The sequence below is a fragment of the Arachis hypogaea genome, chromosome 16 (assembly GCF_003086295.3).
Source record: "Arachis hypogaea cultivar Tifrunner chromosome 16, arahy.Tifrunner.gnm2.J5K5, whole genome shotgun sequence".
NCBI classification, from domain to species: domain Eukaryota; kingdom Viridiplantae; phylum Streptophyta; class Magnoliopsida; order Fabales; family Fabaceae; genus Arachis; species Arachis hypogaea.
The window spans coordinates 6,211,973-6,283,717 of NC_092051.1; the positions used below are offsets into that span (position 1 = coordinate 6,211,973).

At 34.5% G+C, this 71,745-nt stretch overlaps 6 protein-coding genes, 1 long non-coding RNA gene and 1 pseudogene across 9 annotated transcripts in view; 4 read left to right on the forward strand and 4 right to left on the reverse strand.

Annotated features, from left to right (window-relative positions):
• Nucleotides 1-16,838: 16,838 nt before the first annotated feature.
• On the reverse strand, nt 16,839-17,544 carry LOC140179676 (uncharacterized). The gene is made up of 2 exons (XR_011873439.1): nt 17,363-17,544; nt 16,839-17,165 (listed from the first exon to the last, which is right to left on the reverse strand). It is a non-coding gene; the product is annotated as an uncharacterized lncRNA (long non-coding RNA).
• A 1,257-nt stretch (nt 17,545-18,801) lies between these two features.
• LOC112754779 (uncharacterized) lies at nt 18,802-21,723 on the forward strand. Its single transcript, XM_025802539.3, has 3 exons — nt 18,802-19,938; nt 20,026-21,066; nt 21,165-21,723. Exons 1-3 carry the CDS (start codon nt 19,243-19,245, stop codon nt 21,498-21,500), a joined length of 2,073 nt encoding a protein of 690 aa, XP_025658324.1. The 5' UTR covers nt 18,802-19,242; the 3' UTR covers nt 21,501-21,723.
• Nucleotides 21,724-21,776: 53 nt separating this feature from the next.
• On the reverse strand, nt 21,777-24,218 carry LOC112754781 (probable indole-3-acetic acid-amido synthetase GH3.6). 2 transcript variants are annotated; one of them, XM_072219218.1, is made up of 4 exons: nt 24,015-24,218; nt 23,559-23,891; nt 23,271-23,378; nt 21,777-23,193 (listed from the first exon to the last, which is right to left on the reverse strand). In XM_072219218.1, exons 2-4 carry the CDS (start codon nt 23,864-23,866, stop codon nt 21,849-21,851), a joined length of 1,761 nt encoding a protein of 586 aa, XP_072075319.1. In that variant the 5' UTR covers nt 23,867-23,891; nt 24,015-24,218; the 3' UTR covers nt 21,777-21,848. The 2 variants fall into 2 exon arrangements, with proteins under 2 accessions (XP_072075319.1, XP_025658325.1); XM_025802540.2 differs by lacking the exon at nt 24,015-24,218 and having other exon boundaries at nt 23,559-23,999.
• Nucleotides 24,219-24,654: 436 nt separating this feature from the next.
• Nucleotides 24,655-28,760, reverse strand: LOC112754782 (sugar transporter ERD6-like 7). 2 transcript variants are annotated; one of them, XM_025802541.3, is made up of 18 exons: nt 28,254-28,760; nt 28,083-28,145; nt 27,904-27,993; nt 27,774-27,833; nt 27,619-27,684; nt 27,329-27,394; nt 27,165-27,240; nt 26,994-27,058; nt 26,824-26,916; nt 26,636-26,716; nt 26,441-26,525; nt 26,250-26,293; nt 26,098-26,160; nt 25,959-26,018; nt 25,838-25,891; nt 25,670-25,729; nt 25,074-25,188; nt 24,655-24,945 (listed from the first exon to the last, which is right to left on the reverse strand). In XM_025802541.3, exons 1-18 carry the CDS (start codon nt 28,404-28,406, stop codon nt 24,830-24,832), a joined length of 1,410 nt encoding a protein of 469 aa, XP_025658326.1. In that variant the 5' UTR covers nt 28,407-28,760; the 3' UTR covers nt 24,655-24,829. The 2 variants fall into 2 exon arrangements, 1 of the variants encoding a protein (XP_025658326.1); XR_011873440.1 differs by lacking the exon at nt 25,959-26,018 and having other exon boundaries at nt 25,838-25,914; nt 26,060-26,160.
• Nucleotides 28,761-35,970: 7,210 nt separating this feature from the next.
• Nucleotides 35,971-37,789, forward strand: LOC112756542 (L-type lectin-domain containing receptor kinase VII.1-like; annotated as a pseudogene).
• Nucleotides 37,790-49,314: 11,525 nt separating this feature from the next.
• On the reverse strand, nt 49,315-51,724 carry LOC112754792 (probable LRR receptor-like serine/threonine-protein kinase RKF3). Its single transcript, XM_025802568.3, has one exon. It carries the CDS (start codon nt 51,567-51,569, stop codon nt 49,563-49,565), a length of 2,007 nt encoding a protein of 668 aa, XP_025658353.1. The 5' UTR covers nt 51,570-51,724; the 3' UTR covers nt 49,315-49,562.
• Nucleotides 51,725-54,595: 2,871 nt separating this feature from the next.
• On the forward strand, nt 54,596-56,417 carry LOC112759196 (receptor-like cytosolic serine/threonine-protein kinase RBK2). Its single transcript, XM_025808013.3, has 6 exons — nt 54,596-54,954; nt 55,025-55,179; nt 55,336-55,415; nt 55,511-55,646; nt 55,816-55,968; nt 56,058-56,417. The coding sequence occupies exons 1-6, from the start codon at nt 54,738-54,740 to the stop codon at nt 56,163-56,165; spliced, it is 849 nt and encodes a 282-aa protein (XP_025663798.1). The 5' UTR covers nt 54,596-54,737; the 3' UTR covers nt 56,166-56,417.
• Nucleotides 56,418-71,651: 15,234 nt separating this feature from the next.
• LOC112758731 (uncharacterized) overlaps nt 71,652-71,745 on the forward strand; it is a 1,770-nt gene continuing 1,676 nt past the window's right edge. The window contains exon 1 of the mRNA XM_025807462.3: nt 71,652-71,745. This exon is cut by the window's right edge and continues 1,676 nt beyond it. The gene's annotated coding sequence lies outside the window, so the exon portion shown is untranslated.

Here is a 71,745-nt window from a genome sequence, read left to right on the forward strand (position 1 = left end):
GGCCTTCACTTCTGACAGCTTATAGTGAAACCCTTATGAGTTAAGGCGTGTTCTAGAAGCGTAAGTCTTAACATAGCTCACATCAGTTCCCGGCCAAATCACAAATTCAAACTCAGCGCCATCCGAAAGAATCACCTTTAATGTTGGAAAATCCATGCGTGCCTGAAAAAAATTTTCTATGAATAATAATAAATAAACTAAAAAAACATAAAGAAAGCAATTCAATTAATGTTTTAACCAAAAGCTCACAGTAGAGAAGTTCAGTAAAATTGGTGGGGGGAAATGAAAGAGAGGTGTCGTTATATATAGTAGTAGGAGATTTGAAGTGAAGAGTTTATATTAGAAGGGAGGCTCTCTATTTTCGTAGCAGAAAGTTTATATTAAAAGAGTTAACTTTTTTTTTTGGTAAGGGGGTGGAAGAGTTAACTTGTGGCAGACTTTTTTTTTTAGACATAGTGAAAAATGAACAAACCCGGCCCAGACCCAAAGGATCTAAAACCTAAAACCCACCCAAACCCACACTCCCTAATTCAAACTAGCCCTCCCTCTTTCTTTGTTCCTTTTCCGATTTTTATCTCCCGTCTCCTGAAGCAACTATGCTCATCACACCCCAGAAGTGCATACGCCAGGCTATTATATACGGATGCTATTATGATAAGGACAATTCCACTCTTTTTGTAACTGATTCTGTTAGAACCTCCTTTTCGAGTTTGAAAAAAATATAATGGAGCTATATTTTGCCTATAAACTAATATTAATAGAGATGCTTATGGGTCTCTTGACCCTTCTTTATCAACGAAAAACAACCTAATATTATAGAAACTACAGAGATCCTAGTTCAGCAGGCGGCAAGAAGACATGCAGGTCTTTAGTCCACTCCTCAGCCGTCTCCAACAAATCTAAATCATCGGGAGCGGCGAAGTGGTGGGCCAACCGTGGAGAGCTCTCGACCATCGGGGAGACTTTGGGAAGGAATCAAGTGTGATAACATAAGATGAGAAGACACCACATCCAACTTAAAACCTTAAGGTGTCAAGTTAATGGGTCTCTCATTTTATGAACTCCTCACTCTTCCTTGCTTTCTTTGAAGTGGGACTAACTTCAACACTTCTCACACTTGCAAGTAATGCAACACTAACAATCAGACCGATCAACCATCGGTTCTGATACCACTTGTTGGGCTAACTATGGGGAGCTCTCAACCACCGGGGAGACTTCGGGGAGGAATCAAGCGAGAGAACATAAGATGAGATGACACCACATCCATCTCAAAATCTTAAGGTGTCAAGTTTTGGGTCTCTGACACCTCACTCTTCCTTGCTTCCTTTGATGTGGGACTAACTTCAACGCTCCTCACACTTACAACGCCGCCCGGCTCTGATACCACTTGTTGGGCCAACCGTGGGGAGCTCTCAACCACCGGGGAGACTTCAATGAGGAATCAAACGAGAGAACATATGATGAGATGACATCATATCCAACTCAAAACCTTAAGGTGTCAAGTTAATGGGTCTCTCACACTTGCAACTTGCAACGCCGATTAACCATCGGCTCTGATACCACTTGTTGGGCCAACCGTGGGGAGATCTCAACCACCGGGGAGACTTCGGAGAGGAATCAAGTGAGAGAACATAAGATGAGATGACACCACATTTAACTCAAAACCTTAAGGTGTCAAGTTAATGGGTCTCTCATTTTATAAACTACTCACTCTTCCTTGCTTTCTTTGATGTGGGACTAACTTCAACACTCCTCACACTTGCAATACTAACATAGCCTTGTCTACCAACCGGGCCTTCACTTCTGACAGCTCATAGTGAAACCCTTATGAGTTAAGGCGTGTTCTAGAAGCGTAAGTCTTAACATAGCTCACATCAGTTCCCGGCCAAATCACAAATTCAAACTCAGCGCCATCCGAAAGAATCACCTTTAATGTTGGAAAATCCATGCGTGCCTGAAAAAAATTTTCTATGAATAATAATAAATAAACTAAAAAAACATAAAGAAAGCAATTCAATTAATGTTTTAACTAAAAGCTCACAGTAGAGAAGTTCAGTAAAATTGGTGGGGGGAAATGAAAGAGAGGTGTCGTTATATATAGTAGTAGGAGATTTGAAGTGAAGAGTTTATATTAGAAGGGAGGCTCTCTATTTTCGTAGCAGAAAGTTTATATTAAAAGAGTTAACTTTTTTTTTTTGGTAAGGGGGTGGAAGAGTTAACTTGTGGCAGACTTTTTTTTTTAGACATAGTGAAAAATGAACAAACCCGGCCCAGACCCAAAGGATCTAAAACCTAAAACCCACCCAAACCCACACTCCCTAATTCAAACTAGCCCTCCCTCTTCCTTTGTTCCTTTTCCAATTTTTACCTCCCGTCTCCTGAAGCAACTATGCTCATCACACCCCAGAAGTACATACGCCAGGCTATTATATACGGATGCTATTATGATAAGGACAATTCCACTCTTTCTGTAACTGATTCCGTTAGAACCTCCTTTTCGAGTTTGAAAAAAATATAATGGAGCTATATTTTGCCTATAAACTAATATTAATAGAGATGCTTATGGGTCTCTTGACCCTTCTTTGTCAATGAAAAATAACCTAATATTATAGAAACTACAGAGATCCTAGTTCAGCCGGCGACAAGAAGACATGCAGGTCTTTAGTCCACTCCTCAGCTGTCTCCAACAAATCTAAATCATCGGGAGCGGCGAAGTGGTGGGCCAACCGTGGAGAGCTCTCGACCATTGCGGAGACTTCGGGAAGGAATCAAGTGAGATAACATAAGATGAGAAGACACCACATCCAACTCAAAACCTTAAGGTGTCAAGTTAATGGGTCTCTCATTTTATAAACTCCTCACTCTTCCTTGCTTTCTTTGATGTGGGACTAACTTCAACACTCCTCACACTTGCAAGTAATGCAACACTAACAATCAAACCGATCAATCATCGGCTCTGATACCACTTGTTGGGCCAATCGTGGGGAGCTCTCAACCACCGGGGAGACTTCGGGGAGGAATCAAGCGAGAGAACATAAGATGAGATGACACCACATCCAACTCAAAATCTTAAGGTGTCAAGTTAATGAGCCTCTGACACCTCAATCTTCCTTGCTTCCTTTGATGTGGGACTAACTTCAACACTCCTCACACTTGCAATGCCGCCCGGCTCTGATACAACTTGTTGGGCCAATCGTGGGGAGCTCTCAACTACTGGGGAGACATCGGGGAGGAATCAAACGAGAGAACAAAAGATGAGATGACACCACATCCAACTCAAAACCTTAAGGTGTCAAGTTAATGGGTCTCTCACACTTTCAACTTGTAACGCCGATTAACCATCGGCTCTGATACCACTTGTCAGGCCAACCGTGGGGAGCTCTCAACCACCGGGGAGACTTCGGGGAGGAATCAAGCAAGAGAACATAAGATGAGATGACACCACATCCAACTCAAAACTTTAAGGTGTCAAGTTAATGGGTCTCTCATTTTATAAACTCCTCACTCTTTCTTGCTTTCTTTGATGTGGGACTAACTTCAACACTCCTCACACTTGCAACACTAACATAGCCTTGTCTACCAACCGGGCCTTCATTTCTAACGGCTCATAGTGAAATCCTTCTGCGTTAAGGCGTGTTCTAGAAGCGTAAGTCTTAACATAGCTCACAACAGTTCCCGTCCAAATCACAAATTCAAACTCAGCGCCATCCGAAAGAATCACCTTTAATGTTGGAAAATCCATACGTGCCTGAAAAAAAGAAAATTTTATGAATAATAAAAAATAAACTAAAAAAACATAAAGAAAGCAATTCAATTAATGTTTTAACCAAAAGCTCACAGTAGAGAAGTTCAGTAAAATTGGTGGGGGAAAATGAAAGAGAGGTGTCGGTATATATAGTAGTAGGAGATTTAAAGTGAAGAGTTTATATTAGAAGGGATGCTCTCTATTTTCGTAGCAGAAAGTTTTTATTAGAAGAGTTAACTTTTTTTTTTTGGTAAGGGGGTGGAAGAGTTAACTTGAGGCAGACTTTTTTTCTGGACATAGTGAAAAACGAGCAAACCCGACCCAGACCCAAAGGATCCAAAACCTAAAACCCAACCAATCCCATACTCCCTAATTCAAACTAGCTCTCCCTCTTTCTTTGTTCATTTTCCAATTTTTACCTCCCGTCTCCCGAAGCAACTATGCTCATCACTCCCCAGAAGTGCATACGCCAGGCTATTATATACGGATGCTATTCTAATAAGGACAATTCTACTCTTTCTATAACTGATTCTGTTAGAACCTTATTTTCGAGTTTGAGAAAAATATAATGGAGCTATATTTTGCCTATAAACTAATATTAATAGAGATGCTTATGGGTCTCTTGACCCTTCTTTATCAACGAAAAACAACCTAATATTATAGAAACTACAGAGATCCTAGTTCAGCAGGCAGCAAGAAGACATGCAGGTCTTTAGTCCACTCCTCAGCCGTCTCCAACAAATCTAAATCATCGGGAGCGGCGAAGTGGTGGGCCAACCGTGGAGAGCTCTCGACCATCGGGGAGACTTCGGGAAGGAATCAAGTGAGATAACATAAGATGAGAAGATACCACATCCAACTCAAAACCTTAAGATGTCAAGTTAATGGGTCTCTCATTTTATAAACTCCTCACTCTTCCTTGCTTTCTTTGATGTGGGACTAACTTCAACACTTCTCACACTTGCAAGTAATGCAACACTAACAATCAGACCGATCAACCATCGGCTCTGATACCACTTGTTGGGCCAACCGTGGGGAGCTCTTAACCACCGGAGAGATTTCGGGGAGGAATCAAGCGAGAGAACATAAGATGAGATGACACCACATCTATCTCAAAATCTTAAGGTGTCAAGTTAATGAGTCTCTGACACCTCACTCTTCCTTGCTTCCTTTGATGTGGGACTAACTTCAATACTCCTCACACTTGCAACGCCGCCCGGCTCTGATACCACTTGTTGGGCCAACCGTGGGGAGATCTTAACCACCGGGGAGACTTTGGGGAGGAATCAAACGAGAGAACATAATATGAGATGACACCATATCCAACTCAAAACCTTAAGGTGTCAAGTTAATGGGTCTCTCACACTTGCAACTTGCAACGCCGATTAACCATCGGCTCTGATACCACTTGTTGGGCCAATCGTGGGGAGCTCTCAACCACCGAGGAGACTTCGGGGAGGTATCAAGCGAGAGAACATAAGATGAGATGACACCACATCCAACTCAAAACCTTAAGGTGTCAAGTTAATGGGTCTCTCATTTTATAAACTCCTAACTCTTCCTTGCTTTCTTTAATGTGGGACTAACTTCAACACTCCTCACACTTGCAACACTAACATAGCCTTGTCTACCAACCGGGCCTTCACTTCTGACGGCTCATAGTGAAACCCTTCTGCGCTAAGGCGTGTTCTAGAAGCGTAAGTCTTAACATAGCTCACATCAGTTCCCGGCCAAATCACAAATTCAAATTCAGCGCCATCCGAAAGAATCACCTTTAATGTTGGAAAATCCATACGTGCCCGAAAAAAAGAAAGTTTTATGAATAATAATAAATAAAGTAAAAAAACATAAAGAAAGCAATTCAATTAATGTTTTAACCAAAAGCTCACAGTAGAGAAGTTCAGTAAAATTGGTGGGGGGAAATGAAAGAGAGGTGTCGGTATATATAGTAGTAGGAGATTTGAAGTGAAGAGTTTATATTAGAAGGGAGGCTCTCTATTTTCGTAGCAGAAAGTTTTTATTAGAAGAGTTAACTATTTTTTTTTTGGTAAGGGGGTGGAAGAGTTAACTTGAGGCAGACTTTTTTTTTTGGACATAGTGAAAAACGAGCAAACCCGGCCCAGACCCAAAGGATCCAAAACCTAAAACCCACCCAAACCCATACTCCCTAATTCAAACTAGTTCTCCCTCTTCCTTTGTTTATGTTCCAATTTTTACCTCCCGTCTCCCGAAGCAACTATGCTTATCACTCCCCAGAAGTGCATACGCCAGGCTATTATATACGGATGCTATTCTGATAAGGACAATTTCACTCTTTCTATAACTGATTCTCTTAGAACCTCCTTTTCAAGTTTGAGAAAAATATAATGGAGCTATATTTTGCCTATAAACTAATATTAATAGAGATGCTTATAGGTCTCTTGACCCTTCTTTATCAACGAAAAATAACCTAATATTATAGAAACTACAGAGATCCTAGTTCAGCAGGCGGCAAGAAGACATGCAGGATTTTAGTCCACTCCTCAGCCGTCTCCAACAAATCTAAATCATCGGGAGCGGCGAAGTGGTGGGCCAACCGTGGAGAGCTCTCGACCATCGAGGAGACTTTGGGAAGGAATCAAGTGAGATAACATAAGATGAGAAGACACCACATCCAACTCAAAACCTTAAGGTGTCAAGTTAATGGGTCTCTCATTTTATGAACTCCTCACTCTTCCTTGCTTTCTTTGATGTGGGACTAACTTCAACACTTCTCACACTTGCAAGTAATGCAACACTAACAATCAGACTGATCAACCATCGGCTCTGATACCACTTGTTGGGCTAACTATGGGGAGCTCTCAACCACCGGGGAGACTTCGGGGAGGAATCAAGCGAGAGAACATAAGATGAGATGACACCACATCCATCTCAAAATCTTAAGGTGTCAAGTTATTGAGTCTCTGACACCTCACTCTTCCTTGCTTCCTTTGATGTGGGACTAACTTCAACACTCCTCACACTTGCAACGCTGCCCGGCTCTGATACCACTTGTTGGGCCAACCGTGGAGAGCTCTCAACCACCGGGAAGACTTCAAGGAGGAATCAAACGAGAGAACATATGATGAGATGACACCATATCCAACTCAAAACCTTAAGGTGTCAAGTTAATGGGTCTCTCACACTTGCAACTTGCAACGCCGATTAACCATCGGCTCTGATACCACTTGTTGGGCCAACCGTGGGGAGCTCTCAACCACCGGGAAGACTTCGGGGAGGAATCAAGCGAGAGAACATAAGATGAGATGACACCACATTTAACTCAAAACCTTAAGGTGTCAAGTTAATGGGTCTCTCATTTTATAAACTCCTCACTCTTCCTTGCTTTCTTTGATGTGGGACTAACTTCAACATTCCTCACACTTGCAATACTAACATAGCCTTGTCTACCAACCGGGCCTTCACTTCTGACAGCTCATAGTGAAACCCTTATGAGTTAAGGCGTGTTCTAGAAGCGTAAGTCTTAACATAGCTCACATCAGTTCCCGGCCAAATCACAAATTCAAACTCAGCGCCATTCGAAAGAATCACCTTTAATGTTGGAAAATCCATACGTGCCTGAAAAAAAATTTTTATGAATAATAATAAATAAACTAAAAAAATATAAAGAAAGCAATTCAATTAATGTTTTAACCAAAAGCTCACAGTAGAGAAGTTCAGTAAAATTGGTGGGGGGAAATGAAAGAGAGGTTTCGTTATATATAGTAGTAGGAAATTTGAAGTGAAGAGTTTATATTAGATGGGAGGCTCTCTATTTTCGTAGCAGAAAGTTTATATTAAAAGAGTTAACTTTTTTTTTTGGTAAGGGGGTGGAAGAGTTAACTTGTGGCATACTTTTTTTTTTGGACATAGTGAAAAACGAGCAAACCCGGCCCAGACCCAAAGGATCTAAAACCTAAAACCCACCCAAACCCACACTCCCTAATTCAAACTAGCCCTCCCTCTTCCTTTGTTCCTTTTCCAATTTTTATCTCCCGTCTCCCGAAGCAACTATGCTCATCACTCCCCAGAAGTGCATACGCCGGGCTATTATATACGGATGCTATTCTGATAAGGACAATTCCACTCTTTCTATAACTGATTCTGTTAGAACCTCTTTTTCGAGTTTGAGAAAAATATAATGGAGCTATATTTTGCCTATAAACTAATATTAATAGAGATGCTTATGGGTCTCTTGACCCTTCTTTGTCAACGAAAAATAATCTAATATTATAGAAACTACAGAGATCCTAGTTTAGCATGCGGCAAGAAGACATGCAGGTCTTTAGTCCACTCCTCAGCTGTCTACAACAAATCTAAATCATCGGGAGCGGCGAAGTGGTGGGCCAACCGTGGAGAGCTCTCGACCATTGGGGAGACTTCGGGAAGGAATCAAGTGAGATAACATAAGATGAGAAGACACCACATCCAACTCAAAACCTTAAGGTGTCAAGTTAATGGGTCTCTCATTTTATAAACTCCTCACTCTTCCTTGCTTTCTTTGATGTGGGACTAACTTCAACACTCCTCACACTTGCAAGTAATGCAACACTAACAATCAGACCGATCAACCATCGGCTCTGATACCACTTGTTGGGCCAACCGTGGGGAGCTCTCAACCACCGGGGAGACTTCGGGGAGGAATTAAGCGAGAGAACATAAGATGACACCACATCCAACTCAAAATCTTAAGGTGTCAAGTTAATGAGTCTCTGACACCTCACTCTTCCTTGCTTCCTTTGATGTGGGACTAACTTCAACACTCCTCACACTTGCATCGCCGCCCGGCTCTGATACCACTTGTTGGGCCAACCGTGGGGAGCTCTCAACCACCGGGGAGACTTCGGGGAGGAATTGAGCGAGAGAACATAAGATGAGATGACACCACATCCAACTCAAAATCTTAAGGTGTCAAGTTAATGAGTCTCTGACACCTCACTCTTCCTTGCTTCCTTTGATGTGGGACTAACTTCAACACTCCTCACACTTGCATCGCCGCCCGGCTCTGATACCACTTGTTGGGCCAATCGTGGGGAGCTCTCAACCACCGGGGAGACTTTGGGGAGGAATCATACGAGAGAACAAAAGATGAGATGACACCACATCCAACTCAAAACCTTAAGGTGTCAAGTTAATGGGTCTCTCACACTTGCAACTTGCAACGCCTATTAACCATCGGCTCTGATACCACTTGTTGGGCCAACCGTGGGGAGCTCTCAACCACCGAGGAGACTTCGGGGAGGAATCAAGTGAGAGAACATAAGATGAGATGACACCACATCCAACTCAAAACCTTAAGGTGTCAAGTTAATGGGTCTCTCATTTTATAAACTCCTCACTCTTCCTTGCTTTCTTTGATGTGGGACTAACTTCAACACTCCTCACACTTGCAACACTAACATAGCCTTGTCTACCAACCGGGTCTTCACTTCTGACGGCTCATAGTGAAACCCTTCTGAATTAAGGCGTGTTCTAGAAGCGTAAGTCTTAACATAGCTCACATCAGTTTTCGGCCAAATCATAAATTCAAACTCAGCGCCATCCGAAAGAATCACCTTTAATGTTGAAAAATTCATACGTGCCTGAAAAAAAGCAAATTTTATGAATAATAATAAATAAACTAAAAAAAATATAAAGAAAGCAATTCAATTAATGTTTTAACCAAAAGCTCACAGTGGAGAAGTTCAGTAAAATTGGTGGGGGAAAATGAAAGAGAGGTGTCGGTATACATAGTAGTAGGAGATTTGAAGTGAAGAGTTTATATTAGAAGGGAGGCTCTCTATTTTCGTAGCAGAAAGTTTATATTAGAAGAGTTAACTTTTTTTTTTTGGTAAGGGGGTGAAAGAGTTAACTTGAAGCAGACTTTTTTTTTTGACATAGTGAAAAACGAGCAAATCCGACCCAGACCCAAAGGATCCAAAACCTAAAACCCACCCAAACCCACACTCCCTAATTCAAACTAGCTCTCCCTCTTCCTTTGTTCATTTTCCAATTTTTACCTCCCAAAGCAACTATGCTTATCACTCCCCAGAAGTGCATACGCCAGGCTATTATATACGGATGCTATTCTGATAAGAACAATTTCACTCTTTCTATAACTGATTCTATTAGAACCTCCTTTTCGAGTTTGAGAAAAAAACTTCAAATTGAACAAAGTTTAATATCAATTCATTAATTTTTTATTTAATACAATGATAAAAGTCTCTTATTTATACTCTTAAAAGACTAAATAATTCTAATAAACTTAAGGGATAAGTACTTTTTTCGTCCCCAAGGTCTGGGGTCAAAATCAAAATCGTCCCCGACCTTTTTTTTTTATTAAAATCATCCTCAACGTTTAAAAACGCTTTAAAATCGTCCTTTTCTATTTTTTTGGACCAAATTACCCTCATCATCATCATTCTCCTCTTCACCTTCACCACCACCACCACCACCACCACCACCACAAATACAAACACCACTCCCTCACCCCTCCGGTAACCCCCACCCCCCACCCCCTCACCGCCTCCCCCCACCCCTTACCTCACCCCCCCACCCCTCACCTCACCCCCTACCCCTCACTGCCTCCCTCTCACCCCCTCACCTCACCCCCCACCCTCACCGTACCCCCTCACCCCCCTCACCATAACTCCTCCCTCCCACCCCTCACCCCCCTCACCCCACTCGGTCATCATCATCATCATCATCATCAACAGATTTCATCAACAACAACAAATTTCATCAAAAATTCAGAAATTCAAATTTCAGCCATAACAAATTTCGTCAACAGATTTCATCAACAACAACAAATTTCGTCAAAAATCTAGTTTACAGAAGAAGAAGAAAAATAATAAGAAGAAGCAGAAGTCAAAAAGCAAAAGCAGAAAAGCAGGGGTGGCGGCGGGCTGGACGCAGGGGAGGCAGGGGGCTGGACGCGAGGCGGGGGGGAGGGGGGCTGGACGCGGGGGCGGCGGGGCTGGACGCGGGACGGCGGCGGGTTGGGGGTGATGGAGTGATGGAGTGAGGGTTTGGGGGTGGGTGTAGGAGGAAGGAAAATTTTGGGGGGGGGGGGAGGGGGGAGGGGAGGGTGACGAAGAAATGGGTTGGGGGGGAGAGAGACGAAGAAATGAGTGGGGTTTTTTTTAATATTATTTTTAATTTTTATTAATAGATAAGGGTAATTTGGTCCAAAAAATAGAAAAGAACGATTTTTTAACGTTTTGGAACGTTGAGGATGATTTTAATAAAAAAAGGTCGGGGACGATTTTGATTTTGACCCCAGACCTTGGGGACGAAAAAAGTACTTATCCCTAAACTTAATTAGTGTCCTTCCTAATATTAGATCGTAACAATATTTTCCCCTTCAAAGCAAAAAGAAAATAAAAACAATTAAATTCCTAATTACATTTACTAAATTTCTAAAATATAAATGGGACTATTAAGTAACTTATTCTAATTATATAAATTCCACCTGCATCCCATTGATAAAATCTCAATCCATTGACAAAATTCAAACAGAAATAACTTGATGATGGGAAAACTTTGACCCGGCCCAATAATACTTCAAATGTTGAATTTGAACTCAAATAGAACGAAGCAGCCTTTTCTCCCTTAATATGGGTTTCAAAATATTGGCTTGGGTTAAGCCCAATAAGGGAATCCACCCACACATCTTCCTTGCCCAATCTTAATCATCTAACTTTTCGGTTTATCTTTTGGAGAAAGTACCAAAAGTACCAATGAAATTTACGAACGCTAACAAAAGTACCCATAAACTAAGTTAATTAATGATGTACCCATGGAAGATGAGTTCCGTATGACAAAAGTATCCAAACCCTAATTTTTTGTTGATTTTTTTTAATAAAATTTTCAAACTATCTCCACCCTCAACCTCAACTCACTTTTTTAATCTTCCATAACTCAACATGTACCTTTAAAACTTGTCATGGAGTCTAAAATTACTCCTACAATAGATGAAATAAATCTTTTATGGTAGAAATTTTGGATAATAACGCAACAAAGGATTGCAACGCCGAGATTAACAAAAGAATCAATCAATACCGATGAAGAATCATAGAAAGAATCATAAAAGAACAGTTTTTAATCATTTCATTTGTTTTTTTCTTTTTTTCTTAATTTGAGGGCTTTCTTTGTGTGAAGGGATTGGCGAAAAAAATGGAAAAGAGCTCACCATACTAAATTTATTTGCTAGGAATCGGTCGAAGTCCTCTACCACCACCACCACCATTGATTTTGGCCTGGTCTATTATAGGAGTAGTTTTGGACTCTATGACAAAAGTTTTAAAGGTACAAATTGGGTTATGGAAAGTTGAAAAAGTGAGTTGAGGTTAAGAGTGAGGATAGTTTGAAAATTTTATTAAAAAATTAATAAAAAAATTAGAATTTAGATATTTTGTCATACAAAATCTATCTTCTATGGGTACATCATTAATTTTCTTAATTTATGGGTACTTTTGTCAGTGTTTGTAAATTTCATGGATACTTTTGATAGTTTTCCTTATCTTTTCTTAGTACAATTGATTGATGTCAATCTTGATTTGTTAAATTGTTTGATTGAGATGATGCAGGCTTCAACTAATGATCCGTCGGGTGATGTCACTGAACAATTTCTTTTAGGGTATTGTAAGGCTCACTCCCTGCTTCAAGGGGTATGTGAAGCACCATGCTTGTACCTTCTCTCTGAGGTTAGCCCCGTCAAGATTAAGGATGGAAATCTTGTGGCCAATGCAACTTAGAGGCACCAAATTTGGCATTGGAGAACATGAGCTTGCAGGAGACACAACATTAACATTCCCCTTGAGAGAAACTAAATAAGCTTTAGGAATGAACTATTTTACTTTTTTTTTTTTTTTATTGGATGTTGCAACTTTGTTTGTTGATGCTAGAACTCTTGTGAAATATTATCCTCGTGATTTTGTTGGTTGATGTATGGATATATTCCTTCTTATTACTCGACAATTTGTAGTGATTTGTATGCCTCTTATATGATCTCGTAGCTATTGCTAGTTATTGTTGCACATACTGGTAGTGATGTTGCCAACATGGTGGCACCAACGGATCTTGTTGACTGAAGGCCTTGTAGGAAAGAACCTGCATTGAGAGATCCTTCAAGATTTTGAATGGGCTATAGTTTCATCCTTAAAAGCAAAATTACAATTTTAATTTGGAAAAGTCTCTGGTATGGATGAGGAAAAAGATCCATACGTATGAATAAAAGGCGTCCGTATTCATTATTCAACACGTGTTCTGTTAGATGTCTTGGAAGTTGAGAATGTGCAGTTACCACGCTGAAATTGTTAGGGTTGAGAATTACTTTTTAGAATCGATCTTGTTATAGTCGGATGGATTAATGTGGCTTAAGTAGTTGTTAAAGAAACAATTTAGTTAAATATTATTGTGGAGTTAGGTTTGTTGGACCAATTAATTTGGGTGCTGGCTTGGGTCGTGCATGATGGACTTTAAACAAAATATACATTTTTTTTTGGCAACCTAAGATCTAAAACCAATGAAATGGAGGTTCACTAATAAAGAAAATTTTTCTGATAAGAAAAAAAAGAAATCTTTTACTTCCATTAATAGGAATAGAAAAGATCACTCAATTAAAAAATAATAAATTGTTTAGAAGGAATATTTTCTTTTGAGAAACTAATTCTAAAGATTTTCTCAATATCACATTAACTATGTTGATATGAATAATTACTTTTTAATAAAATTATTATTTTACAAATTATATTCAAACACTTCTATAATTAATTAAATATATGAAAGTATTTTTTATTAAAGAAAAATGATTTATCAAGAGAACAATTGGACGGCTGGACACATAAAAAGAAAGTATGAAACTAATGGGTCTGAATCATGGCGATTGATTTGGCATTTAATTGAGTTGAAAAAATAAAATTGAAGAATTTATGGCATAAATTATTAAAAACAGGAGTCACAATTTAATTGATCTTCTATTTATAATTCGAAGCTAATATTAAATATATGTTAATTAATAATATGTGAAGAACTTTATTGTTAATCCTATAAAATTTTATTAGACTCTTAAATTTAACAAATTTTGTATTAAATACAGGATGTTAATACAACAAACAAGTTCAAAAAAAAATAGTTTTATGGTAAGTGGGCCAAAGGATGAGCTTTGTTGTTTTTGTGGACGACAATGTGGATCGTTAATGTCTGGTTTTTAAAATAGTAATGAAATTCTCAAAGTACTGCAGTATTTTTTGTGTTTAATTTAGTTGTTATTTTGGAGGTGTTCTTTTATATGTCCGAATAGAAGTGATAGCAATGATCCAAAAAAAAAAAGTAACTAATATTTGTGATAGTCTGTAATTGAAAAATAAAATTACAAAATATGAATATACTGAATTTTCAAAGTATAAATCTTGAAGTAAATATTTATGAATGTAATTAATGATCATAATTAGAAGTGTTTATTTTATTTCAATTTGTTCAGGAAATGTTTATCTTTAATTTTTTTCTTTATCAATTAGTATTTTTTGTATATTTAATTGTCATTAATTTATATAAATTAAAATGTATAACTCAAAAAAATAGATACGTGTCTACAAAATAAAAAAAATAGTAAAAAATTTATGTTGCTTTAGGTTATATTTTTTTTTTTGTGCTGTCTTATATTTTTACTATAATTAAAAGATAGAGGTAAATTATTAAATATAATTCTGTAAAAAAAATTATAATGCTTAATGAATTATCATAATCACATTTAGACTTAGTTTGGGTAAATAGCTTAATTAAATTATTTGTAAAAAAATAGTTTAAATAATAAATGACTATATTAAAAGTAGAAGAAGAAGACCAAACTCTCCGTGAAGATGAAGACGAGAAGCCACTAACCTGGGTCCGTACTGAGAAGCTAGCGTAGATGAAGAGCCGAAGAGGATCTGCCGAGTTATTAGTTTAGACGGTGACATTGGAGAAGCTGGGTTATGCAGCGACGATGGAGGAAGAAGTAGCGGTGCTGAGGACCTGCGAGGGCGGCGGCGCTGACGACCTGGGTTAGGCGGCGACGATGGAGGGATAGGCGGAGGACTAGGCGGCTACAGATTCTTTGATTCTGCGTTCTCCAGTACATGAATGAATAGATGATTAGGGGAAGGGGGTTGGAAATGACTTGGATCTATTTCTGTTTTTTTTTTTTTTTAATTAAAAACCGGCGTTGTTTTATCCAAACCTGTCAGTTATCGGTCCAGCCCTACCGCCCAATTCAACGGTTTTCATCACCATGACTCTTACGCATCTTAAATTGTTCTTTGGTACTGGATTCACATAATAAGTTTCACTTGGGCTACTATCTCATTTAAATAAAGGCTAACACAAAACAATCCTTTACTCAACCATAAGGTCCAACTTGCATAGCCAATTAAATTAGTCAATTTATTTTTAAAATAAAATATTGTAAAAAATCTAACATCATAACTATATCAATTAATTTTTTTAATTAAATTATTTGTATAAAATAAACTGATTTTTTTAAAACCAAATGGTAATATGTGTCATCTATAAAAAACAACTTCATATGAAGTTGATTGCAGATGAATTTTTACTCCCCGATAATAATAGTACAATGTTAGCGCTAATAATAATATTAACGGTTATAAAATAATTATATATTATTAATTGTTAATAATATTAACTGTTATAATTTTATTATATTAATTATTGTAACAAGTTAATTAATTTAATAATATTATTGTAAAAAAATTAATAAATATATTAATTCCTAATTATTTCAGTTAATTAATAATATTAACTGTTTAATAATATTTTTAATTATTGTACAAAATTAACCATTTTAATAATATTACTTTAAAAGAGTTTAAAATAAACAAATAACAAATTTTAAGGATGAGTTACAGTGTTAACTTAGTCACATAATCACATAAATGAAGGTCTAGGGTTCTTAGAATCCTTTTCTTCCCTATTAATGAAAGTAAAAGATTTCTTTCTTTTTTTTTTCAGAAAAAATTTTTTTATTAGTGAACCCCATTTCATTGGTTTTAGATTTTGGGTTGGCAAAAAAAAAGTACACTTTATTTAAACTCATGCACGACCCAAGCCAGCACCCAAAATTAATTGGTCCAACAAACCCCTCCACAATAATGTTTAATTAAATTGTTTCGTTAACAACTACTTAAGCCACATTAATCCATCTTACCATGACAAGATCGATTCTGAAAAGTACTTCTCAACCCTAACAATTTCAGCATGGTGGCTGCACATACTCAACTCTCAAGACATCTAACAGGACACATGTTGAATAATGGATATGGACACCTTTTGTCTATACGTATGGATCTTTTTCCTCATCCATACCAGAGACTTTCCCAAAGTAGTAACAACTATTTCATACATCTTCCCAACCTCTACACTGCTATGATCAAACATTTCGTCAGCAACATTGTTATTGGTTTCATCATTCATGTTAAATGGAAGAAACTCAAAGTAAGCAGTATTTGGAAACTACTTAAGAAGCGAAATATCTTAAAATAGGCCAATAAAGTAAAAATAAATTTGCTCAGTCCAAACTCCAAAAGAAATTATCAGCTTTTCTCATGGGTCTCAAGTTTTCTTTATGGACGAAGTTTGGTGTCATTTAAGATTTAACAAATCCTTTTTTTTTTCTGACAAAAAAAAATGTCTTTTTTTATAACTAGAGTATCGGTCTGTAACGAGCAAGTGGGACGTAGAAGATAATAATAGTGTTGGGTGTCATGGTTGTAACGAATTGAAGCAACCATGAAGGAATGTTCCCAGCTTTAGTTTTGTTTGGTCGCCACCACATATTCATAATCCATATACCTGAAATGAATTGAATGGAATGGTTGGCCTAAGACATGCAAAATATGTATTTATGGTTGGAGAATTGGAATTGTCTTCATCAACGATCGGCAAATAAAAAATAAAAATCAGATTAGGTTGTTCAAACTATTAAATATATTTGTTTAGAAAATAAATTTTGTTGAAGTAAAAAAGATGAATATGATTCAGACAATGAAATGTTTCTATTAAGTGTGAAATGATTAAAGAAAAATGAATAGGCTTAAAATGTTGTAGAAAAGACATTATAAATCATGGTAGGAGTAGCAGAAGATACCATACTATGTACATAGAGACAAGAGAGAGGTTAACAAACTAACTTGCTGTTGACGTAATAGACTGGTGTTGAAAAAATGATTTTCACTGTGCAGAGTATAAAGTTTAAGAGTGGCAATAAGCTAATAATAATAACAATCATGTATTCTAGTTTCATTTTAATCCTTGGGGGTTCAATTGAAAGCAAAAACCTACACAAACCCAATTTAACGGAGGAAGTTCATGATCACCAGATTATAGTGTCTGCAGTAACAGTGTAGCCACCAACATTATATGCAGCCTGCAAAGGCCAATCAAGTAAAGAACGTTATGTTATGAGTTTCATCCTTCAATGACTGTAAAAAGAAGCTACTAGCCTACTACACTATTTACCTTGAGAAGAAGGAAAGCTCTTTTGATAACATTATATGTAACATAATTCCATGAATCATTCATAGCTATAGATAATATGATTAAGAGAAACAAAGAGAAATCTACCTTGGACAATGGACATGGTATTATCATTTGGATTAACAAGAGATGAAGGCCTGTACCCAAGTGCCTTTTCTAGCGTGCATCTAACCTCAAATTGGTCTTGTAATCTTCTCTCACGTTGTAGAATCTACACAGAAATAGACACAGTAAATAAGACAGAAATATTCTGAGTAGTAGTCACTAGAAAAAAAAGCTGAATTGAAGCATGATGAAGTGATCATGGCTAAATGGGCTATATAGTGCAGTAATAAGGTAAAGTCATGAGTCATGACCAATAACAATTTGTTGTATGTAACCAAATCAAACCCATACTTGTTAAGAGTCACAAAAGTCCTGCTACTCAAACACAATTTGTTGTATGCCAATGAGCCATAGCTCACACGGCATTCCGCCCCCTCTTCATCTCAAAAGTCTCGGGTTCGAGTCATATCAACTGCAATCGAGAAGAAAAAAATTGGTAAGTATGTGAGGAGTGTGTGGATGTGTATTGTGTACCTAAAATTAGGAGTTGTCCAATCCACCGACAAAAAAAAAAATGAGTATATCCAATGTTGTCACGGATCATTAATGTCTCAACAAAATGCAAACAAACTCTATCTCAAATCATCATATATAATAGAATAGATATAAATATATAATAGATAAGCTTATTCTATGAAAGGGACACCAACACAAAGGCACTTTTCTATGAGCCAAAGTTAAATTTTTCTTTTCCATTATAATAGTATGATTTGGATCGACCTAAAAGATAAAATAAATATAATTTATTATCTAGAATAAATGAGTTGATTTTGTTTTAATTTTGTATTAATTTCTTTTGTCATATGTATTTTGATTAATAGTTTTTAAGAGTGTAGTAATTAATTATTTATTTGTGTTAGAAACAAGAGAATAATCTGAAAAATATATTATTAAATGTGTTGCCAAAAGTACAATATATAGGGGTATATAATTATATATATGTGTTAGAAAAACTAAAATAATAAAAACATACAATCCTATAATTAGTATATAAATATTTATATAAATATAAAAAATACTAATTAGTCTAAATTGATTCTAATTATTTTTTAACAATTTGATTTGATTTGATTGAGATAAATATTAAATATTTTGTTTGATCATATTAACTATAACTCATCAATTATATTAATTATTTGATTTGATGATAATAAATGAATTATTTTGTTTTAATTTAAAATTATTTATTTATCTTATGTATTTTGATCAATAATATTTTAAAGTGTTATAATTTTATTTAGTTTTACATTTAATAGAAAAAAGTTTTGCTATACGATTTGAGTCTATTTAAAGGATAAAATAAATATAATTTATTACTATTTGAATTGAATTTTTTTAAATTTTATAAATTAAAAATTATTAAAATAAAAAATCTCTGAATACCTAAAAAGGAGGATGAGATGAGGTGGGGGAAATTTAGTCAAATCAGTTAAATCATCTAACGATTATTAGGTATCAATTTCACGTGAAGTTGAGTTCACCTGAGTTTTCACCGCAAATGGTGAAAATTCAAGTGAAGTCGACTTCACATAAAGTGGATAGCTGAGAATCGTTGGATGAAAATTTAGTCAAATCAGTCAAATCATCTAACGATTATTAGATATCAATTTCATGTGAAGTTGAGTTCACTGAGTTTTCACCGCAAATGATAGAAATTCAAGTGAAGTCGACTTCACATAAAGTGAATAGCTGAAAATCGTTGGATGAAAATTTAGTCAAATAAGTGAAATCATCGTACAATTATTATTAGGTATCAACTTGTTGAGTTGACCTGAGTTTTCACCATTGCAAATGCAATTTGCAATTCGAATTCTCTCTGATTCCTAACCGTATCATATTCTATATCCTCATTCGCCGCCGACATGAGCAACGAGTATCGGCAGTTGTTGAACCCGGAAACGGTGCTGTCAATCCCACTGAAGAAGACTGATCCGGTGGAGCTGTACTTGCCGTTACGAAAGTTGGTAGCCTCAAAATACTCGGAGAGCGATGCACAAAAAGTTGAAAGCGTTCTGCAAACTCTAAACAAATGCCGCAGGGACATGGTGGAGCGCAGAGGGGACCTCTCCCTTCCCATGCAACGTGACTGCCTCATCCACTACTTCAAATGTCTTTGCATGGTTGAGTCACTCTTCACCTCTCTCTCCTCCGACGCCGACCCCATCATCTTTGTCTGGTACGACGCCTTCAACCCTAAGCATGAGGACGGGGTCTCCTCACAGCGCAACGGCATCCAATTGGAGAGGGCCGCTGTTGTCTTCAACCTTGGAGCCATCTGCAGCCAGATTGCTGCCTCTTGCGACCATACCACCGCCCTTGGCCGTCACCTTGCAATGGAAGCCTTCAAAGTTGCCGCCAATTTCTTCTTCCAACTCTGGAAGGCTTTCGCTCCCAAGAACGTGGTCTCCGCCACCCTCGATTTGACTCCCCTCTTCGCGGAGTTTCTACACCACGTCTTCTCCGCTCAGGCTTCCGAGCTCGAATTACAGCAACAACTCAACAACAACGATGCCAGTTACGCTCTCCAACAACACCGATGTGCCCTATCGTTTATGTCGGTCAGTCTTCACTCTTGAATTCTTGATTGATTTTACAATTATTTTTTCATTCTAGTGATGATGATGATGATGATGATGATGATGTAGGTTTATAAGCTTTATGACAGAGCATATGAACTGATACCTAATGATTCGGCTGCACGGAAACATGTCGACTCTTTTGACCAAACCTGGGTAACTCATCTTTACCAGAAGGTGACATTCTTTCAGGAGGAGGCTCGTCAGAGGCAATCATCCATCCTACCCGAATCCGAGCGACCTGCTGTGTTCTCAAGGGTCCAATCTTGTGCTCTTGATCATGATGCAGAATGTGTCACTGAGATATTAGTTAAAGGGATTTGCAGGCGCTGGATATTAGGTCGCGCGAAATTCTACCTACAACAAAAATACGTTGACCTCATCCTCTCGGAGTACAATCCTTTCAAGCTTATGAAGGATGGAAAGCTGGTGGCTTACCCATGGGACATGCCTCCTCCTTATCCAACGGATTCGGCAATCCTCTCATCTTCGTTGTCTTCTTCGTCGTTGTCAGATATTCTTGCATTCCTTCCTTTGAAGAAGACTGAGCCCTTGAATCTCTATGAGTCCCTGCGCAGTTACTTTGTCCTCAAATACTCTGAGAGCGTGGCAAAGAGAGTAGAAGGCCTCCTCCAAATGCTACACAAATTGCGCAATCAGATGCTGCGTGAAGACCTTTCGCTACCCCTTCGCCGCGACTGCCTCATCCATTATTTCAAATGCCTTTGCATGATTGAGCCTTTCTTCCCTATGAATGCCTCACCCAACCCACCTATCTTTGTTTGGTACAGTGCCATCAACCCACAACGGAACTCTTCTCAGCATAACATCCATTTGGAGAAGGCCTCTGTTCTCTTCAACCTGGCTGCCGTCTGCACCCACATTGCTCTCTCCTGCGATCATACCACCATCCAAGGCCATTGCCTTGCTGTGGACGCCTTAAATGATGCTTTAAATTGGTTCTCTGTACTGCGGTTAGAGTCTAAGAAGGCATGTGGCACGGCTGACTTGTCAGAAAAATACACCCGTACGGGAAACAATGAGATTGTCAGCTTGAAATTCAAGTTTCCTCGTCCCCAATGTGATGTATCATCATCACCTGGATATCCTGTATGTATAATTATCTACCTTTTTCAGTTCATATTTTCTTAGTACAATTGATTGATGTCAATCTTGATTTGTTAAATTGTTTGATTGAGATGATGCAGGCTGCAGCTTTTGATCCGTTGATATCTGGGCCTTTAGCTAAGATTCTTGTTCAATCCACGGCACCTCAATATTTTGGGGCGAAGATGAAAACCTGCCCGAGTGACGTCACCGGACAATTTCTTTTAGGGTATTGTAAGGCTCACACCCTGCTTCAAGGGGTATGTGAAGCACCATGCTTGGACCTTCTCTCTGAGGTTAGCCCTGTCAAGATTAAGGATGGAAATCTTGTGGCCAATGCAACCTTAGAGGCGGCATTGGAGAACATGAGCTTGCAGGAGACCAGCGACGGATACATATATATTACCTGGGGGGTAACTGCACCTACTACAAATTGAGATTTTTTCAGTAGTACATGTATACACAACAGTAACATTACCGCAGAGAAGAACTAAACAAGCTTTAGGAATGAACTTATTTACTTTTTTAAATTGGATATTGGAACTTTAATTGTTGATGCTAGAACTCTTTTTGTGAGATATTATCCTCGTGATTTTGTTTGTTGATGTATGAATATATTCCTTCTTATTCGTCGACAATTTGTAGTAATTTGTATGCCTCTGATATGATCTTGTAGCTATTGCTAGTTATTGTTGCATGTTGGTAAATTGAACTTATTCAGTGTCAACAATCTCCATCAAGGTCTAATAATTTTAAACAAGCAAATAATATCGTTTCATTTAGAATCATCTAATATGACACAAACTATACTTTTCTAAGACGCTAACAATTTCATGATTCCTTAGAATCTTGGGTGGTTTATATTGACTAGCTGGTGTTCCATTTCTAATGGCTACTTCATATAACTTATCAAATGCTCCAGGCCTTAGGATGAATACCATTAAGTTCCCAAGTTGACCTTTAACCTTCTCCACTTTGTACAAAGCTCCCAAGCTACCTTCAAGTGAGGTAATACAACTTCTCAATGTCCTAATTGATTCCTCTTGTTTATCCTCCATGAAATCAGATTCCTCTTGAACTTCTACGAACACCTTCAACTGCTTCGGCCTTGATTCTTGGTCTAAGAAACTTGCAAACTCAACTATCTGTATTCTCATCATGGCACCTCTTAGTGAAAGTTGAAAGTTATCAATTGCTGAAATCAAGTCTCTCTCAGTTAGAATCTCAGAAGCAGCTTTAGGTGCTCTCATCACAAACTCCACTTCTGGAGAAGAATTATAGAAGCCAAGAATTCGCACTACATCACCTAAACGATAGCGATAGAATCCGCCATAAGTAGTAACAACTATTTCATACATCTTCCCAACCTCTACACTGCTAAGATCAAACATTTCGTCAGCAACATTGTTATTGGTTTCATCATTCATGTTAAATGGAAGAAACTCAAAGTAAGCAGTATTTGGAAACAACACATATCTTGTAGTCTCAGGGGGTTGCATTATGTCTAAGTTCAAACCAACACTACACTCAGAAGCAAAGTAATCCCCTCCTACAACAGGTACTTCTCCTGCATAATACTTTACCTTTGGATAATATTGCTTCATGATTCCAGTGCTAACACACTTTATATATCGAACGTTTCGCCACAATGTATGTGCAATTCCACTCCAATCATTGCCATTATCTTCACAAATTTGCCTTATTCTGTTTGACAATTCAGGTTGAGGCCCTCCAAGTGTTTCTGTTACAGCTTCCCTCATTGCAATATCTGAGATTTCATGACTTGGGAAACCACGTTCAAGATCATGACATAGTTGTTCCCACTTGGACTCAAGAAGGGTAAATGCTTTGACCAATCCTAAGGAATAAGGTGCTGCAATTCCATCTATAAGGTCAAGATTCCTCAGGCCACATAGAAGGTGGCAATAGGTTTGTTGGTCAGCATGAGATCCAACAAAGACTTCTGAAGGACTAGCATAAACCATAGGAATCTCTTGAGGAGTGACCTTGCCACATTGCAAAATGTACTGCGAAACAGGCATAACGTTCAAGCCGCATTTCGCGGTAGTGATGTTGCCAACATGGTGGAACCAAAGGATCTTGTTGATTGAAGGCCTTGTAGGAAAGAACCTGCATTGAAAGATCCTTCAAGTTTTTGAATGGCTATAGTTTCATCCTTAAAAGCAAAATTACAATTCTAATTTTACCTCTTACGAATAAGAAAGGTCCATTGGATAGCTAGAAAGGTGGCATCATTGCAAAGACTTGAATCAAAATAAGGAATCAATTTTGGTTTCATGGTGGCAGTTCCAGAGCTGTTATCAAATAAAATTAAGCAACATGCAAAAAAGTATCATATCACATACAAATTAAAGCTCAGAAGTTAGGACTTAGGATCATAGTGTATTCCAAATTCACTTGCATACATTTACATGTGTTTCTAAGCCAAAAACAAAGACAATTAATGTGATTGTTGAAGAAAAAGTGGCACCTACCTGTAAAAGAAGCCAAGAAGAGGATCAACAGAGAGAAGAGGAGAATCATGTTGTGTTCCATGTTCTGCCATATGGTTGATGTAGTCAGCATAATCTTCAAAGGAAGACAAAGGAACCAAACTTCTGAAAGTATCAGCATCAAGATCATGATGAAGATTAGAGAGAAATCGTTGGAGATAGAGCACTTTTGCATTGTGTTGAAGGATTGAGCGTAGAGTCTCAAGTTGGTGATGCCTTGCGTTCTTGGTGTACTCTTCAAGCTTCTCTATGACTTCCTCCTCCTCTGCCATTTTTGGTTGCTGATTCATTTCACCATTACAAAATCTCACACCTCTTCAGATTAAGAGAGAGGGAGAATATTATTCAAGATAATGAATCTGACATTAGTTTAAAAAGTCAAATTTTTTTATATCAATATTATCTTTCTAGGTGTGCAGAAAACATTACAATACTAACCATGTATATAATATATTTGAATATTTGCGCACACAGTATTGGATGGAATCTAAGAAGTAAATAAATGGATCTTAGAAAACACACTTTGATAGAAAAAAATCTTTTGTGGGTCAGCAGCACAATATAAAATATCCTTTGGTTGCGGTGGGTCTATGTTCGTTATTTGAATACGACAATAAATGGGTTGTTCAATAATTCAATTATGTTCTAAATTGGTTGAGGGATGATCTTATTCATAGATTGAAATGAATATTAAATTTTAAATTTTCGTCTCATGTATATAGTAATTTATTAGCCAACTCACATTGAAGAGATAATTAGTCTTCAAATTATCAAATATATAGACATAATTCTTGATATATTAAATATATTTTAAAATTTTAAATTATTCAATTCACAAAGAAAATAAAAAAGAAAAGATAACCCACCTGTCATCATTTATTTTTGTAAATAACTAAAACAGAAGAGATGGTGGTCAATTTTTTCATCACAATTTTTCATCATTGGATTTTATTTCCTATGAACAACGTGGTATTAATTATATTATATTATTCTTTGATTTCTTATGTTCTATAATTTATTCTCGGGATGCAGAATTTGTGTTGTGGGCAAAGTTCCATTAATCAAGGAGACATGTTAATGAAGAAACTAATTATTTTAATATTTTGCGGAACATTTTGCAATTCTACTTTGATGACTTTGCATGAATACAATTTTAACACTTGATAATGAATTCATCAATTCAGCAACCAAACAATGATTATGGCTAGTAACTAGTTTATTCAATCATCAACTTGCATGTTTTTTCACTATTCCTACGCATTAATGGAAGCTTGTAATTCTTCAAGGCTTTTCCCCTTAGTTTCTGGCACCACTACAATTATAAACACTATGGCCACTGCATTGATTGCAGCATAAACAATAAAGGTACCTGAAAATATCACACACAACAAGAGTACTTAAAAAAATTGTATAGCCTTTATACAGTTTTCTTGAAATTCAACCTCCAATGATCATTTTCTATGTTGCAAATGAGAGATATTAGTATTTAGTATTTACCATAGGAGCTCCAGCTCATGAGAAAGTTGAAGGTATAAGAGCATAACCAAGCACCAAACCAGTTTACTAATGTAGCTACACTCCCTGCCAGCCCTTTTATGTTGATAGGAAATATCTGCAACAAAAAGGTTATGTTTGTTTACTGTCTCAAAACAATGAAGACATAATTTAATTCGATTAATGGTGGACATTATGTTATGTATGCATAGTTTAGTTCGATTATGGTGCACATTATGTTATGCATACATGATGTATTTCTTAATTCTTTACCTCTAATAAAGAAAAAGTTGTCAGTGATCAAGCGTAGAAAGTGAAATTTCAAAGGGATAAAATTGTAATTGAAAAATATGCATCTCATATGTAATATCTATGTCCTAACTTTCTGACAATACATTACATATATGTATTTTATATATAAACATGTCACTATAACCATGTCTCTAATAGAGACAGTAAGTGAACACAGACACATCCAAAGTTACATTATATAAGATCAAAACACAAAAAAGAGAGAGTAACATAAGCAAGATTCATGTCTTTAACAAAGTTTTGCTGATTCTGATAACAGAAGACAAGTCAATTAAGTTGTCAAGTACCTCAGACATGACAACCCAAGGCACTGCTCCCATTCCAAGTGAAAATGATCCTATATAGACCTAGTATCACCATAAGAATTGAGTTAGGTAGAAAATGAGTTAATATTTATTTATTTCAAAGACCAATGCAAGAAAGTAGCATCAAGAAATAAACATCAATGTTCATACCAGTATGCCAATCAAAGCAAGTGCAGGGACTGCCCCCAATCCCACTTCATGAACCTTCACAAAATAATGATTGTCACCTTTTACATAAAATATATTATCAAAATTCAAATTCAGGGTATACCTTAAGGTAGAATGCAGCTGCTGTAAATATACAACCAGCTACTAATCCAGTTCCAGAGATCTAAAAGAAAACAAGAAAAGAGTTTTGATAAGGAAACCAACAAAGTTTGAAGGTGAGTTGTTCTCTGCTTTGAATTAACCAGTAATAGGGGCTTCCTGCCAGCTTTATCTATCAGAGCTGCACCAAGGCCAGTGATCACAATCTCCAAAAAACAAAATCAATTGATGAGTTAGTTTACTGAGGGAAAAAAATTATTTTCCAAGAATTGGTGAATAAGTTAAAAGTAGGAACCTGAAGGCAAGCATATATTACTGTTCCAGCAAATGCAGAAAATCCTATGACATAATGAAATTCAGACATTATTCAAAACAAAACAAAAGTCTTAGTGCTTCTTTGCTTCAAGAAGCTTATTCAACATTCCAATCATGCTTTCAATTATGCAAAAAAAATATGAAGGTATCAGAGACTCAGAGTGAAACTACCTGCTAGCTCAAAAATACTGCTGAGATAGAAACAAATTCCATTGATTCCACCAAATTGCTGGCATACCATAAGTCCTATTCCAATCTGTTCATCAACAAATTAAATAGAACATTAGTAAAAATCACTTGGGATTTTTTTTTTTTGGTAGCATTACAACAGGGAAAGAAAGATTTTGAATTATAAGTATAGTTTACTGTGACAGAGCGCAAATATCTTGTCTGAAACAATTCCAGCAGCTTTGGTTTTGGGAGCTGTTCTAAACTTGTTATGTAATCCTGTGTAGTAATGATACATAGTTACATACACCCTATCAAAAAGTTGCATGATCCTTAATTTTGTGCATATAATCAAAGTCAAAGAATTGTGCTTATAAAATAGGAACCTGGATTTCATCTGCCTCTTGAGATATATCAGCATCTTTTCCTCGAAGCGTCCGCAATGCTGCCTCGAATTCTTTTCCTCGCCCTCTCTTCGCCTGCAGTCGATTTTCGGTCAGTATTCTTTGGTGTTTCCACTTTAGAATAACAATGCAGATGTGAATTAATTCCTTACCAGCCATCTAGGAGATTCTGGAATGATAAAAAGACCCAAAAGCAACACTCCAGTGGGTATGAGGCCTGCAAAAAAGTGCAAACACTAAACTATTGAGTCTTCCATCATAGTATCTTGAGTTTCAAGTTCTAGTCTTCTTGGAATTACATTCAAATTGGAAAGTAAACTAACCAATTAAAGCTAAAGTCCTCCATGGGAGTACGTTTCCAATTACAAATGAAACAGATACTGCACCACAAATCATGAACTACAATGTGGACAAAAAAGATTAGACATTATTACTAACTTTGCTAAAGACCTAAAGTATTATTACATGGAAATTCTTCAAAATGTACCTGGTTTAGTGCAGTGAGAGCACCTCGGAGTTCTTTTGGTGCAATCTCTGCTATGAAGACAGGAACCTTACATAATATAATCCATCAAATATATATCATCAAAATAGAGTTTAATAATTTGAACATACATGCAATTGTCTTAAATGACATTGCAATTCTCTTTATCTGTCACTTCACCTTTTCGTACATCCTTGGGCCGATGTATCTAAAATACAAATTTACATTGATCCAAGAATGTACCAAAAAGTGACAGTGACAAGTAAAAGAGAATGAATGTGAGTGAAACCAACCACATATGAAAAAGATCCCATTCCATATCCAGTTGCTAGCCTCCCTATGTCTAAAGGTATTGGACCCTGCATGGAAGTTAAAAAAAAATGTCAAATTAGTTGAAAAAAGTTGTGTTAGAAAAGTGTGTAAGAGATTTGTAAGAAGAAAAAAGAACCTCAGAAAAGAAAATGACAAGCCAGCCTGCAACACAGAAGGCACTTGACACCCTCATTGCCTGAAAACATTCCACACATAAACAACTTGAACACCTTGAATGCCAAAAATCACAATCTCCCTTAGCTTACCCCTTTTCGACCAATCAAATCAGCAATCGGTCCGGCTGTTATGGCGCCAATCATGGCGCCGAAAGTCAAGATGGAGCCAAACAAAGAATACTGCAGCCATACCCAAAATTGAAGCAGAATTAGATCAAATCCATGGTTAGTTTAATTTGCTAGCACCAACAATAATCATGATGAATTACCTCTGCCAAAGATAGACCAAGATCAGTTCTAATAGCATCTTGAGTAGGAGAAGAATATCCAGCCTGGAATTTCAAACACTCATATCTATCAAACTCTTCAAACAATATATCATGCCATGCTTCTCTTATGTTATAAAACATTATTTATTTGTTTGTGAAGTAACCACATACACAAGTTCCAAATTCATAGGAACCACAGACAGCAACCAATGTTGTGAAGTAAACCATCCATGGATGTCCTTTGTTGCTTGCATGGTCAGAAATTAATGGCTCTCTGATTCCGTTCTTCTTTACACCATCCTCCACGTCCTCTTTGATCCCCATCTTCACCTTTGAATGCAACTAGTCACTCTTTTCCTCACTATATACTATGTAATAATGAACTATACATAATAACCATGATGTAGGATTATATAACCTTAGGGATAAGAGTGAAAATATTTATGCAACAAAATAATTACTAGGTGACAAGCAATGTCCCACATGAAGCTTGAATTCATTGTAATAAATTTTTTCAACTAGCACACAAGTGGATCTGGATACGTGCCTTTTGAAGATAGATTAACATTATTAACCATGAGATAGGGTCATTGGTGTTTTTGAATTTTGACAAAGATATTTTGTTGCTTAGTAGGACTACAATTGCGTCTTTAACTTTGTATCATCATCTTAATTCTTAAATGTTTGGTGGCTAGTGAAGTATGTATTTATGTACCTTTATTTTTTCTTTATATACTACGGTCCACCACGTGATAATATGGATTTCGATCCAATCTAAGGGCTGGAGATTATTGGGTTATATTTAATAAACTTATTTTCGCTGCAAACATCCAAAAGACCAGATTAAAATAAATGTGAAAAAAATATATAGTAAGAAAAACAAATGTGGAAATTGAGTATAAACAGAAACAGCATTATTGGTAGATATTTAATTTTCACGATTTTATCATAGATTATCTGTGGATCATGTGCATTTTGTCTTGAAACGTGAAAGACCATAGAAAGTTAAAACTAAAAAACCAAGATGGTATAGAATCAAGTTATATGTATTTACTAAAATCAGCTATTAGTATAAAATATATGTTGAAATATAAATATATTAAAAATAAATTAAATCATACATATATTTATACACAAATACATTGATAATTAATTTTAGTAGTTGATTTTAGTATATAAATAACATTTTGGATAACCACCTAATAAAATTCTCTATCTTTGGCCAAAAAAAAATAACCTAATAAAACCTGAGGCCTTTACAAATTTCTTTGTATTATTCTAAATAAATGTTTGGTGGCCAGTGGCCACTTGAGTATATATGTGTTTGTCCGTTTATTTATTTGTTTGTTTCTTTCTTTCTTATAAATAATAGTAACTAATAAATGATCATGTGTCCACCATGTGGGAATTTCATAAAATTTGGATTTAGATCCAATCTAACCGCAGCTGAGTTAAATTTAATTTTACTAGCTTGTCTCTTTGAAACTTGAAAGACCATAAAAAGTTAAGAGATAAACACAAGATGCTTTATTAGCTTAGGTTACTTGAGAAAAGAACTTCAACCTTTTTATCATTATTATTGTGGATCCCTCATGTTTCATTTAATTAAAATTAGGATTATTAAATAGTATTTAAAAATTTATATTGGTAACAAAAATAAATTTTTGAATTTACTGAATTTTAAGAATAAAAAAAGTAGTATTTTCTAATTATGTTTATAAAATACTATATTAAAATCTCTTCTTTAAGTTTTTTTTTTAAATATATAAATATATGGTTATTTTGTCACATTTTTAAATTTGTTGAAGACTTATTTATAAGTTATTTTTGTCAACAATATGAGTTTTTTTTTTGCTATTTTGAAATTTTTTATGATTAAAAATATTATCTGATTTGATTTGATTTGATTCGATACTTTATATATTTGAAAGATTAGAGATTTATTGTATTTGAAACTATATGTTTTGAATTGGTTTGGGAGGCTTGTATTAGAAAACCGTAGTTAACGGCGGTTATAACGTTAACTAGATGCATCTGGCTCAGACCTCAGCTAGCAGGGGCGTTGCTAGCCTAACGTGTAGGCCACACGTTGGATCTGTTATTCCGTACACACACTAGAGAAAAGGGCTACCTTTAGAGGTGCAGCCGCCCAAGTGTGAACTATTTGATTTGATTTTTGTATGAGAACTACCTTATTGATTCACTTATTCATATAAATTATTATTTTCTAACTAAAATTATTTTCATAATAATGTTTAGATGGTCTCATGTGAATTATAGATGTACTGTCTAGTCACTGAGTTGCAAAACTCATTCCGTTTTTCTAAAAATATTTTTCAGGATTAAATATTTAATTAGGTGAGCCTTTTTATTCAAGAGTAATGATCTGCAATTAGTATCTATTCGTTTTTGAGTTCTTAGACGTCGTCTGTTCCATATGTCACAGGCAAGATGCACCAACATTTATTTTATTTTTGTTTGTTAAAAATATGTAATTATTCATTTTAGACATTATAAATTTATTTAAAATATTTATAATTTTCTTATTCAACTTATATTTGAGTCGGTTAAGCTTGTTTGGGGATTATTTTCCTGAGCGTTGATCATGATTATTTTGGGCCGGGACACAAATATTTGGTGGCCAGTGGCCAGTGGCCACGTGAGTATATATGTGTTTGTCCATTTATTTATTTATTTTTTTCTTATAAATAATAGTAACTAATAAATGCGCAAATTAATTTTGTTATGGAGAGTGAGTACGTGTTGGACCACGTTATGGAGAGAAGGAGAGCTTTACCGGCCTGTGGTGTCAAGTACATAGAAATCGGACCGTGCGAAGGGTAAGGACACAATTCGGACCCAGCGAGTTGTTTACCTTGTTCAAAAAAACATATAATAATCAAAACGTACTCTCCGATTTCATTTACGGTAATTATTAAAATTTTATTCATTCACAACTCGCAGAGTCCGATAACTTTGATGTGAACTTCATGTATTCCCTCCATGCAAAACGGACCCTCCGATTTGCTTAAAAAAAAATTAACAATACTGAAATCGGATAGTCCGATTTCTTAACACCAAATCTGAGAAAAACTGTCCCACAAATTAGTCTAACACCTCTATATACCATAACCACACACAACACAATCACAACTTTCATATCCAAAAAAATCAGCCTAATAAATGATCATGTGTCCACCATATGGGAATTTCATAAAATTTGGATTTAGATCCAATCTGACGGCTCCTGAGTTAAATTTAAGGTGCATTTTATGGTGCCTATTTATATTTGCCTAACTTATTAAAAGAAGATAAAAATTAATATTTAAATTAAAAAAATATAAAAATAAATAATTTTTTAATAAATTTATCATACAAAATAAGTTCGACAATTTTGACACTAAAATTATAGACACCATAGAATTTACCTAAATTTAATTTTACTAACTTGTCTCTTTGAAACTTGAAAGACTGAAAAGTTAAGAAATAAAGACAAGATGCTTTTTTAGCCTAGGTTACTTGAGAAAAGAACTTCAACCCTTTTATCATTATTGTGGATCCTCATGTTTTATTTAATTAAAATTAGGATTATTAAATAGTATTTGAAAATTTATATTGCTAACAAAAATAAACTTTTTAATTTACTGAATTTTAAGAATAAAAAGTATTTTTTTCTAATTATGTTTATAAAATTTTATATTAAAATATGTTCTTTAATTTTTTTAAAAAAGAAAAATATAAAGAAACAATGAGTTTAATGAATAATGTAGTTATGCATATAGTAACTTCTTTTTTTTTTAATTATGTTTTAATTTTATTGAACCAATTTTAAATTCCATTTTTTACATTATTTACGAAAGTTATTGTTTATCTAACAAAATTATTTTAAAAAATATATAAATATATGATTATTTTATCACATTTTTTAATTTGTTGAAGACTTATTTGTAAGTTACTTTTGTCAACAATACGAGTTTTTTGTTGCTATTTTGATAAATTATACTTAAAATGATTAAATGTTAACCATAGTTAATTCAATAACATATAAAAATTGCAAATATTTTTTGCCTTTTAAAATGGATGAAGGCAGTGGCGGAACTTGAAACAAAATTTTGGGAGGGCCAAATCGAAAATAATTGTCAAAATATTTTTTATATGGATCTCATTTAAGATAAACTCGTCTAATCTCATCTCTCAGGTTTGAGTGATACTGCCAAATTTAAAGCCTTTTTCAAGATCTCGTTCCAAAAAGTTAAGGTTAAAGTCATCAGATATAACTTTTTGAACTTTTGAAGGTTATATCTCACTTTTTTTCGTGATTCATTAAAGTAGAAGAATTATCTACATGTGTTGATATTGTAAAAGTTATATGTTCTCCTTCTTAAATATTAGCCTTCTTCTTAAAAAATGTATCAATTTTTTTATTTTTCATTATTATTTTATATAAAAATTTGAATATATATCTTGTAAAATATATAAAGAAGTTAGAAGGACAAATATTAAAATTTATAATATTTATTGAATTTTTTTTATCAATTTATACAAATACAATAATATTAATGCTTATTGAATATTCTATTATTTTTTATTATATAAAAAATTAAATTAAATAAATAAAAATATCTAATTTTTTATATTTGAACTTAAAGATAGAGAGAGTATTGTTTATTGAACTTATTAGATATTTTAAGTCATAGTAAAATATTTAAGTCAATTGAACTATTTTTTATCTTTTAAAAAAATACTACTAAATTTTTTATAAAAAGTTTGGGGAGGCCATGGCTCCCCCTTGTCTGAACTAAACTCCACCACTGCATGAAGGATACACACAAGTTTCAAAAGCTTCACTAACCGCAGGTTCATATTATTCAATCCTCATCCATTTGTTGGCAGTATGCAATCATAACTAAATCCCCTTCAAGTTCAAGATCTGTTCAACACTAATTTTGGCATAAAATTTGCAGGGAAATAGAATATAGAATGAGATCGAATTCATTTGATTATTCATGGCAGCCTTTTTTTTTTAATTATTATTAAATACACCTGGAGTCAAATATGCTATATTACACACCACTTAAATGTTTCAAAATGTCACCACCTCTACCTAATTTATAATCATTAGACTGGTAAGTAAGTAGTAGTTATTATATTGTCTAAGTAGTAGTTATATATTCAGTTTATGTCTATAGATTATATTGGAATGTGTATTGACATGTAATAATAAAAGGAAAAGTCTGGGAGGTCAGCAACTTTTTTAAATTCTGGCCAGCATGTAACTAGTAAAAAAAAGTGAGTCATTGGATGAAATTTCACACCAATCTCACACTATTAAAATTATTATTGATGACTATTTGATAGCTACAAATACCAAAAGTTACTGGCCCCCTAGCACTCCTCATAATAAAATAGTCAGAATAGTGACTATAATCAATTAGTTTTTAAATAAGGTAGAAATACTTAATTAAGAGGCAAAGTCACAATATATATAACATATCACATACTACCAAACACTAAAAAAGAGAAAAGTAATCATAATAAACAAAACAGCCTTCTCTACAAAATTGTTCAAATAGTCTAATAACCAAAAAAGCAGAACATGCACAGCAGTCTTCATCCTGGGTCCTATGTCTCTGGTCCTATCTCCCAATTTTGTAAAAGGAGGTTGAGTTCGAACAATTTAACAAATTGATACCTCCGTTTTCAATTTTTGTGACTTCAGGTGAATTTCACGATTTGTTTTTGCAGAGTTGCAATTCTTTCCGTAGATCTCCCTTAAAAGGCTCGCTGATATCCCTTTCCTCCCTCTTGAATAACATAACAATCATTCTTCGAATCGTCACCTCCCTTGTAAATTTACGTGACTTCAGACTCCCCAACTCCCACTTCCACGTTGGGTTACTTTGGCCCAGGCGTCCTGACACCTTCCAACGGTCATCGCCTATGGCACCCCTTTTGAAAGACCTAACAAATTGAATTAAATTTGGAATGTCCAAGGGAATTTTGGACTTTATCATTTTATACACTGTTTCTCCTACCTTTAAAAGTATTGAAGAGAAAAACTCTCAATAATGACCTATATACTCTCTTTTAAATTGTTCAGGGACTCACTGAGTAATTACTAGCCAAAGAAAATAAAGTTTGATTATTGACTTCACAATATCCCATGCACCTACTCACAATATTCTTCAAGTGTATCCCCTGTCAACAAAATAAGAAAAATCATTTCTTCACAATGAATTACAGCGCATCAAAATGACATCAATGTTACAAATTAACTTACCTTCCAACAATCAGCAGCCAATTTTGTAAAAGGAGGTTGAGTTCGAACAGTTTCAAAAATTGATACCCCGTTTCTAATTTCTGTGACTTCAGATAAATTTCACGATTTGTTTCAGCAGAGTTGCAATTCTTTCGGTAGTATTTAGAATATTATAATTAGGGGACAAAATCAGGAAAATATTAAAGATGATTAAAAAAAATTAATGTAATTTATTAGGATATTATTTCATAATGAGCGTATTTCTAGCGTACTCTTGGTCTATATATTGGTTACAACCTTGTAATCACATATGAAATATATGAATAACAAAAAAATATTTTTCTAAATAAAAAAAATGTTATCATGGTACAAAGAGTTTAGTAAAGAAACAAAAAATTATTTAGAAAAGTATTATTTTTGTTATTCATATATTTCATATGTGCTTACAAAGTTGTTACCAATAAATAGACTAAAAGTACGCTAAGAGTACGCTCTTTATAGAATAATATTCTAATAAATTACATTGATTTTTTCTAATCATCTTTGATATTTTCCTGATTTTGTTCTATAATTATAATATTCTAATACGTAGATCTTCCTCAAAGGCTCGCTGATATCCATTTCCTTCCTCTTAAACAACCTAATAATCATTCTTCGAATTGTCACCTCCCTTGTAAATTTACGTGACTTCAGACTCCCCAACTCCCACTTTCACGTTGGGTTATTTTGGCCCAGGCGTCCTGACACCTTCCAATGGTCATCGCCTATGGCACCCCTCTTGAAAGACCTAACAAACTGAATTAAATTTGGAATGTCTAGAAAAATTTTAGACTTTATTATTTTATCTACTGTTTCTCCTGAAGAGAAAAACTCTCAATAATAACCTATATACTCTTTCTCCTTTAAATTGTTCAGGGACTGCCTCCATGAACAATTCAGCATCAGTCACGTCTCGGAATTTACGGTCTCCAATAAGGAGGCCACTTACATAAAGACACAAAAAAATGTCTTTTTTTAAAGACATTCATACGTGGCATAATATGATTGGACATTTTTATTAAACCGGTTAATAAGCTATTTTTTAATAATTTAAAATAAAATCGGTTTATTAGAGAAAAATAATAAACCTAATTATCCGTATTATAATTATTAGATTCGGTTTACTGATCAATTTACACAATATAAACTGAATTATATTTGAATTTTTATAAAAAGACAAATATATCCTTAATTTTTATTTTACAAATATTTAAATCTCTAATAATTTAAAAATACAATTAAATCCCTATTAAAAAAATTCTAACCCTAACCCTTATCCTGCCCAAGCCCAAATTCAAACCTAATGGTGAAATGGTGAAATAATTTGCAGCCTCCTGAGATTCTCCCAAACTCACTCGATCATGCTCAAACCTGGAAAGAAGGGATGTTCTCGGTAATACAATTCATCAATTCCCAGATTCAAAGTCGCAATCTTTGGAGAATTTACAGGAACTTACAGCAGGTAAAGTGGCTGCTAATCTTGAAAGCCCCAGGTCTGTGATGACTCACTGCAGTGCTGATAGATTTATGTTGAGAAGGCATTCCTCAAGCCAAGTTCTTCCTTCTGGAAGTAAGAGACTCTGGTGAAAGATGTTTCTCTGGAGCCATAGGAACATACATAGACCTATTTCAAGCAAATCAACACAGGTGAATCCTGGTGTGGCTGTAACGCACAATCCATACGGGTACTCTTCCGACACCCTTGAACCGAAGCACAAGCAGTCACCAGGAAATGTGGAATGGTAAGTAGTATTGTATTCCATTCATTACGATTAATCACACGAAATACCAATTACGAACGTGAGTGTGATTCAGAAGATAGACGAGAGGATATTTCGGTTGAGTAAGAACAAGGCTTCTTCGAAATCTGCAGCTGATATAAGATTTGAGTTCTGATTCTCTCATTTTAAGGCTCTTCAGGTAATTTAATTTAATTTTTATTTTTCCCTTATTCTTCCATTTACGTATGCTAATGCAATAGTGTGTGAAGTAGAGTTCTGTTTTTTTTTTTTTTTCACGTTAGGTTAATACGCTTTGTATTTTCGCAATTGTTGATTCGCGGTGATGAACTGATTATGCGTTTGGTGCGGAATTTGCAATGCAAGCCTCAGAATCTTAGATCCTACTATTGTAATTTAGAAACAGCGAAAACTAGTGCTTTATTTGTTGAATTTTATCAAAGAAGAGGAAATTTATTATGTGAAGAAGCTTAGTATTTTGGAAATGGATGATAATTAATTAAGGTGAACTAAAGTGAAGTTGTTCTGTTTAGCTATAATATAGAATCCTTGAGACTTGGATGTTTTATCAAATGCAAGGGTGTTCTAAGAGGCGGCGCAGAGGTGGCAGTGAAGCGAATATCACAAGAGAATGACGGCGTGAGAGAGTTCCTAGCAGAAATTTCAAGCCTTGGAAGATTGAAGCAGAGAAACTTGGTTGCTCTGAGAGGATGGTGCAAGAAAGACATGGGAAATTTCTTGTTAGTTTATGAATACATGGATAATGGGAGTTTGGATAAGAGAGTGTTTTGTGATGAGAGCATGATGCTGAACTGTGAAGAGAGAATAAGAAATATCAAAGGTGTGGCCTTTGCTGTGTTGTATTTGCATGAAGGTTGGGAAGAACAAGTTCTGCATAGGGACATCAAAGCCAGCAATGTGTTACTTGATAAGGATATGAATGGAAAGCTTGGAGACTTTGGATTAGCAAGAATGCATAGCCATGGCCAAGTTGCTAGCACAACAAAGTTGGTTGGAACAGTTGGTTACATGGCTCCAGAAGTGATCAAGACTGGACAAGCCTCGACTCGCACGGATGTGTACATGTTTGGAATCTTGATTTTAGAGGTCGTGTGGAAGGAGGCCTATGGAAGAAGGTAAGCCACCTCTTGTGGAGCTTGTGTGGGGACTAATGGTTAAAGGGGAACTAATAAATGCACTTGATGAGAGGTTAAGTGCTAAAGGAGACTTCAATCTGCAACAAGTTGAGAAGGTTCTTCAGTTGGGATTGTTGTGTGCATACCCTGAACCAAAATCAAGACCAAACATGAGACAAGTTGTGAGTATTTTAGAAGGGAACAATGAGGGAGGAGAAGAATCAGAGAATGAGAATGCGGATACTTGTTTGCTTCTAAAGTTGAAATCTGGGGATATTTTTTCTGAGTATTCTAATTATTTTAGCTATTCAACACACCCAACATTTGAAGATATTCGCCAGTCTAATACTTCTTCAATGTCTCTTACTTGGTCTAAATCTGTAGTTGAGGGTAGATGAATCTTTTCCCATCAATGCAATTATGGAGATGATGTGTTTAGGTGATGAATTTTTTGATCCATTTTATCACATTATATATTGATGTAAATAATGTATCAGAGCATAAATGAATTGATGAACATATGATTGTGATCTAGTAATTCTTTTTAAACTCCTTGATTATATTATTGAGGACATTTTCATAGAAGAAATCCGGCTGTCAATTTTTTTTCATATTACATGATGAGGAATGTTTAGCCTTTCTTTGGTTAACGTAAAGAAGCAAAATAAGCACAATGTTTTATTTATTTATTTATTTATTTATTTTTATGATGTCTTAAGATTGCTGTTAGGTGAAAATTTTTGCTTAGTCTGCACCTAATAAGCTAAAGAAAAGAAAGATACACATTACATAACCAAGAAAAAGAAAACGTGATCATTCATCATTCATTCAACTTGAGATTTGTCAACAAACTACTCATATATAAACCTTAGACAAGTATTATATCAATTTCTAGTTTTTCTATGGTCTTCATTGTATTTTGTTTTCTCTTGAATGACAATACGTAAATTAATTAGTTTTTTTTTTTTTTAAAAAAGTCTTATTATCTAGTCCATGTCAAATGGTTTAAATATCAGAAGGCCACATTCCATAATATTGAATGACTACAAGTGACATGTTAAAAGTAAGCAAAGATGATTTATCTTTAAGTTCTAAAGTAGTTGTAATCAAGGGGGGAAATGTCTAAATCACCAAAATTATACTCTTTTTATCCAAATTTTGCTGCTAAAAAAGTTGTATGTTGATTTTAGAATTGTTTTCAATAATAATTCAGTGTGCGGGGAAATAAAGGAAATAGATGGTTCTGTTAATAATAACAAATGCTGATTTTCTTGTTTGTAGGTACCCAAGGGATGGGAAGCTCTTTGTTAATGTTGTTTCGGTAGAAAGTGGTAAAGCTATTGCAAAGTCAAGCAAGGTGCTGGTGCAAAATGGGAGTTGTCAGTGGTCAGATAAACACATTGAAATTATAAACACATAATAAAGTCATAAAAAAGTTAATTACAATTAAAGACTTTGTTGGCATTATCCATTGAAGCTGTACTCTCTGATTTTTTACAATGAAGCAAAGCTACAGATTTGTACTTGATTGATTCTCCTATACATATCTCTAAATGTATTTACACAGCATGACTCAAAACCACGACGAAACAAAGCCTCCTTCTAAGCAATGGGTTTGTCAAAAAGCTTAACATCCATGTTCACATTCTAATACTTCTTTCCTCCTATTTGCTATCATAAACCAGGTTCATGAGCCCAAAAAGCATCTGAATCCGGACAAAAGAGAGAAAAATCGTGGATTTCTCTATTTGCTATGTGCCAATTGACAAAGCGAGCTTGTATCGACTTGAACAGAAAAAGGATGACCGGAAAAAGACAGCATTTATCATCTTCCCTGCAAGATCATATCCAAACTTGAAAACAAGGACCAAAATAAAATATACTAGAAGCAAAGCAGAAAGCCCATCTAAAAGCAGTTTCTCAAAGGAATAAATAAATGGAGTTATTAAAATTTTTCTTCTTTCATCACAAAGACAGTGCTTTATCTGTGATAACTCAAAACTCCAGGAACAAAAAATTATGAGGGACATCCAGCAGTTATTGGCAAGTGGTGGGCTACTGGAAAGAAATAGATAGAAGCTACAAACCCAAATTATCTAAAGTGGATGGGACCTTGGAAATTTGGCATCTCAAGTATTGCTCTATGTTAAAATGTCTATAGTGGACAAATGAAGATGGCACCAATTTACTCAGACCATGCTTACATCAGTACTGTCATAAGCTTACATCTTAGGATTATGCTTGATCTATTAGAACATGTTGTTCATTGGAACCTATATAAATTTTGAAATACCATCCTTCTTTTCCAGAACAAAAAATAAAGCATACTCAAAGTTGTTAGCTATTTTCATTTTTTTTAGTAGATAACATTCTCTCGGTGAAGGTTCTTTACTTGTAGAAAACAACAAATTAAATGCACACAAATTGAGGATTCACCCAAAATTCAAGAATTATGAACATAGAAATCCTATAGGTGTTGACAAAACAACAAAATCAATGTGCTAATGAATTGTAAGTTGAACAAGCATCAAAATATAGCCAAAAGTGCCTCATCCAAGAACAGTGTGCCTAACATTTTCGCAATTTAATCTTTATAGTAGATACAACACATAAATAAAATGCAAAACATTACATAGGCATTCAATCAAGCATGTGGTGTGCAATGCAGAAATTCAGCATAATCAATGAGAATATTTATAAAAATAAATAGTTTGTAAAATTATAGTATAATTTAAAAAAGTATAATAGTAATAAATGAGAATATTTACTTTCTCCCAATAATATAATCATCTACTCCAAGACAAATGCTAATAACAACTTTTTATTCTTTAATCATTTACTAAGAAAATAACAAGGAGTGAATTTCCATTCATTTTTTATTCCAATAATAAACAATTTACAAAAAATAAAATTGATGTGAAATAGGCCTTCAATACTTTTTATTCCATACGTATTTATTTCAATAATAAATAATTTGAAAAAATACTAGTTTGAATTTATAATTTAAATTTGAATATCAAATGAAAAAATTAAATATCTTAGTTATCTTGTTACAATATCCTGACAAAAAAATTGGATTTAATTTGAAAATTAGTGAGAAATTATAAATATCTTTTTACATTTATTAGGATATCTTTATTTAAAAAAATAGATTTTTCATTATCTTCATTAGTTATCTCTATAAATAACAGTGTTTATCATGAAGTTTTAAACCTAACACTTTTTTTTAATAACTGCATTGCATATCAGAGGAGCAGAGAATATGAGTAAGGTAATCACACTTGTTTTTGTTAAATGATCGATTATTAGTCTTTTATAAATTCTGTTTAGTAGTTTTTTTAGTCTAATAACAATATTAAATTTATTTGGCTTGAGCAGTTTTCACTGGATTCCTCTGTAACCTCTAAAGAAGAATCAAACATGGACTTTTCCGCCTTGGATGAGAAGGTAATCCATTTTTTTGGGCTACAATACCCGAATATGCATTACTTTCTTGGCATACTCTATTTAACATGTCTTTAATTATCTTTTATGATGTTTATAGTTGCTGTGTTGTAACCTTAGTATACAAGTAACGCATCTTAGTGTATGTCATGTTGTAGCTTGGAAAGGGTGTTGCCGAGGCACTGTCGACAATGATTCGCGAAGCTGTTGTGCAAGGGATAACAACAGTTCTCCCAGAAATTGTGAAAACGGTTGGTTCTTCACCAAAAAGTGTGAGTGACGGTGTCAAGCTTTCGAATGCTACTCCAGTTGTTACACCGCCGTCGGACACTTCAAAACGCAGAAAGCTTTCGAATACTGCATCAGTTGTTACTCCGCTGTCGGACCCTTTGAAAGAAATACTTGATGCCAATCCCTCAATGTGTTTGGGTGACGAACCAGTCACCAGAAAGAATACTTGGAGGTGCAAGGAAAAAAAGCGTGGATTACCGGTCAACGCAGTTAAGGTTTTATCTTTTTATTTTTAAATAACAACTATTAAATACCACCTAGATAGCATTTGATCAAAATAGTACATAATAGATGGTGTTATAGTACACAATGTACAACATTATTCTAGCGTTGGATTTGTCACGGTTCCCATTCAGGGGTGAAGAACTTTTTAGTATTCTCACATATTGCTATATTAATGTTAATTCATGAAATACGATCTCTTCCTCAACTTCTCTCTTTTTCACTAGACATGATGTCTAGCTTCATTGTTGAGTATTTTAGGCTCGTGAGTACCGATTTTTTCTTTGGTCATCAAATTGTGCCTGTTAGTGACCTTAGAAGGTTGATTAGAACCCTGGTTAAGATTAGGGAGCTAAATTTTATTTGTTGATATTTATAATGATTTTGTTGATGTCGTGAAAACAGATCCTTTGAGATGACATTACTTACAAATAAGTAACAGTGTCTAAAATAATTATCATATTTTTTGGAGTTGCAGAAAGAATTGCAATTTGCGAAAAAATTTCCTCCGGGGTCTCCATGGCTTTACTACAACAACTACGATCCAAATATGGACGGGGATGACATGCCACGTGTGAGTACTTAACTATTTGGAGACCGTTAGTAGATGAAAATACTTTTTATTTTTCATACGCAATAAAAAATTTATAAATTATTTATATTATTTTATAATTGCATTTTAATTAACTTTGTGTTGATCAAAATGAATGAGTACTGAACTTTTTTTTCTGTTGCTATCTTTTTTATAGTGTTTAGACCTTGTATTTCGGCCAACTAAAGAGATGAAATTTTTTAATAAAGAATTGGCCATTGCTGCCTACATATTTGGAAAAAATATGGATCCAGAGTAAGTAAAATTAACTTTTTATTTTTAGTTAATATTTAATTTTTTATATAATTTTTATATAACCTACTATACCACTATAGTATAATATTCTAATTTTATGAATTTAGGGAAGTGCTTGTTCCAAACGATCATTGTAGTGGCACACGCAAGACTCTTCTGACTATAATGCCCGGCAATCCAATAATTGGTGATGTAAGAATTAATTTTGCATTATTTATTTATTTATTATCCTTGTAAAAGTATCAAATTTGGATTGGTGCAGAATAACTCTGATTTTTTGTACTCTATAGGTTCTTACCTTAGTTTGTTCGATGCTCACCAAAGGACATTTTGGGCCAAAAGGAAACATACATGCCAACCAATGGTTTCTGCCACCAACATTTTCTGTTAAGTCCCTTGGCATATCGAAATTTAGCCTTCAAATTTAATATATTTTCCCAAGTAGACTGAAAACATAATAAGATTCCTAACTTAGTTTAATATTCATGGCAGCAAATTGTGTTAAGCCCGAAACAGAACTGTGTCCGCACAATGAAATACATCAAGGATAACTTCATGGGGGACCTTGCCAGTTTACATCAGGTTGGTTAATTTTATTGAACTTTCAATTAATTCATATAATAATATTTCATGACTGTTTATAGTTAAGGTTATTTTCTGAATATTGTTGTAGATTTTTGTCCCAATTCACCTCAATAGCCATTGGTTTCTCATAGTGGTTGATTTACTGAACGGGGTCGTGAAATATCTGGACTCTTTCAAAAAGGGCACATTGGAAGCAGAGCGTAAGAGTGTCATTAACACTTTGTTAAATTACCTAGAGGAATTTTTGTCCGAGAAGAATTTTGGTGAAACACCTTCCTTTAGAAACATTCAATTTTCAAAGTATAAATTCAGAGAACCAGATGTCCCGCAACAATCTGCCAAATCGTATGTTTAAATTTACCATTTTTTAAAGTAAAAATTCAATTTTCTGGCAGTTTGTTATTTTGTGATATTCCTTCGTTAACATGTGCATTGAATTGTGGCAAAGGAATAACTGTGGTATTTGGGTCACTCAATGGATGCAGCTCACTCGCTATTGGAACCTTGGTAATAAGACATGGGTAAGAAAAATAACATTGTCAATGAAATTATGTTTGTTCCATTTTGTAATATCGTTGTTACTGTCTGTTAGGTTATTTCTGATTACACAAGAATGCGTCTGGCTGTGGATTTAGTGAATGACGAAAATAACTCAAAGCGGGATATCATAGAGGAACTTGCTATCACTGACTGGAATAAAAAGATGCAGCAATCTGTCATGCAAACTTAGGACATTATTACCTTTTTTATTAGAAGTTATGGATTGAATTAGACTATTTTATTTTTCATTAAAATACAAGTTAACTTTATATCTTGCACTTATTTCTTTGACTTTTTAAATATATGGATCTTTTTATTATTTATAATGATTTATATCTTTCACTTAGAATATTTTTTTTTATTTTTGTTATTATCCTGAAACATTTGGTGCGTGAGAGGATATTTATAGTGTATAATTTAGGATTCATGGAACAGTACACTTTGGTATGTTAGGCTGCGTTTGTTTTAAAAAACAGGACAGAGGATGACACTGAGACAGAGATAATAAGATGGAAACACTAAAAATTATTGTTTGTGTATTATATGAAATGACTAAAATAATCATTGATTCTAAATTTTTTACCTTAAGTACAAACTAATTTAATAGAGAATGAGAGTACATAGGAGTACAGACGAAACTTAAAAAAATATTGAAGGGACCTAAAATTTTAATAAAAAAAATATAATAATATTTATATTAAAATAAAATTATAATTATATTTATTTTATTTTTAAATTTATTATTAATATGTAGGAATACATATGGTTAAGATTAATAAAAAATAGATATGAATTTGATAAATTAAAAATTTTGTTTAGGTTAATAAGCCAAATTAATTTTAAATAAAAAATCAATTTTAAAAATAAAATTCATTTTTACATGAAAAAAATAATTTCTGCACATAGAAATCTATTTTTATTTAAAAAATTAATTTTTTTGTCTAAAAACTGATTTTTCTTCAAATTATATAAAATCAATTACAAATTATAAATTATTTTTTAGCATTTTAAAAGATTAATTTTGCCTTTAATAATATTTATTTTTCAAAAGTTTCAAGACTAATTATAGAAAAAAAAAAGAAGGGATAATAGTGAAATAATAAAAATTATCTATGGAAAAAAAAAACAAAATTTATACAAAAGTCCGTATCCACTCTTCTAAATCCCGTGTTCATCATTGTCCTATCGTAAAAGAGTTTACACAAAAATATAAAAAACTGTCTCAGAGACAATGTGTTCTGTGTTCATATCTCTGCTTCTAAACACATTTTAAACATGAACTGTTCATGTCTCTGTGTCCTATCTCCAATAACAAACGCTACCTTAGTGACATTACCTAAACAGAGCAACCAAAGGTGTATAGGTGTATACATCTCATTATTGGCGGATTCACCGATAAAAGTAGAATAATATATATCAAAGTAATGTGAGATAACTTGGCTAATATAAGGTGATATTTTAGATTAAAAATAATAAAATACACTAAAAAAAAAACATTGGTTAACGACAAAGCAGTAGCTGCGATATGGTTTGCACTCAACCCCGCTGCTTGAGTTTGATCCGTCTGGTGGAAGCACTGAAATATCTCTAAGCTGATTGCAGTTATCAACATATAGCATCAAGAGGCTTGAAAGATCATCAATACAATCAGGAGTTAACCATTTCAATTGGAGAAAACAACTGAGAATTAACTCAAGATCCTTATCTGATAGATCACAACTTTTGAGATTTAGTCTACTTAACTTTGGGAGCGAATCAATTCTGACCTTTAATACCTTCCACAAGAGTTTTGGAAGTTGAGGACATTCTTCCACATTCAGATCTTCAATATTCTGAAACATGGTAGGATTGCTAGGTAGAATCTCAAAACTTTTGCAGGATCTCAACACTAAAACTTCAATACTACTAAAGTTTTCTACCGAGTTTGAAAACTCTTTTATGGCAGTCCCTCCTATATCAATATTTTAAATATTTTCCACTTTTTCCAAAACATTTGGGAAACTCTGAATGCTAGAACATTCTCTAAGGTTAAGGTATTCAAGAGATTTTGACCTCAGGCCACTCGGAAATCCCTTGAGTTTGCATGTGATAGGACCTCAAACTTTGGAGACTTAAGATCATAGTTCAAACCAAGAAAGGCTGTGGGTGAAAAAGCCAAGCTTATGAACTTTATAATAAATGCGTACCGCACAGATTGATACTTGTCGAACATCAACCATGGAAGGTATATTACAGTTATAATAATTTTTCCGTGCATTTCGTAAATCAAACAGAATTTTAGCATGGATTTTAGCATGACTAAGAAACAACAAGAGACCCTTTTGAATTTTAGCAAGAATAAGAACGATAATATGGACAGGGGGAAGGAGGACGCCGAACTACGAGAGAGGAAGCAGAGGCGCCGACAGCACGGACGGCGGCGGCACCGCGGCAGAACAGTTGCAGGGAGAACTTAGGGTTTTGGTAGGGTGAGTTTGGAAGGTGCTATGGGTTCAGACTTCAGGTGATAATGATATATGATTCACGTATTGGAGAAGGAAATGGGCGGGTGTTACTTGTTAGGGGAAAGGGGTGGGTTTGGAAAGTGGATCAGATTATTTTTCAAATCGGTTTTTTATTGAACCGGTTAGACCGGTCGGTCTGGCCGGATTTTAGAATATTAAAATTGGTTTTAATTTGGTTAATCAAAAAATTTTAAAAAAATCGGTTCACTAAAAATGTCCAATAATATGATGCCACGTAGGCGTCTTTATAAAAAGTCATTTTCAGTAACTTTATGGGAGCATCCCCCTCCAATAAACCGAAACTGGAGATAATATTAGCATACACTTGTTCTTCAAGTGCACTCCCTGTCAACAAAATAAGAAAAACCATTTCTTCACAATGAATTACAGTGCATCAAAATGACATCAATGTTACGAATTAACTTACCTTCCAACAATAAGCAGCCAATTTTGCAAAAGGAGGTTGAGTTCGAACAGTTTAAAAAATTGACACCCCCGTTTTCAATTACTGTGACTTCAGGTGAATTTCACTATTTGTTTCAGCAGAGTTGCAATTCTTTCCGTAGTATTAAAATATTATAATTAGGGAACAAAATCAAGAAAATATTAAAATTAATTAGAAATCAATATAATTTATTAGGATATTATTCCATAACGAGCGTACTCCTAACGTACTCTTGGTCTATATATTGGTTACAATCTTGTAATCACATATGAAATATATAAATAACAAAAATAATACTTTTCTAAATAATTTTTCTTTCTTAAACTCTTTGTATCATGGTAACATTTTTTTTAGGGAACAATATCAGGAAAATATCAAAGATGATTAGAATATTATAATTAGGGAACAAAATCAAAAAAATATCAAAGATGATTAGAAAAAATCAATGTAATTTATTAGGATATTATTCCATAACGAGCGTACTCTTAGCGTACTCTTGGTCTATATATTGGTAACAACTTTGTAATCACATATGAAATATATGAATAACAAAAAAATATTTTTCTAAATAAAAAAAAATATTACCCTGGTACAAAGAGTTTAGGAAAGAAACGAAGAATTATTTAGAAAAGTATTATTAAAAACAAATATTTTTAAAACAAATAATGCGTTTTTTTTTTACAAAAAACAAAATTTAATTAATTGTGAAATTAAATTATTATACCACTAATGATAAATATATTGGCATTAGATTTACTATAAAAAAACTTTTAGACATATTATGTTGTGTTATATAATTTAGTTATATCTTTGTATTTTTAATTTAGATTATTTGGATTGGCATATTTTTAAAAAATGTTATTCAATTTTTTAAATTATTAAATAAAATCAATTACAACTAATTAATTAGGTTGATTAAATATCTAGATATTTTATAATTTAACATAATTTAATTTATATAAATACATAACTTTTACAATTTTGCTTTTTATGTAATAAATTTTAGAGATAATTTTTATAAATTATAATTTATTTTTTTATCTGTATATTCAAATTTTAAAAATATTTTTTTAAATTTTTTTTATTTATGAATAGATTATTATATATATATATATATGAATATTTAATTTTACAATTTTAGATTATTATATAAATATAGTTAATATGATCTTATTTCTATTATTTGAGCATAATAATGTCTTTATGAATTTTTTATTGCATAATTCACTTTGACAAAAGAAATGATTTATGAAAATTTAAACTTAAACACTTACTATGATTAAGTTCAAATTTCAATTTATTTTATCACATTATATAAATATTAAATTCTTTGATTAAACACTTATTTGATTTCGTCATTACGATATCATATTATATATAACTTTTCTATTGACAATTAAATTTCAGTTGTTACACAAATGATATATTGTTATAACAAGAATACATATAACTTTAAAAAAATTATATAATTTAGACTTTGATTATTTATACTAAGTGGCTCAAATAACTCCACGTCACGAACCAATGAATGCTAGGAATAGAAATAATCACAAAAATAGCAGAAACAAGTATTTGTGGAAATTATTTGCGTTTTAGGACTAGATAGGGACCCGTGAAATCTCCACGACCCGCCATGCAAAAATGGATGGGACACGGGTATAAGTATTCACGTTATGTGACCCATTAAATACACGCGAATATAAAATTATTTTAATTTATATATACATAAATCCATTTCTTGAATTTAGTAACCATAATTCTTACCTCTAATTCAAACTCTCTCTCTCTAACTCACTTTCTCTACCTCTTAAGTCTATCACTACGACGTTCAGTATCATCCCAAAAAATTATGTTATATTATTATATTGGAATATGTTTTTATGTTTTTTCTTTTGAAATGCTATTTTTTATAATAAATATGTTATGAATTTTGTTGGATTATATTGAATTGATTATTGTATGATAATTATATTATGCCCTTTTGTGTTAATTTTTCCAAAAATTTTCAAAGAATATTCGTAGATACGAGGAGATTTGTGTTTTTTAAGGGAATAATTATAGGATAAATACTAATTAAAAAGAAATTAAAATACTAATTTATTTTCAATAGAATAAATTATAGAAAAAATTTTAAGTGTATCAAGTACTCCAACCGCTTATCTTAATTATATATAATATATATTTATTAAAATCAACCGTTAAGGTCACCGAAACGCCAATATTCTGGGTATATTTGAAAACTTTCTTAAATTATATATTGAATAATAAAAATTATTATTGGTTTCTCTTTACATTAACTAATACTTAACAATAGTGTTTCGGTATACCATGTTACTAAGAAATATTATTCAATCCTCATCCATTTGTTGGCAGTATGCAATCATAACTAAATCCCCTTCAAGTTCAAGATCTGTTCAACACTAATTTTGGCATAAAATTCGCAGGGAAATAGAATATAGAATGAGGTCAGAGATTACTGATTCATTTGATTATTCATGGCAGCCTCTTTTTTTTTTAATTATTATTAAATGCACCTGGAGTCAAATATGCTATATTACACACCACTTAAATGTTCCAAAATGTCACCACCTCTACCTAATTTATTATCATCAGCCTGGTAAGTAAGTAGTAGTTATATTGTCTAACAAGTAACAACCAAGGCATTAATTTATGGTTGTGTTAACGACATCAATTATAATCCTATTATTAAATAAACAAGGGAATCAGCATACTTTTTCTGATAATGGAATTGCTAACTAATATTAATATCCCTGCCAGCATTTCTTTTATGGCCTAATAATGGAATTCTTTTGTACGAATAAAATAAAGATCAGTTACCAAATTATGAACAACAAGAATAATCCAACCAAGCATCATAATAGCACATATTTAGTTGCACCCTATCTGATTATTAACTTTCCTATTTCCTCTGATATCTTTTCTGCTGGAGTAAGTTCATTACTTTGTAACATACAATAAAAAGACTTCTTGAACCATATGCTATCCTTTAAGGAACTACTAAGGTGATCCACAGTTACAGTAAAAATTAATATACTAGCTTTAACTTAGATTTGAGCTAAATTTAGAACATGCTTGCTCAAATTGTACATTGTAAGTTTTAAGATTTTTCTAGTGTGTATTATTAGTTCTAAAGGATCAATTTGAGTAACTGACAGCAAAATCAGCAGCAAAAGTTGATCATACTCAATTGCCATCACTCCCAACTCTAAGAAAGAATCAAAATTTTGTACAACCTCAATATTTTACTTTACAAGCAGAAAACGCGCTTAAACAATCATAAAATACAAAATCAAAATGTACAAAGAAATCATGCCGAGACTAAGCTAGTTCAAGATAATCAAATGATTTTTTCTTGTCCAAAGTTCTAAATTACCAGTATAAGTAGATGATTGAACAACTTCCCTGCCCTCAATCCACGCTCATGGTCCCGGACTCAGAGTTTCCCTCTTCTTCTTCCTTAAGCTCTTCTTGCTTATTAGGATCCGAAAGGTGTTTACTCTGCATTGTGAATGCCTGATAACCGGTTGGACTACAAAGCTGCCCTGAGTTGCTTAGAGCAGATTTCTCAATATCAATCCTCCCAGCAGTAAAAGGTATTGGCCTTTCCATAACCGAAGGCACAGACTCATCGGTCTCCAGCATCTTAACAACCTGGTCCATTGTAGGCCTAGCATACAACTGAGGATGTGAGCACAGCACAGCAACCAACACATACTTCTCAAGAACCTCCGGCGCGCCCTGTTCCGGCATTCCATCTTCAATAACATCCAATGATTTACCTTCCCTAACCAATGACCAGGCCAAGTCAGTCAGTGCATTTGGCTGTCCATCGCTGTCCGTCTCCAGAGCCTTCCTCCCACTCAACAATTCAAGAAGCACGACACCATAGCTGAAAACATCACTCCTCTCTGTCAATTGCCCATAGAGCGCATACTCCGGCGCAACATACCCCATGGTACCAGCAACTCTAGTACTCATATGTGTCATTCCCTCCGGATTGAACTTTGCCAACCCGAAATCTGCGACCTTGGCCTCAAATTTCTCATCAAGAAGAATATTGCTAGCCTTAATGTCCCTGTGAATGATTGACGGCTGCGCGCCGTAATGCAGATAAGCCAAACCCCTAGCAGTTCCGAGAGCTATCTTCTGCCGAAGGGGCCAACTCAATTTCTTCCCTCTTGACCCAAACAAGTGATCATAGAGACTCCCATTTTCCATCAAATCAGTCACAATAATCCTCTGATGACCCTCTAAATTAGTTGTGGCCGTACAATAGCCTCTCAAAGCAACAAGATTGACATGCCTAACGCTGGCAATGACCTCAACCTCATGAGTGAAGCTAGCATCACCGGCAACAGAACAATTCTTGAACCTCTTCATAGCAACCTGAGATCCATCGTTCAACAAACCCTTGTAAACGTTGCCATAACCGCCACTCCCAATTATGTTATCCCTTGAGAAATTCCTGGTGGCTCTCTTGATTTCATCGAAGCCGAACCTAATCAAGGTAGTGCTCTGGTTCATGGAGTCCAATCCAGAAGAACTCAAACCAATCTGATCCATGCCAACACCACCTTTCTTCGTAATCTCGTTCCTCTTCTTCTTCCACCTCAAGTAACCCCAGAACCCACCAAACAAAACCAACCCCAAAACACTGAAAACAGAAACAACAACAGCAATAAGAACCGTCTTACCGTTGTTGCTTTTCCCGGAGGAAGAGAAATCAAGGCCGAATAAGCACTTAGCGGTGCCGGTATCAGTAGGGTCAGCAAGATAAGCAGCGTAGATAGAAGTGTAGGACCTGCACTCGGAGACGTTGCCGACGGTGGAGCCGTTCAAGTAGGACTGCAAGTTGGACAAGCTGGTGGTGCAGCTGGCGCAGGGCGCGTTGTTATCCAAAGACTGGTTGCAGCTACTTTTAACGCTTTGGATGGTTGCGGCGGGGACGGCGGATTCGAATTGTTGGAGGGTGGTGATGTTCATGCAACCATAGGAGATCCAGGAGGTTTGGAGGCCGCAGCGCGAGCGAACGTCGAAATTGGGTTCGTATTTGGTGATGTAGGATTGAAAGGTGGACCAGCATGAGGCGGAGGAGTTTAACGGCGGAACGAAGCGGGATTGGCGGCGGAGGTAGTCGGCTTGGAGGAGGTGGAGGGTTTGGAGGACGTTGTGACACGTTGAGGATGAGTCGAAGGATGGTTCGGAGCCGCCGCCTAGGGTGGTGAGGAGGGTGGTGTTGAGTGGGCATGTTACGTTGTCGTTTTGAGAGAGCGATGGCGGCGGGAGGAGGAAGAGAAAGAAGAGAAAGATGAAGAGTGACATTGGAGGTGCCTGGTAGGTGTTTGATAATTTGCCAAGAAGAAGAAAAGAAAGAGAATAAGTGGTTCTGTGATTTGAGTAATATATCATCGTCATTCATCACATCATTGTTCTTTCTCTCTCTCTGTGAGACTCTCAACGGTCAACACTCAACAGCCACCCACCGTTTACCTTTCGTCCTTTCCTTTCATTCTTACTAATTACGATTATATAATAATAACAAGTTCGTTACTAGCTCAGCAAATTTAAGATTCTTTAGTGACATTTTTCTTGCATTAGTAATATATATACTGCAGTTTAATTTTGACTTGAAAAGGTTTACTAGGTATATACATCGTGTGAATGTATACTTTTATTATTATGTTTAAAAAGAAAAGATGAGTTCTTGTAAACCATCTCTTAGTTATCTACTTCTAAATTTTTATGATTATTAATGCAGTGTAAGACCGACGGGGATTAATATGATTTTGCTAAGGAACGAGAGAAAACTGCGAGGTTAGTTAGTTTATACCAATAAAAATATAAAAATATTATTCGTTAACTATTAAAATTATTTATTAATATATTTTTGTATAAATATATATATAGTTTAATTTATTTTTAATATATATTTATATTTTAATATATATATTTTATATTAATAATTAATTTTGATACACACCATAACATAATCAATAAAAATAATGATTTACAGAAATAGTGACAAAAACTGCTGACGTGCTTTTGACCAATGACCACGAGAAACTGTTCCCATTTTAACAACCCCTCTCGACTCTACTTTATTTAACACATGCTCTTTTATGTACACTTATAATATTAGAGAGATAATATTTAAAATTATTTTATATAATATAATATTTATAATTTTATATATATAATATTTACAAATTATAGATTTATTACATTTTAAATTATACAAATATTTTAATAATAATTAATAAATATTAAATAAAATAATTTAAATTGATTTTTTATTACTTTTTAAATATTTCAGTCTCCGGAACATTATTGAATACTGCTAGTTGGGAGTTCTATCCTTAATTAATTTTATAATCATAAATATTCATAATGACAACTCCACTAGTAATTAGTTATGCATAGATTTCCTTATTACTGTTAATTGTGTGATAATTAGTTCCTTGTCTTGTCGTGACGTGACAACAGATTCAAAGAGGCGAGACCTTTAGGCCTTTGGGGTCAGAAAAATTAGGACTATAATAAAATTTTCGGTGAAGACTATAATAAATTACTAGTCAAAGATCGCACACTAGGACTTATTGGGCCCAATGAAGATTTCAGCCCAATTCTCCGCAAGGCCCAAAATACCTTGGCAATCTCCATTGTGTCCCTCAAATAATTCCCAGCAATATCTTGCCACAAAAATAATACCTCCAACATTAATGATTAGGATTATATTTTTTATTTTTAAAATTTATTAAAAACTTTTAAATTATTTTTAAAATTTATTTTATTTTAATTTTATTCTAAAAAACTTTTATTTATATCAAATATACTTTTAATAAAATTTTTAAAAAATTTATGATTATTTCAATAATAATACATAACAATTAAAAACTAATAATAGAATTATATATCTTATTTGTTTGTGTTGAAATTGTTTTTTTTTTTTTGAACCCAATGAGTAATAGCTCAAATAGTATAATCTCCCCATACTCAATTAAGAGGTTGCGAGTTGGAATTGGTAAAAAAAAAATTGTTTTTTTGAATTTGTTATTAAATTTGCGGAATTTGAAGACCATGTACACAACGGCCTAGGGGGAATGAATGAATGATAAAAAATGTAATAAAATTCTCATCATAAAACTAAATTGAAAAGAATAAACCTCAAAACAGGTGTTTCAACTTCCAAGTCTCACCCATAACAATAATCACATGGTGTGCTGACTGCTGAGCACACACGTAACAATAGACGAATGATAGATATAGATATTAGATCTAGTGAAATTAAAGATAGAATCTCAAAAGAAATATGAAATATGCATGAGTATGACGTAACTTAAAAGAAAATATACACGCAAATCTTGAAATAAATATACTGCGTAGCTTGTTGGTTTGTTTGTGGTGGCTCTAATTTTTGACAGGGCATTTGATATTCATAAGACAGAGTTGTGAATAATAATGGTTAGAAAATAATTAGAATTGATTTAGATAAATTAGTATTATTTATATTTATATAAAATATCTGTATATTAATGATAAGATTGTATGTTTTTATTATTTTGATTCTTTTAACACCTATATATATTTATATATTGTATCTTTGGTCACGCACTCAATAATATACCATTCTTTCTCCAATTTAGTTTTTTGTTTCTAATATTAATTAATCCAAAAAAAGATATCGATTTTCTTTACAAAATACAATCTTCATTTTTCTTAGTTTATCGCGGTATTTTTCAATCCTACAGGTGAAATACCAATTCTATAAATTTTTATATTTATTTTGTTTTATAATTTCTGAGCCATCTATGAATCGCTACAGGATGTAGCTGACAAAATTCTGCTGATCAAAAACTTTGAGTGGCTATAATGAAAATTATTTATCCATAAATCGCTACTGTGTACCACGGTTTATACAAGACAGTATTCCTTCTCATTCGTGGTTTTTGCTTAGCAAAATTTTTTTAGAAGGTGTAGCGGTTTTTGCCCAGCACAAAATTCTACGTAAAATCAATGTTCGATTGAAAATTCCTACACCATATAACAATTTTTATAGATATAAAAAGTTGCAATTTCGTCTGCGATATTAAAAAGTTATAATATGATAAATTTAATCTCCAAATAATTTATATACGTAACTTGCCCTAAATAATAGATAAATCATGAATATAATAGTATTAGTGTGTAAGCTTGCGGTTTTCTTGTTTTGTACGTCTAGCGATGATTAATGTATAATCCAGAATTATGGGTATACAATAACAAGATAGCAATCTTACACGTGACATTATATTATTGGCATATCACCAAACTCTTCCCTTTTGCAATCATATTTTGCAAACTTGAAAGCAACATATGGAAAAAAGGGCAGTGATGGCTACTTGTTTGTTTGTTGAAGTGCGTCTCTGTTCACTGTTTCTTGGTCTCTTTGTCCCTCTCTGTTACATGTCCCCAATACATACAAAAAGATACAACCATATCATGTTTTAACTTTGAAATGTGATTTAATCTTCTCTGCCATTATAGCTACCTAACTTCTTTTATTCTCAACTTTGTATCATTGAATAGCACCTGTTTTGAAAGACAATGAAGGACTTGTTAGTGGATTCCCCAGTTTGTGTTCTTGAGGATTTCCTAAGGACCTCAGAATCAGAATCAAGCACTTATTCTTCCAAAGAGCACACTTTGGATTCTGAGTCTCATCAAGATAAGCCTAAACATGTTTCTAAGTGGCAGGTGGAAGGTGGAATGCATCTGGTTCTTGAATTGTCTGAAAAAGGAAGCCTAGCTTCAGTTCTTTATGGTAATGCAGGATTAATTGTTTAACCTTTTCAAAATTTTCATGTGTTCTAATTTCTTGTGATTGTTATTAGGGTCCAAGGAGAACCTTCCCTGGTCTATTAGGCAGAGAATTGCATTAGGAACAGCAGAGGGAATATTATATCTTCATGAAGGTTGTCAAAGAAGAATTATCCATAGAGATATAAAAGCTGCAAATATCTTACTCACTGATGACTTTGAGCCTCAGGTATATACACTATGCAGCTATATCTTACTTTGGATTCTGTGATTCTAAAGACACTAAAGACAAATATTCTTTTTGGAAGATTCCTGGTTTTTGTTAGCTATGAAATTATGAAACTTGTCTCTTCATGTATTTGAATTTTATGTTTTTGTTTCACAGATTTGTGATTTTGGGCTTGCAAAATGGCTACCAGAGAATTGGACTCACCACAGTGTTACAAGATTTGAAGGGACATTTGGGTTTGTAACATTAAGAAATAAATAGATTAATCCTCTATAATCTATATTTAATCAATTTTTGTAACCTCAAAATAACTTAGGTATGGGTGACACAGATACCTTGCTCCAGAATACTTACTCCATGGCATAGTAGACGAGAAAACAGATGTATTTGCCTTTGGTGTTGTGCTATTAGAATTAGTAACTGGCCGGAGAGCGCTTGATTACTCGCAACAAAGTCTTGTCCTATGGGTATGTATGCGACTTTTCATGTGAAGATGATAGTCGAGAACCATTAGATAGTCTGATATCTCTAGATAAACTGCTTAACATAATGCATGTTTATATCTTAACTATTATCTTCGCATAAAAAGTATCTTTACTTGAGTAACGACCTATAATAATGGATGGTTTTTTATAGGCAAAACCTTTGCTGAAGAAGAATAAAATTAGGGAGTTGATTGATCCTTCACTAGGAGGTGATGACTTTGATTATAGACAGATTAATGTTATGCTCTTGGCAGCTTCTTTATGCATACAACAATCTTCAATTCGTCGTCCCTCTATGAGACAGGCACGTTGGTTCATTCTCTACCTTTTTAATTTCATCTTCAGATTTATTTGAAGTTTTGAACTCTATATATATTGATATGTTGGGTGCAGATTGTGCAGCTTCTGAAAGGGAATCTTAGCTGCATCAAGTTTGCAAAGAAATCTCGAGTTCCATTCTTCACAAGAGTCTTTCAAGACGAGTTTCTTGACTCTGATTAGTTCAAATCAGAGGAAGCACTGAGAAGGAATTGTGATTATTGTGCATTAACAGTTAACACCATATATAAATGATACACATGCTAGATTTTTGTTACTAGATAATCAAATACTTCATTTTTTTTATATCTGTTTTACTGTTTAGAACTCTAGATATATCAAGCTGCTCCTATTTATTTATTTTAGTATTGTCTGGTTGTAAAATTTAAAAATGTAATATTGACAAGGTCTAGGAAAAAATAATCTTTTGTTTCAGGTTATTTCTTAAATCGTTTTTTATTGAAGAGTGTTGTCTTTTTTATTAATTAAAAAATATTTACTCTTTATTTATTGTATTTTATATTGATGGTTTCAGTGGCTAAGAGAAGGGGTTGAATCTTAGCCCCCTTTTTGTTGCTAACACATGCTGAATTTAGAGGAGACTTTTCTGTTTTAGCTCGTCTCTGGACACGAGACCTTTTCTTTTATCTCGTCCCTAGTCACGAGACTTTTTGTTGTCTCGTCACTTTGCACGAGACATTTTTAGTTTTTGCTCCTGTACAGTAGAAAACAGAAATGGAGTAGGAGAGAAGAGAGATTACACCCAGATATATCCTGGTTCAGCTGCTAAGTGCAGTGCAGCCTACATCCAGTCTCCATCACAACAATGATGGAATTTCACTATAATCAACCTGATTACAAACTGTAAAGTGCTAACCCAACTTACAAGGGGATTCCCACAGAATCATGAAACTCAACATAGATGAACAAAGGAACTCTAAGACATCTATGGCTTTTTCTTTTAATTTTGCACTCTCTGCCTTTTTCCACTCTATGGCTTTTTCATACAAACCTCACTGTTTTCCTTTTTCCATGAGACTCAAGACATGACAAAATTAAACAGAAAAATACAAAACAGAATACATTGAAGGAGAAGAGAAAACTGTTAGCTCAGGTAGCTCTGAGAACTCTGTGCCTTGCACTCTCAAATTTTCTCCTTGCTCCAAACAGTGGCTGTTCTCTCTTTTTATAGAAGAGGGAAGCCTCCACATATTGAAGCCAACAACCGAACTAACTTCTTCCTCCTTCAACAAACAGAACCGGTTCGGCCACATAGAGAGAGAAGAGATAACCATGCAAAACCCAACATGCAATTACCTCTAGTCCTTTCTTGATCATCACCCTTCATCAATCCGAGCTCTCCATCCTTGGCTTGCTCTCCAAGATGGATTTCTGGCCCTTGATGCTTCATGATGATAATGACTTCATCTGCTTCAATCTCTGCCTCAACCATCACTTCGCCACTCTAGCTACTTCCTGTGGTGGTTGAGCAGAATCAAAGACAAGCCATGCTTCAAGAATCTCTCTTGCTGGCCGAATCTTTACCTTCCATTTTTGAGCATGAAGAACTCAAGATAACCTCACCAAATCTAACCACATTTGGTGAGTATCTTAGCCACAGCTCATTTTTATTTTAGTATGTTTTCTTGCCATCATCAGCTTGATGGTCTTGATACATGCAACTTCTTCCTTTTCTTGGTTGATTAGCATAGCGTCCATAGCTTCCTGGACAAGGACCGAAGGAAGAAGAAGAAAGAAATGAGAGAGAATGTGAAGTTAAAGTAAAAGCAATTAAATGAAATTGAAACATATTGATAGATTGCTTTTACTTCCCTTGCTTTGAGTAGCGTATAGCATTAATCATAATGATTCCCTATCAAATCAAAGTCAAGTTCTCTCTCATGTTTCCAAGGCTAGCTTATTAAGTTTTGAAATCCATTCTTAGCAAGCAATGGAATCCGTTGGAAAGCATGAAGTCTATTTGCTTTCTTAGTTTCGGACCAGGCTTGGAACCATTCAACACTAAAAAGACTTGGGCTTGTAGTATTGAAATTAAAGCTGGCCCAATTAGTTAACATTTGCTTTCTTGATAAAATTTGTTTCGGATCAAGCATAGAGCTCATAAGAAAGCATTTGTTTGGGCTTGCAATAATATTTATTCTGGTCCATTTAATAATTCAGCCTCATGGTATGAGAGACATGTAGCAAGGCTGATTATTGGGCTTAAACCAGAAACTCATTTTTTGGCCCAACATAAAATCTGCACAACAAAATTATCAATTAAGCAAATGTGAATTAAGATCAAATTAATAATTTTGTATTTAAATATTTCAATAATGTTTGTTCATCATCAAAATTAAATAAGAGTTTTCCATACTCATCAATCTCCCCCTTGATGACAAGCATTATCAAAAATTGAAATGGAAAGAAATTTAAAGATTGAGTAAAAAATACTCCCTTTGATTTTGAATTTCTCCCCCTTTCTAAATGTCACATTGCTCCCCCTTGATGTGTGCTTATTTTACCAAGGGAAACATTAACCTGTAACATTTGAATCAAGCTTCAAGTAACAATGTTATTTAGCATATTTTATGATGCTAAATGCTTGATTTATGAGCAGTTTTAATTGATAATCAAAACTCATTTGATATCATAAACTGATTTACTGCTCAAACTTAAACAAAAATAAAAAACTATCCAAATATTTTCCAAACTTTTCTTGTTAGTATATCAGAGCAAAACAAAATGATGGAAAAAATATTTGAAGTACACATGATCAAAACAAGGCAGTTTTAATATATTACACAATTTAAAAGAACTGCCAAAAATAAGTTTTCAATCCAACAAGTTTATCAATGATGAATCAACAGCCAGGCATCAAGGATAAATCAAACATCATTATAAACCAAATGCCAAATGAGTAGTAACTAATCATGATAAACCAAATGCTTCATGCAGTTCAAACAGCAGTGACCACAGTAAAACAAATGCTATAACAACATTCATTCTTTAAATCAAGGGTGATCATAAATTTTCAATTTTGAAAATTTCAACCCCTGTTCTCATCCCCTGTTTTTCCAGCCCCTGTTTTGTTCCAATTTCAATTTTGGAACATGAATTTCCTCCCCTTTTGTCATCATGGGGGCACCTGCACAAAATATGATCAACATAACAAAATATTCAAGATAAAGTAGCAGAAGTATATCACAGTATCCTAGAGCAGTGAGTATCAAGTCATGCTCCTACAAAAAAGATTGAGCCTAATGGAGCCAATATCAAACAGAGTAAAAACAGTCACTAATCATCAGAAAAATTAATTTCTTCTTCTTCAGCAGCTCCTTCACTGTCATCTCCCAGATCTTCTTTAAACCGTTCCATCATCAGATTGACCCTGTCTTTGCAATTTTTCCAAGCTTTCTCACTCTCATAAGCTTGCTTGCGGGCTTCTTTGTGGGACCGAAACATCAAGTCAGCCATGTTCGAAAATTCTCCCAAAATCTGTTTGATAGACTTGATTGTTTTGGAAGATTCTGGTCTGCCTTCATAGTCACTATCCGATGCAGCAGATTTTCTCCCTTTGGTTTCCTTAGTTGCTCCTCCTCCTCTGATTGAAGACGCCTTGTTTTCTACAGCCTCATTTAACAAATCAACTTTAAAGTATTCAAATATTCTAGTTAAAAACATACCATAAGGTAGGTTAGCCTTTCTGGTGCTTCTAACAGAATCCCACATGTGCCTAATCATAATATAACCAAAGGATATAGGGGTAGAGGTAACCAAAGCAAATAAGATGAGACAGTCAGAAAATGTTACTCGGTTGTGTGAGCCGCTTTGGGGAGTCAGAATATGAGTGATGATGCGGTGAAGCAGGGAATTAACCAGTCCTAGAGCTTTGTGTGTTGAGATGGTGCCATGCAATCCAGAAAGGTTCTCGCAAATGTGCTTGAGAACAGTCTTGTATGGAACGCCAACTTGTGTGTCCCATTTTTCCACCATGTAAGCTTGCGGTCCTTCATCCTTGAACCCAAGGGCCGCTCCAGGCCGCTCCAATTGTTTCAGCATCAAGGGCTATTTGAACCCTTTTGACATAGGAATGAAGGGTGCCGTCAATGAGCCGCATATTGGCATAAAACTCTCGAACAAGGCCAGGGTAGACTGGTTTCTGGATGAGAAGCAGAGGCTTCCAGTTGAGGAGTTCAAACAGAGAGGAGATATTGATATCCTTGTTGGTGAGATTTTCAAGGCTAACAAGATAGGTTGTGCACAAATGACGCTTCTCCATAACCTCTTTATGAAACTCAAAAGAGGTGCAAGAGTTAAATCTGCTTGGATCAAAGTGGGAGTGAGTTTTGCCATACTTGTCTCTGAATTCCATGGATTCCAAGTTTGGAGGTTCAGTAGTGTCATTGAGTGCAAACTCCTGATTCTTCTGGGAGCTTTTTCCAGGAGTAGTCCGCTTCGGTGATGAGGGTGGAGGTGAAGAAATGGGAGAAGTATGAGATTCTTGCTCTTCTTCCTCTTGGGGCTCTTTGTTCTTCCTGTTTCTTCCTCTTCCAGAACTCTTTTGTGCCACTACCTTTCTTCTCATGGCTTCGGTTTGTTTGGTTGGAGGTGGGGGAGAGGATGAGGAAGTAGAATGTATGTGGATGTGAGTGTGAGTTTGGGGTGTTGATGGTTTTTGAGAAAGAAGAATTCTTTCACTCTTTCTTGGCGCGGTTTCCTTTTTCATGGTAATGGAGGAATGAAATATGAAAGGTTGGGGGTGATAACCGAATTGAGTGAGAGAGAGAGAGAGAGAGAGAGAGAGAGAGACAAGGTGGGTGGACTCATTTAATGAGGTGTGGAAAGAGAATATGGAGAGAATAATGACCATTAGTGGACGGTTAATGACCATAATGGGTGGTTATTATCCAAAAATGATTTGCCTCTTAACTTTGAAATCCAAAACTGAAAAGTTGTTGCCTTAAATTAAGGGATTAGATGGAGAGAAAGATTTTGATTTGACAATAACCACTTCCAAAAGGATTTGATGACACAAGAAGAAGATTCTTATTTGTAGAGAGATAACTACCATAACAGTTAATGTGGGGTCAAGAAATTTTGGTGGGGCCCATAAAATTTGAATTCTGCATTGCCTCCCCCTTGATCATAGCTCTTTCAACAAGCTTGCATTTTTATCTCGTCCAAACTTACGAGACAAAACTGAACAGAGTCACAAATTTACAAATTTTCAATGAAACTTAAATCAAACATTCCCAAACTTTTTCTCAAGCTACAGAATCTGTCTTCACAGAGGGGTTTTGTAAAAATATCAACAATTTGGTCTTCAAATTTTACAAATTGAATATCAATAGTTCCCTTCTGCACATGTTCTCTAATGAAATGATATTTAATTTCAATGTGCTTTGTTCTTGAGTGCAAAACAGGATTTTTTGAAATGTTTATAGCACTCATATTATCACAAAATAAGGGTATACTATTGATTTTTAATTTGTAATCTTCTAATTGTGTTTTTAACCAAATTAATTGAGTGCAACATGCAGATGCGGAAATGTATTCTGCTTCAGCGGTGGATAAAGCTACTGTGGCTTGTTTCTTGCTTGACCACATGTTGAGTGAACTTCCAAGGAAGCAACACATGCCGGACGTGCTTCTTCTATCCACTCTATCTCCCGCATAATCTGCATCACAAAACCCTACTGCACAAAATTCATCAGATTTAGGATACCACAAGCCATAATTACAAGTTTCCTTAATGTATCTAATGATGCGTTTAACAGCCGTAAGATGGGATTCTTTTGGATGAGATTGAAATCTTGAGCATACACCCACACTTTGAACAATATTTGGTCTAGAGGAGGTAAGGTACATGAGTGAGCCTATCATTCCTCTATACCTTGTTTCATCCACATCTTGGCCATCATCATCCTTTTCAAGTTTTGTGTTAGGATGCATTGGTGTACCCATTGTTTTGGAATTTTCTAGGCCAAACTTTTTAATAAGTTCTTTTGCATATTTTCCTTGGTAAATAAAAGTTCCACTAGGAGTTTGTTTAATTTGGAGGCCTAGAAAGAAAGTAAGCTCTCCCATTAAACTCATTTCAAACTCACTAGTTATGAGTTTTCCAAACTCTTCACACAAGGAAATGTTGGCCGAACCAAATACAATGTCATCAACATAAACTTGAACAATAAGTATATCATCATTAGATGCTTTAATGAATAAAGTAGTGTCGGTGGTACCCCTTTGAAATTTATTTTCCAACAAGAAAGTACTAAGCCTTTCATACCAAGCTCTTGGAGCTTGTCTAAGACCATAAAGAGCCTTAGTTAATTTGAAAACATGATTTGGAAACTCTTTATGTTCGAAACCGGGGGGTTGTGCCACATACACTTCTCTATCAATAAAGCCATTAAGGAAGGCACATTTAACATCCATTTGAAACATTTTGAAACCTTTATGGGCGGCATAGGCAAGAAGCAACCGAATTGCTTCCATTCTAGCTACCGGAGCAAAAGACTCATCAAAATCTATACCCTCTTCTTGATCGTAACCTTGGGCCACTAATCTAGCCTTGTTACGAACAACTTGTCCATCCTCACCAAGTTTATTTTTAAATACCCATTTAGTACCGGTAACTTTCTTACCATCCGGATGAGGTACTATGGTCCAAACCTCATTCTTGTCAAATTGTGCAAGCTCCTCTTTCATTGCTTTAACCCATGATGGGTCCTCAAGAGCTTGTTTGACATTGTTGGGCTCCATCTGTGACAAAAAAGCAAAGTTGCTAGGTTCGGTTTGCCTTTTGGTGGAGGATCTTGTTGTTACACCATGAGAAGGATCTCCAATGATGAAGTCATGAGGATAATCCCTCATAGACTTCCATTCTCTAGGCTTTCGGACAGGTGTAGAGCTTTGATGAACTTCTGGTGGTCTCACTGTTTCAGTTGCTCGTGCCTGCTCAGGAGACAAAATGGAAGTGTCTCCTCCAATCTGACGAGACAGAACCGGGCTGATAGATTCTTCATTTTGCACAGATTTGGGATTTTCTTTATTTGTTCCATTCTCTTCACAACCTGAATCAATATCCTTCACAATACTGGGAATTAAGTTAGAATCACAAAAAGTAACATGTATGGATTCCTCTATGGTTTTATGCTCTTTGAGATAAACTCTATAGGCCTTGCTTGTGGTGGAATATCCAACAAACATTCCTTCATAGGATTTTGGATCAAACTTTCCAAGATTTTCTTTATTATTAAGCACAAAACATTTGCATCCAAAAACATAAAAATACTTAAGATTTGGAGGGGTTCCTTTCCATAGCTCATAAGGGGTTTTCTTTAACCCTTTTCTAATGATTGTTCTATTCAAAATATAACATGCTGTGTTTACAGCTTCAACCCACAAAAATTTAGGAATTTCATTCTCACATAGCATAGCCCTAGTCATCTCTTGAAGGCTTCTATTCCTTCTTTCAACCATCCCATTTTGTTGGGGGGTTCTAGGACATGAAAAATTATGAGAAATCCCTAAGTCATCACAGAATTTTTCAAAATCTTGATTTTCAAATTCTCTTCCATGATCACTTCTCAAATGGGCAATTTTCAAATCCTTTTCATTTTGAATTTTCTTACAAAGGGTGGAAAAAGCATGAAAGGCATCATTCTTATGAGCAAGGAAAAGTACCCAACCAAATCTAGAGTAATCATCTACCACCACAAGACCATAGTGTTTACCTCCTAAACTTTGAGTTCTAGTAGGACCAAAAAGATCAATATGTAACATTTCTAATGGCCTTTTGGTTGAGATTCCGTCTTTTGATTTAAAAGAGGATTTTACTTGTTTGCCCAATTGGCAAGCATCACAAGTAAGATCCTTATCAAACTTGATGTTTGGAATTTCTCTAACCAAATTTCTTTTGACTAGCTTAGAAATTTGATACATGCTAGCATGTCCCAACTTTCTATGCCAAAGCCATTTTTCAGATTCAAAAGATGTGAAGCATGTTACATTTTGTTCCTTTAAATCCTCAAGAGTTAATCCATACACATTGTTGCATCTTTTGGCTTCAGGAAGAACATTCCCAGTTTTCTCACACACAACTAAACAAACAAATTTCTTAAAAATAACTTCAAAACCCAAATCACAAAGTTGACTAACACTAAGTAAATTATGTTTCAAGCCATGTACAAGGAGAACATCATTTATACAAGATGAGAAATTTTTACCCACTTTCCCAACAGCCACAATTTTTCCTTTTGCATCATCACCGAAAGTGACAAGCCCTCCATCATATTCATCAAGCTTTATGAAGAAGGTTGTCTTTCCGGTCATATGCCTAGAGCATCCGCTGTCCATATACCACATATTTTCCTTCCTTTTGGATACTAGGCACACCTACAAAACATGCTTAAGTAACCTTAGGTATCCAAATCTTTTTGGATCCTTTTACGTTAAACCATCTTCTATGTCCTAAGCCATTGTAATCAAAAACAATTTTATAAACCTTATCACCGACCATTCTTTCACCAAAAAAGCATTGAATGGGAAAATGTCCATTCCGATTACATAGTCTACAAAATCTTGGAGTTGCTGTTTTGTTAAAGTAGGTGGGATCTTGAAATCTTGTGTCATTAGAAGATGAAGCAATATTTTCAAAATGTGATTTTTCAGATTTATAGAACCCCAACCCAGCCTTATCATAAAGAGGTTTTTGACTAGCCAAGATGTGATTTAAACTTTCGGAACTTTGTGTGAACTTGGCTAAGTCTTCCTTAAGTCTTTTAACCTCTTTAAGCAACTCTTCATTTTGCTTAAAACAATCCACATATGCAAGAACAGAATGGTTACTTTCACAGCTTCTAACTTGGGCTCTTAACTGCTTATTCTCTTCAACAAGATCACAAGCAGTTTCGGCGTCTCTTACTTTTTCTTTTAAAAAACTGTTTTCAGCCTTGAGAATGGTGATTTGTTGTTCAAGTTCTTGATTTTCCAGCAAAAAACATCTTATTTTTTCAGAGAGGTGGTCTATCATAAGATGAAGATCTTCAGTATTAGGGTTATGAAAGACTACCTGATCTATGTGGTCTGCCATGAGACATGTTTGTGACTTGGTCTCGGTTTCTTCATCATCATCATCAGAATCATTCTCCAAGTCTTCCCATGAGGCCATCAGTCCTTTCTTCTTTCCTCTTTTCGGCTTTTCTTCCTTCTTCAGCTTGGGACAGTCAGATTTGAAATGCCCCATTTCCTTGCAATTGTAGCAAGTTACTTTGCTAAGGTCTTTCTTCACTCTCCTTGTGCTGCTGCCTTTGCCTTTGAGCTTAGCCATTTTTCTTCTTCCTATCTTCTTCTGTCCATCTTGCTTCAGGTTTAAGAGAAACAACTCCTTCGGCACTTGTAACAGTTGGATATTGTGGTCCTTCCAAGATGATTTTCCATAGTCTGTAATCCACTGCTTGTACAAATATCTTCATCCTCTCCTTCCAATAGGTATAATTTTTCTCATTGAAAAGAGGGGGTCTGTTGCTTGATTGACCTTCAGTTAGATTATAAGACACCACATTTGCGCCACTGTTTTCCGCCATGAGGATCTTTGCTCCAAGCTGCAAAGCTTGATCTCTTTGAGACCAAGCTCTGATACCAATTGATGGTTTCAGTGGCTAAGAGAAGGGGGGGTTGAATCTTAGCCCCCTTTTTGTTGCTAACACTTGCTGAATTCAGAGGAGACTTTTCTGTTTTAGCTCGTCTCTGGACACGAGACCTTTTCTTTTATCTCGTCCCTAGTCACGAGACTTTTTGTTTTGTCTCGTCACTTTGCACGAGACATTTTTAGTTTTTGCTCCTGTACAGTAGAAAACAGAAATGGAGTAGGAGAGAAGAGAGATTACACCCAGATATATCCTGGTTCAGCTGCTAAGTGCAGTGCAGCCTACATCCAGTCTCCATCACAACAATGATGGAATTTCACTATAATCAACCTGATTACAAACTGTAAAGTGCTAACCCAACTTACAAGGGGATTCCCACAGAATCATGAAACTCAACATAGATGAACAAAGGAACTCTAAGACATCTATGGCTTTTTCTTTTAATTTTGCACTCTCTGACTTTTTCCGCTCTATGACTTTTTTATACAAACCTCACTGTTTGCCTTTTTCTATGAGACTCAAGACATGACAAAATTAAACAGAAAAATACAAAACAGAATACATTGAAGGAGAAGAGAAAACTGTTAGCTCAGGTAGCTCTGAGAACTCTGTGCCTTGCACTCTCAAATTTTCTCCTTGCTCCAAACAGTGGCTGTTCTCTCTTTTTATAGAAGAGGGAAGCCTCCACATATTGAAGCCAACAACCGAACCAACTTCTTCCTCCTTCAACAAACAGAACCGGTTCGGCCACATAGAGAGAGAAGAGATAACCATGCAAAACCCAACATGCAATTACCTCTAGTCCTTTCTTGATCATCACCCTTCATCAATCCGAGCTCTCCATCCTTGGCTTGCTCTCCAAGATGGATTTCTGGCCCTTGATGCTTCATGATGATAATGACTTCATCTGCTTCAATCTCTGCCTCAACCATCACTTCGCCACTCTAGCTACTTCCTGTGGTGGTTGAGCAGAATCAAAGACAAGCCATGCTTCAAGAATCTCCCTTGCTGGCCGAATCTTTACCTTCCATTTTTGAGCATGAAGAACTCAAGATAACCTCACCAAATCTAACCACATTTGGTGAGTATCTTAGCCACAGCTCATTTTTATTTTAGTATGTTTTCTTGCCATCATCAGCTTGATGGTCTTGATACATGCAACTTCTTCCTTTTCTTGGTTGATTAGCATAGCATCCATAGTTTCATGGACAAGGACCGAAGGAAGAAGAAGAAAGAGATGAGAGAGAATGTGAAGTTAAAGTAAAAGCAATTAAATGAAATTGAAACATATTGATAGATTGCTTTTACTTCCCTTGCTTTGAGTAGCGTATAGCATTAATCATAATGATTCCCTATCAAATCAAAATCAAGTTCTCTCTCATGTTTCCAAGGCTAGCTTATTAAGTTTTGAAATCCATTCTTAGCAAGCAATGGAATCCGTTGGAAAGCATGAAGTCTATTTGCTTTCTTAGTTTCGGACCAGGCTTGGAACCATTCAACACTAAAAAGACTTGGGCTTGTAGTATTGAAATTAAAGCTGGCCCAATTAGTTAACATTTGCTTTCCTGATAAAATTTGTTTCGGATCAAGCATAGAGCTCATAAGAAAGCATTTGTTTGGGCTTACAATAATATTTATTCTGGTCCATTTAATAATTCAGCCTCATGGTATGAGAGACATGTAGCAAGGCTGATTATTGGGTTTAAACCAGAAACTCATTTTTCGACCCAACATAAAATCTGCACAACAAAATTATCAATTAAGCAAATGTGAATTAAGATCAAATTAATAATTTTGTATTTAAATATTTCGATAATGTTTGTTCATCATCAAAATTAAATAAGAGTTTTCCAAACTCATCATATATCAACAGTTTTAATTTAGAATTTAAAATTTAACGTGTAAAATTTATGATATAGAATTTAGATTCAGAGTTTAAATTTAAAATTTATATTTTATAGTTTAAAATCTGAGATTTAGGTTTTAAAATTTAGAGGGTTGTATTTTTTTTTTTTTAAGTGCCTTAGCATTTGTTTATTTTATGTGAAAAAAAACATACTGTTAAAGGTCTTATTAAATATATATGGACTTGGACCATATCACCCAAACTATTTAAGAACCGAAATATCTTAAACTAGCCCAATAGTACAAATAAATTTGTTCAGTCCAAAATAAATTCAGTTTTTCTCAGGGGTCTCAATTTTTCTTTATGGACCAACTTTGGTCTCATTTGACAAGTTCTTTTCTACCCTGTCCAAAAAACAAATCAAAAACAAGTTTTTTTATATATCTTCTTTTTTTTTTTGGTCAGGAAGTTCTTTTTTTATAACGAGTTTCGGTCTGTAATGAGCAAGTGGGACGTGGAAGATAATAATAGTGTTGGGTGTCATGGTTGTATCGAATTGAAGCACCCATGAATGCTTTAGTTTTGTTTGGTCGCCACCACATATCCATATTTCTTAAATGAACTGATGGAATTATTGTTGGCCTATGACATGCAAAATATGTATTATGGTTGGAGAAATGGAATTGTCTTCATCAAATATATTTAATTTCTTTAGAAAATAAATTTTGTTGGAGTGAAAAAGATGAATATGATTCAGACAATGGGTGAAATGGTTAAAGAAAAAGTCTTAAAAATGTTGTAGAAAAGACATTATAAATCATGGTAGGAGTAGTAGAAGAAGATACCATACTATATACATAGAGCCAATAGAGTAGTTGATGAAATAGACAGCACAAAAGAAATCATTAAATAACAGTGCCATCAATCATAACAGGAACATAAAATAATCTTCCACCTTAAAGTCGTGGAATGGAAGTTCATAGGACGAATTTAAAAAGGTGGGTGTTTTGAGTTAGTAATTAGTCTTCACACATGCCTCTTCAGCTGGGGGCCATTTGTTTAATGTTTAGACTTGTTACTGCTTCTGAATTGATGAGAGGTGTTGTTTTCAAAGGAAAGAAAATATGAATACTCTGCTACGGTTGTTTGCATGTATATACACAACCAAACCAAACAACCGTATATAAATCAATAAATAAATAAATAATATGCTTATTGTTATATAACTCTATAAGGACATGTCCTTTTCTATGCTCTGATTCTTCATATATCCCATATGCAGCAATAATGGAAGAATTATCATAACAAATAATCAGTGACCTTATTGAAAATTAAGTAATACAATTTTGAAAATGTTTTGGGTTTGGTAAAAAGAGAGAGGTTAACAAACTAACTTCTTGTTGACGTAATAGGCTGCTGTTGAAAAAATGATTTTCACTGTGCAGAGTATAGAGTATAAGAGTGGCAATAAGCTAATAATAACAATCATTTAGGCTTCTTTTGAGGATTTTTTTATTTTAATATGGAAGAGTGAAGAGAGTTTTAAGTTAATGTTACAAAAAATAGAATTTTACAATGTTCTGGAGGCGCTGTTCTGGGCAAACACAATACGCAGAACACATATTGTACTGACAATACACAGACCGTGTATTGTAATTTAATATTAAAATAATACAATACGCAGTCTGCATATTGTCTTTATAAATTAAAAAAAAATTGATCTGATAATTCGCACTCTGCGAATTCAATAGCCCCCAAAATTTTGTAAAACACCATAACTTCCAATATTAAAGAATTACACCCATTTTTATCCAATATAAAAAAAAAATTAACCTTCTTTTGCAATATATATATATATATGAAAATTGACAGAGAATTAATTTTTAATTATTTTTTATTATAAAATTATTTTTTTAATTATCATTAATTTTTGAAGAATTTAGGATTAAAATTTAGAATAAAAGAATAATTTTGATAAAATTGATTGACAGTAGCTAAAATAAATTAATTATCTAATTAGACTCTATAATCCAAACTTTGTTAATTAGGTATTGTTACCTTTAGTTTAGTCTTTAATTAAGTAGGGCACTGGTATTGACGTTTGTTTATAAGGACAGGATATGAGCATAAAATTGTATTTGACAGATGATATATGAATAGAAACATTGTGTCAAAAACTTTTGAATTAGTGTATTTTGTGTTTATCTTGACAAAAAAGACATAAAAATACTAACAAATAGAGACACAATTTATTTTTTATTTTTCTTTTATTATTTTGTTAATTTTTTATTATTATATTTTTTTTCAAAAAGTTTTTGAAAAAAAAAATGAGAATAAATTTTATTTTCATATTTTATTTTAATTTATCACCAAACAAAATATAAAAACACTAATTTTTGTGGCTCAAGAATTTGGTTATGGGGTTTAGGGTGGTGTATTAGTTGGAAATAGGTGAACCTAGTGTATTTACGCATAGATGGAGGTGTCAGGTAGAAGGGCAACACACGGGGACGTGTTGCAACAAGTAGAGGCGTGTTGGACACGTGGTAGCATTCTGTCCAACATGGCAACATATTAGCCAACACGTGGGGATGTGTTTTAAAACACGTGGGGCGTGTTGAATAATTTCCACAATGCTGTAATACACTTCAAATATCAATATTCAACCAAAATACCATCTTTATTTCCATATTAAAAATAACTTCTAAATTTTTGTGTCTCTGTTCTTTATATATGTTCTCAATATCTTGTCTTATTCTATTCGATCTCATAACGAAACGCACCCGTAAGAAACGAAATGATGGAAGAATACCTTATCCAAGGTGATTGTATCGTATTGCAGTCCTATTATCGTTCCTTTTACTGCAAGCGTTTTGAGTTTTGACCCTGGCCATACGCAAGAAAAAGAAATTGACCTCCCACGAAAAGAAAGATAATTTCATTTTCCTATATATTATATATGTTGACTTGTAATCTTCGTCTACTCCTTAATTAATCCACAGATTAAATTTAAATAATTGGTGAAACATAATTTGAATTGCTAAAGAAGCCATGTGTGGATACGGCTATGCATAATCTATCACTGACATACACATAGCTTGTGTCCCAAACCACCTTCCTCCTTTGTAATTTTCTCGTGTCTCATTCAAAAGCTTCTATGTTTGTTCCTTTCCCAAGAAGGAATAAAAAGTGTATAGTGTAATTGATGGTCCTATAGGATTATCTTATTTTAATTTGTTTCTATTTTGACACGGTATTTGGTACATGCATATGATAGGCAATCAAAAATATATGCAGTTGTAGTGTGTTCCAAGTTAGACATAATGGAGGCCTAAAGTGCAAGCTATGTATCCCTAGCCAGTAGCCTGGTATAGTAATAATAGAAATCATGCAATGCTAGCACCCCAATTCATTCACTGACAACTCTTCAATTTATTTACTCAAAAAAAAAAAAATCTGTAGAGCAGCAAAATTCTTATATATAATTGTATTTGAGATGTTATTATTTGAGACTCGAATAAAGTGAGTCTATCTTACTGAAATTTTATTAAAATGCTGTTCAATAGATTGCATAATATAAATGACATTATTTTTGGGGGAAAAAAACTTGTTTTCACAAACTGTTTTGGAAATGACATTTAGTTGAAGAATACCAAAGTAAATAGATAAAGTTTAATTGTGAAGGTAGAAGAATTGAGTGAAATAAGGGTAAAGACAAAAAAAGACAGCTAAGAGGAAGAGTGCAGAACACAAGAAGCATGTGAAGATGGCTAACTTGACCACCTTCAAGCATGGAAGTGGAACCCAACACCCAGGTGGCTTAAACTGAATCCCCGTGCAGTCCACCTCTCTTTTCTTTGACCAATTACATCAACAATGGTTCAACCACAACAACATATACATGGTGTCACATGCATACAAAAATACTTAAGCCTTATAACGGGCTTCATGTTTGCGCATCTTACTATAACAGCAAATAATAATAGTACTTTTGTACACGTAAAACGTACAGTAGAGCTAGGTGGAGGTGTGAGGTGTCAGGTACGGAAGCCACGTAGGCTCGGACAACCGTTTGATACGATCCTGAATACGATTAAAATAAGAATAAACAAGTAAATTAGTGATATTACTGATTCCAATACTGGATTTGTATTGTAGCTAATACAAGTGAGTGAGAGGAGATATTCTTGTGTGAGATTGAAAAATAAAAAGGTGATTAACAACATTGTGGATTGAGAAAGGAGATATTCTTGCTTCTCCTCCA

Excerpts from the sequence above, each read along its gene's own strand:
- LOC112759196 (XM_025808013.3), top strand. The coding sequence starts at position 54,738 with ATGAAGGACTTGTTAGTGGATTCCCCAGTTTGTGTTCTTGAGGATTTC. Across the intron at positions 55,180-55,335 it reads CTGATGACTTTGAGCCTCAG|ATTTGTGATTTTGGGCTTGC; the intron begins GTATATACACTA and ends TTTGTTTCACAG. Across the intron at positions 55,647-55,815 it reads AACAAAGTCTTGTCCTATGG|GCAAAACCTTTGCTGAAGAA; the intron begins GTATGTATGCGA and ends GGTTTTTTATAG.
- LOC112754779 (XM_025802539.3), top strand. The coding sequence starts at position 19,243 with ATGAGCAACGAGTATCGGCAGTTGTTGAACCCGGAAACGGTGCTGTCA. Across the intron at positions 19,939-20,025 it reads GTGCCCTATCGTTTATGTCG|GTTTATAAGCTTTATGACAG; the intron begins GTCAGTCTTCAC and ends ATGATGATGTAG. Across the intron at positions 21,067-21,164 it reads CATCATCACCTGGATATCCT|GCTGCAGCTTTTGATCCGTT; the intron begins GTATGTATAATT and ends GAGATGATGCAG.
- LOC112754781 (XM_072219218.1), bottom strand. The coding sequence starts at position 23,866 with ATGAATCAGCAACCAAAAATGGCAGAGGAGGAGGAAGTCATAGAGAAG. Across the intron at positions 23,379-23,558 it reads CTTCTTGGCTTCTTTTACAG|CTCTGGAACTGCCACCATGA; the intron begins GTAGGTGCCACT and ends ATTTGATAACAG. Across the intron at positions 23,194-23,270 it reads ACCTTTCTTATTCGTAAGAG|GTTCTTTCCTACAAGGCCTT; the intron begins GTAAAATTAGAA and ends CTTTCAATGCAG.
- LOC112754792 (XM_025802568.3), bottom strand. The coding sequence starts at position 51,569 with ATGACGATGATATATTACTCAAATCACAGAACCACTTATTCTCTTTCT.
- LOC112754782 (XM_025802541.3), bottom strand. The coding sequence starts at position 28,406 with ATGGGGATCAAAGAGGACGTGGAGGATGGTGTAAAGAAGAACGGAATC. Across the intron at positions 27,241-27,328 it reads CTCTCACTGCACTAAACCAG|TTCATGATTTGTGGTGCAGT; the intron begins GTACATTTTGAA and ends TCCACATTGTAG. Across the intron at positions 26,526-26,635 it reads GATATTTGCGCTCTGTCACA|ATTGGAATAGGACTTATGGT; the intron begins GTAAACTATACT and ends GTTGATGAACAG.